This window comes from Hibiscus syriacus, unplaced genomic scaffold (genome assembly GCF_006381635.1).
Source record: "Hibiscus syriacus cultivar Baekdansim isolate YM2019G1 unplaced genomic scaffold, ASM638163v2 tig00005939_pilon, whole genome shotgun sequence".
Lineage (NCBI taxonomy): Eukaryota > Viridiplantae > Streptophyta > Magnoliopsida > Malvales > Malvaceae > Hibiscus > Hibiscus syriacus.
Genome location: NW_024062073.1, coordinates 325,757 through 397,845, shown reverse-complemented (window position 1 = coordinate 397,845; position 72,089 = coordinate 325,757). Strand labels below are relative to the sequence as shown.

At 31.8% G+C, this 72,089-nt stretch overlaps 3 protein-coding genes and 1 pseudogene across 3 annotated transcripts in view; all 4 read right to left on the bottom strand.

Moving 5' to 3' along the window:
- Positions 1–9,108, bottom strand: part of LOC120200300 (glutamine--fructose-6-phosphate aminotransferase [isomerizing] 2-like) — a 21,783-nt gene extending 12,675 nt beyond the window's left edge. Inside the window, exons 1-4 of the mRNA XM_039201179.1 lie at positions 8,746–9,108; positions 7,799–7,971; positions 2,756–2,864; positions 2,533–2,589 (exon numbers count right to left, since the gene is read on the bottom strand). Of these exons, the coding sequence (XP_039057110.1) occupies positions 2,533–2,589; positions 2,756–2,864; positions 7,799–7,971; positions 8,746–8,989 (583 nt within the window). The 5' untranslated portion in view covers positions 8,990–9,108. The remainder of the gene's footprint in view (positions 1–2,532; positions 2,590–2,755; positions 2,865–7,798; positions 7,972–8,745) is intronic.
- Positions 9,109–13,827: 4,719 nt separating this feature from the next.
- Positions 13,828–17,145, bottom strand: LOC120200299 (annotated as a pseudogene).
- A 10,396-nt stretch (positions 17,146–27,541) lies between these two features.
- Positions 27,542–32,660, bottom strand: LOC120200357 (calreticulin-3-like). Its single transcript, XM_039201226.1, has 13 exons — positions 32,524–32,660; positions 31,399–31,506; positions 31,052–31,244; positions 30,677–30,935; positions 30,511–30,567; positions 30,007–30,054; positions 29,263–29,349; positions 29,115–29,172; positions 28,609–28,676; positions 28,273–28,422; positions 28,087–28,182; positions 27,968–27,994; positions 27,542–27,703 (listed from the first exon to the last, which is right to left on the bottom strand). Exons 1-13 carry the CDS (start codon positions 32,621–32,623, stop codon positions 27,692–27,694), a joined length of 1,263 nt encoding a protein of 420 aa, XP_039057157.1. The 5' UTR covers positions 32,624–32,660; the 3' UTR covers positions 27,542–27,691.
- Positions 32,661–37,616: 4,956 nt separating this feature from the next.
- LOC120200358 lies at positions 37,617–42,770 on the bottom strand. Its single transcript, XM_039201227.1, has 6 exons — positions 42,525–42,770; positions 40,566–40,769; positions 40,006–40,122; positions 39,696–39,845; positions 38,851–38,909; positions 37,617–37,906 (listed from the first exon to the last, which is right to left on the bottom strand). Exons 1-6 carry the CDS (start codon positions 42,693–42,695, stop codon positions 37,771–37,773), a joined length of 837 nt encoding a protein of 278 aa, XP_039057158.1. The 5' UTR covers positions 42,696–42,770; the 3' UTR covers positions 37,617–37,770.
- Between the last annotated feature and the right edge of the window lie 29,319 nt (positions 42,771–72,089).

The window sequence follows — 72,089 nt, the reverse complement described above, 5'->3', positions numbered from 1 at the left end:
TGGGGAGGAAGTTCTACAGACAGATCTACTACCGGTATTGCTCCTTTGTCTGGGGCAACTTAGTTACTTGGAGGAGCAAGAAGCAACCAGTGTCTCTAGAAGCAGTGCGGAGGCTGAGTTCAGAGCCATGGCGCAAGGAGTATGTGAGTTGTTATGGCTTAGGAGGATCTGGAGGAGCTGAAGGTTGAAGGAGATAAACCGATGAAGTTGTATTGCGACAACACATCGCAATCAGTATTGCTCAGAATCCTGTACAGCATGACAGGACCCAAACATGTCGAAATAGATCGACATTTCATCAAGGAGAGGCTGGAAAATGGCGATATCTGCATACCGTTTGTTCCATCATCAGAGCAGCTCGCCGATGTTCTCACCAAGGGACTGTTTACTACGATGTTCGAAGGATTTCTGTCCAAGCTGGGAATGATCGATATCTATTCTCCAGCCTGAGGGGGGGTGTCGAGAATATCTAAATTAAATATTAGATAGGATCATTTTTAATTAGATAGAATCAATTTTTATTCTATTAGTTATTAGATAGGATCATTTTTAATTAGATAGAATCAGATTTTTTATTCTGTTGCTAATTTTATGCATCTTTTTATGTAAAGTTGTTACATTGTAAACTCTATTTAAGTCAGCCATATTCAGCAGAAATAAACACGATTTATTCGGAACAAGTTTTTCCGTCTTTAATAATTTTTCACCGTAGCAAGTCCAACCCAAGTGCTCCGTTAGAAGTCTGATTGTGAGAGGTTTTTCTGAATATTTGATACTCATTAATTTTTATTGCTTTGATAACTTTTATTTGTTTACCTTTGCATATTTTTATTGCCTCGACCAACCTTTTCTGACCACTACACTTTACAATTTTTCTTACCTCGACAATACATTTCCATCTGCTCATACACTTTATTACTGTTTAAACAATAATCGTAGGACTAGTTAGTGACACCTAGTTCTAGCTATTGCGAACATCAAAAATTCTCATCAATCCCTTTGGAAACGATAACTCACTTACTACTATATTACTTTCATCGATTGTGTATACTTGCACAAATTTAAGTGCAACAACACACACATTTGCACGCGATCAATAAGTTAGATATCTATTAAACAGTTTTATAAGTATGAGAAAAAATAGAAAAGGTAAATTCTGTTTTTCATAAAACTCCTCTCTTCTTCATAAAACTTACACAATACACAGTAAACGCCCTAATTAATATGCCTGATCAGTGAAGGCAATAGAACACCAGATGATTGATCTGGCATTCAGTCAGTGTTTCAACATCATAATTTAAACAAGATATTATGAAAATTTTCAGTTGTTTATAATTAAATTAAAAATTATGAAAGATTTTGAGCTAAAGACTATTATTCTTGATATGGTGGCACGAGTGCATGACCATCATGCAAACAGGTTATCAAACATTGAGAGTCAGTAAGGACGAAGGAAACCTGACTCAGACCACATAACAATAACTTCAACTGCCCCTAGGAAACCTGACTCAGACCACATAACAATAACTTCAACTGCCCCTAGTATAGTGGTGAAAGAGTCGAAAAATCAGAAAATTGTCCAAGTAATTTGAATTGACCCTCAAAATCAGATTAACACAATTTAAAAGCAAACAACCGTTCAAGAAAGAATTTAGGTAAAAAAATTGCATATTCGGAATAAACAAACCACTCAAAGAAGCTTAAGTGGTATCGAAAATCAAAAGAGGATGAGAGATGGAAACAAAACATAGACTTTGTTCCTTCCAAAATTTGTTGTTTCAATGTTGAGTTGTCCTTTTCTCTTGTTCTATAACGATGATGTATGCCAACTATTGTATATGAATGTGACATACTCCATGTCCCACTTATGTTCAGTTTCTTTGACTATGCTTTTCCAGCAACCACTTCCAAGCCATTTTGAGAATTTGATGTACCCTAACCTACCTATGTGCCACAAAAGACAAAAGATCTAGTTTAACGTTGAAGTTTGCAAGACTCCTAGGGCCTAGGCTGAAATATATAACAATAAGATTCCATGAAATGAATTGGCATTAAGTATAGGTGTATTATAAAGTCCATTGCCAGCGATTTAAAACTGAATCATCCCGTGAGAATCACAGCACCTTATAAAACAAGTGGTTGCTTGAACCCCTTTCCCCATAACCTCTTCAGCCTTCTCAGTACTACATTTCTCATACTTGAGCTCAACTAATGACATTTGTAATTCTAGGAGATCAAGTTACTATAATACTATCATAGTCATGGTCCAACAAACCATTATAGCGATTGATTTACATGCAAGCATAGTAGAAGAAACTATTGAAAGGTCAATGCACTTGTTATTGCATATCACATCAAAAAGGAACAAGGGAAACTCTATGCACTAGGACCTTTACATCGCCTCAAGTACAAGGCACAAAAGAAGTGCAATGTAACCAAGTAGTAGGACTAATTATTAAGTGCAAAAGCACTGGTATAATGCATTTGTGAAATGGCAAGGTTGCAAAGCAATAATCATTGAAAATAAATTACCTTCTTCATTTGCTTTGTCAAAAACAAATTTGGCAAGCTTTGGTATTACTTCTGTGTCTGTTTCAGATTCAAAAGTGAATCCATGTCGAACAAGGGTCTCTTTCAAAAGAAGTGCAATGTAACCAAATAGTAGGACTAAATATTAAGTGTAAAAGCACTGGTATAATGCATTTGTGAAATGGCAAGGTTGCAAAGCAATAATCATTATTGAAAAATCAATTACCTTCTTCATTTGCTTTGTCAAAAACAAATTTGGCAAGCTTTGGTATTACTTCTGTGTCTGTTTCAGATTCAAAAGTGAATCCATGTCGAAAAAGGGTCTCTTTCAAGACCTGAATATACACGCACATTTTAAAGAAAGTAAAATTTATGATTATGCAGTTGCATAAAAAAAAGAATGGACACAATCAATGAAAAGATCGTAAGCGTGGAAATTTGCTGTGATTAAATATTTAAGAATAAAAGCTGCAGACAGATTTCTACAAGGCTATTAAATGATGAAGCTAGCAGTTTTATAGCTACATAACCATCTTCAGACAAAAGTATTGTCTTCTTGCATCCTAATCACCCGTTTACAATTTTTAGAACCAAGCAGTATGTTCAACTACTAACATTAAGTAATCAAAACAGTTGGAGAGTAGAAGAAGCCCCACAGAAAAAGAATAAGATAAAATATCAAAATGTAAAGGTTGCAAACTGTTTACGTCTTGCTGGGCAAATTGATAAAAGGTTTGTTCCAAAATTTTCAACTCATGACTCTATTCACCAGCAAGAAACCAAAAGTAACTACTTCCAAATTATCTGTAAGTTGTAGGTTGTAAATTAATAGATTGTAGGCTGTAAATTGAAACAGATTGCAAGAGTTTGGAAGCATAATTCCCTAATTTATAGCTGTTGATCTTTAGGGATTTTACCATAATGTAGATGCTGATTTGCTGATTTTATGTATAGTTTCTTAGATTAGACTATCTTTGTAATCTATATATAGGCACCATTTTATCAATAAAATGCAAGTGAAAAGAAATACAGATTTCTCACCATTGAGAATCTGATTCAGACACCTAGTTTCTACATGGTATCAATTTAGGTTACACGATCCATCTTCATTGACTGCTACAACACATGGACTAGGGACTTGCAATTATTCCAAACCTTTCAGAAAGTATTGCCTCAATCCCATGTCAAGATTGCAAATGGATCTTTATCCACTATTTGAAGGGAGTGGTTCAATTACCCTTAACCAAAATATTGAATTATCCAATGTGCTTTATGTGCCTATCTTAGCTTGCAATCTTCTCTCAATTCATAAATTATCTCATGACTTACAATGCACTAATAATTTTTTTCTCAAATTTTTGTGAATTTAAGGCTATGGGTTCGAGAAAGGTGATTTGCAATGCTAGGTTGTCTGGTGAACTCTACATTCTTCAAAGGAAGCCACCTCTTAAACGACAAGTCTATTCAAGTTGTTCTTTTCAACCTTCAAATTTATTCATTGTTCCAAATTCCTCTCAAGATATCCTATTATGGCATTTCAGGTTAGGTCATCTAAATTTCCATTACCTTGCAAAAATGTTACCTACTCTTTTTACTAATAAAAACCCAAAGTTGTTTACCTGTGACATTTGTCCTTTGGCAAAACAAACAAAAGGCTCTTACCATCCTTCCACTTATAAACCCTCTCAAACTTTCTCTGTTGTTCACAGTGACATTTGGGGCAAAAAATTTAGATGGGTCTAGATGGTTTATCACCTTTATAGATGATCATTCAATAACAACTTGGACCTTCCTATTCCTAATGAGAGAAAAATCTGAAACTGAGAACATATTGAAAATGTTTCAAAATAGGGTAGAAACTCAATTTGGGAGAACTATTCAAATCCTTCAAACTGATAATGGGAGTGAGTACTTCACTAGAACCTTAGGACTCTACTTTCAGGAAAAAGGGATTATACATATAAGTTATTGTGTTAATTCTCCTCAACAAAATGGGATAGCAAAGAGAAAGAATAGATACCTCTTAGAGGTAGCTAGATCCTAGTTATTTTCCTCAAATGTTCCAAAATATTATTGGGGAGAGGACACTCTTACTGCCACATACTTGATTAATAGAATGCCTAGTAAACCTATAAAATTTCAATTCCCTAGAGATGTCTTACTTTCAAATTTTTCCTACTTTAAACCTTTTTCTTCCTATCTTCCGTTACTGCTTTTGTTCATTATTCTAACCCCTATAGGTCTAAATTAGATCCACGGGCTCTTAAGTGTATTTTCTTAGGATATTCTAGAAGGGCTATAAGTGTTATTGTCCCACCACAAGAAAAAACCTATATCTCCATGTATGTCACCTTCTTTGAACATCAACCTTACTTTACCAAAACTGCAATTCAGGGGGAGAATGTGACAGAATTTCAGATTCTTGAACCCATACCAGCAGCAAATTTCTTTCCAAACCAACAACCTTCCCAACCAGCCAATCCTACAGCATCATTACCTCCAAACCAGCAACCTTCCTCTAATCCAAAAATACTTTTTCCAGAACCTTCCTAATCAGCTAATCCTACTGCATCATTACCTCTAGACAAGAAGCCTTACTCTAATTTAGAAATACTTTTTCCAAAACAACTCTCTTTTTTTCTAGACCAGTAGTCTTCCTTGCCTCCTCCAAGACCAGTAGTCTTCCTTACCTCCTCCAAACTCACTGGTAACTCCCCAAAGAACCCAACCTGTTCAACTTGAAAAGAAATAACTAAGTGTCTACAAAAGGAGGCAAAGGTCAACCATAAAAGCTGTTATACAACCTGGAAACTGCCAAGTGTTGGACTCAAGTCTATAGCCTCAGAAAATTCACAAGGTAAGGAATTATCACAAACTAAAGCTTCTATTCCTATTTTTAACAATACTGATATGCCTATTGCTCAAAGAAAGGGTGTGAGAAATAAATCATCCAATTCAAAGATTTGTAGCCTATGGAAACTTAAAGCTTTCATTTAGGGCATTCACTGCCCAACTTAACAAGGTTGTTATTCCCAAAACTATAGAGGAAGCTTTAAAAGATCCAAAGTGGAAGAAGACTGTTGAAGAGGAAATCAGTGCATTAGAGAACAATGGAACATGGATATTAACCGAGTTACCACAAGGAAAGAGACCAGTTGGGTGTAAATGGATATTCACGGTAAAATACAACTCAGATGGCAGCATTGAAAGGTACAAAACAAGACTTGTGGCTAAGGGGTTTACATAATCCTATGGGATAGATTACCAAGAGACTTTTTCTCCAGTTGCTAAGCTAAATACAATAAGGGTTTTACTGTCATTAGCTGTAAATGAAGATTGAATACTTCATCAATTGGAAATCAAGAATGACTTCCTAAATGGAATACTTGAAGAAGAGGTGTACATGCAAGTGCCACCAGGAATGGAAGAAAAATTAATTTTTAAGGTTTGCAAATGGAAGAAGTCTCTATATGGTATGAAGCAATCCCAAGGGCATGGTTTGAAAGATTCACAAAAGTCATTATTAAAAATGGCTATAAACAATGCCAAACAGACCACACCTTGTTTGTAAAGGTAACACCAAGTGGTAAGAAAGCTATTTTAATTGTTTATGTTGATGACATTATAGTTACTGAAAATGACAATGATGAAATAGGAAACTTGAAAAAGCTGTTGGCGGATGAGTCTAAGACAAAGGATCTTGGAAATATATCCTTGATTTACTCTCGGAAACTGGAATGCTAAGGTGTAAGCCAGTAGATACTCCCATGGAAACCAACCTAAAGTTGAAATGGGAAGAGACAGGCAGTCCGGTCAACAAGGAGCAATATCAAATATTCAAAGGTTAGTTGGGAAAATCATATATTTGTATTTTAAAAGACCTGGCATAGTTTTCTCAGTTATTATTGTGAGCCAACACATGTATAATCCTAGAGAAGAACATTTTGAGGCAGTCAACAGAATCTTGAGATACCTTAAGTTTACTCCTGGACATGGTTTATTTTTCAAGAAAAATGAAGACATTACAGTTAAAGTTTTCACTGATTCAAACTAGGCAGGGGAAATAACAGATAAAATGTCAACAAGTGGTTATTGCTCATTTTTGTGGGGAAACTTGGTAACTTGGAGAAACAAGAAGCAGTCGGTTGTAGCCAAGAGTAGTGCTGAGGCAGAATACAAGGCACTTACACTAGGAATTTGTGAAGGAATGTGGCTACAAAGACTCCTAACAGAATTGGGACTTTGTGGTTCCAAACAATTTGAGCTACTGACTGATAGGAAATCAGCCATTTGTATAGCTAAAAACTCTGTGCACCATGATAGAACTAAACATATAGAGAGATAGACAGACACTTCATCTCTGAGAAGGTGAACAATGAAGTTGTTGAACTCAAGTTTGTCTCTACAAAAGACCAACTAGCTGATGTTCTCACCAAGGCCCTTTCAAGAGTTACCTTTGTTGAAATTACATCCATGTTGGGACTCAACATCATATACTCACCAACTTGAGGGCGGTGTAAGTTGTAGGTTGTAAATTGATAGATTGTAGGTTGTAAATTGATAGATTGTAGGTTGTAAATTGAAACAAATTGCAGGAGTTTGGGTGTATAATTCCCTAATTTATAGTTGTTGATCTTTAGGGATTTTACCATAATGTAGATGTTGATTTGTTGATTTTGTGTATAGTTTCCTAGATTAGACTATCTTTGTAATCTATAAGTAGGCACCATTTCTATCAATAAAATGGAAGTGAAAAGAAATACAGATTTCTCACCATTGTGAATCTGATTCAAACACCTTATTCCTACATTATCAATAAAAAACGAATGGAAGAAAAAATAGGAGAGCAACACTAGAGCAATACCTACCATTTGAACTTAGTATATACTCTGTTATTCTCTGAGTTTCCATCTTATTAATTCATATGTGCATGTGACTTTATTATTTAAGAACATAAACTACTTTAGTCACATTATTTAACATGGCTTATTCTATCTAAGTGGCATGGAAAAAAAGGGAGAATGCGAGAACAGAGGGAGAAGATGAAGGTAGAGAAAATGAGCACTAGTGGTTCATACAAACATAACTTGAGCTATCTATCAATCTCTCCATTAGTTGCTTACCTTATACGCATGCAGTATCTTATGCTCTTAAAAAATGCTAAATAAACAACAATTGCAGCATAAAAACTTGAGTTGCAAATCCATCAAGAATGCATAAGCGAGTTTAGTTTAGAAAATGTAAAGCGTCATTGAAAAATTAAGCAAACCTCATAATTAGTGATAACACCATTGTGAACAACCAAGAAGTCATTCCCAGAACCAGAAGTCTGAGGATGACTATTCCTTGGAGCAGGCTTCCCATGAGTAGCCCATCTGGTGTGTGCTATACCAGCATGTGTAGTAAAGGATTTCTCCAAGTTCAACTCTGTTGCAGCTACCTCTGAAAGGACCAAACCACCATTAATTCAGCCACCAGAGAAAACATTTTTACTTTTATTTTTTTATTTGTAACATTAACAAACGACAGAAAAGAGCATGGAACAAATCCTGTTTTTTCACTCGAAATGAATTCTTCTCATAAGAAGTTACAATTGCACTGCGATAAACAGTTAAGATAACATTTTAGTTCACTAATAAACAAATCATATACTTTCATTTTGATTCAGTGTTAAAAGTAATAATTTGTACCATTTAATTAATCAACTTACATATCAGCATCACATAATTCTGTGGAATATATATATCTATAAAGGATCCAATTACACACTTTGACAACCTTTTATATTATTAATAATTTAACAACTCAACCGTCATATCTTATGGTCTATTCACTAACTTCAAGTAAATTAAAAATGTATAACTATTTCTTTAATGTAACATTTTCAATCTTAAGTATATATCAATAAAAGCCAATAATTTCAATAAATAAAATGATAGACATATCATATTGATTTAAAATTTACTTGCATGAGGCATTTAATTATTTTGCTAAATCTAAGGGTCCAAGACGTAAAACATCAATCATACAAAAAGCTAGTAAAGAATATAAATCTAAATACAGTATGACCCTTCTTTTTTACACATGTAGCCATCATGCATGAACACGAACAATCATGAGCTTAGTGACCCAGGCTCCACCCTTTTCGTAGAAACCAACCGAAAAAATCCAAAACATCAGAACACTGACATAGAAACCGTGGAGGTAAGAGGTTACCTTGGTACACAGATTTGACAAGGGATTCGATATTGCCTTCCTGGCGAAAAACGATAGGGGGAGGCGACAGAGAATCGTTGGAGGATGATTGAGGAGAAGACAAGAAGTAGTCGTCGTCGATGGAAATTCCGGCGGAATCGTAGCCTCTGTACTCGAGACGACGAAGGCCATTGAAGAGAACTTGAAGAATGTGCCTTCTTTCTCTGTTCACATTGTAATTCAAATACGCAAAGATTCCACACATTTTTCTTATTAATCTTGTTTCTTCGAATTCTCAATTGCAGAAAATAAATCAAACCTCTGAGGAAAAGAGGGAAAATATGTCCTGAGATTTTTTCTTCGATCTCTGTTCTTCAAGATCAAAGAAGGTGTACCCTCGAAAATAGTAATATTTTTTAATCTGATCCTTATCTTTTTATTCACGATCAATCTTTGAATTTAAATATAAGGTAAATTATATTATTTAGTCTTTTTATTTTTGTCTTCAAACTTTTAATTTGATCAATTTGACTATCTAATTATTTAATTATAATCAATCAAGTTACTAACCATTATTATATATGTAATATAATTACACATATGATCTTTATTGATTATATATACTTTTAATTTAATTATATTTTTATAAATTAAAATAAATTTACTAATCTAATTCATAGTGTCACATCTCATCAGTAGTGACACATGATATCATTCAATTGAATGATTAAATTTATTTTAACTTTATATATTTTTTACTAATAAGATGATGATATATCATCTTTTGATCTAAAGAGAACAAACCAAGCAAAATAGAGCTGGGTTGATTCAATCAAATGATAGAGGGGAAGAGAATAACAAACCCAACTACTAATCCAAGTCCAAATATAGGTTTAAAGTAGACAACACTTTATATATATTATGTATCTTTGTGTATAAATATTTAACTTAAATTAATAATATTTTATATATCTTTAAAAATATATTTTTTTATTAAAAATATATATTTTTTATCTTAACTTATTAAATATATTTTTTATAAATTTAACTTACGATTTTTTTTTATTTTTTTAATTTAAAAAATTAAATTTTAAAAAATTTATAAATTAAGATAAAAATAAATATATTTTAAAATTAAAATAAGAATGAAATATATATTTAAGTTAAAATAAGAATAAAATATATATTTAAGTTAAGATAATAACAAAATATATATTTTTAAATTAAAAATAAAAATCTTAAATTAAGTTAATAATAAAATATATTTAATAAGTTTAAATAAAAATAAAATATATTTAAAAAATATATAAAATGTTATTAATTTATGTTAAATATTTACACACAAAGATACAAAATATATATCGAGTGTTGTCTAGCTTAAATTAATGTTTGAACTTGGATTAGTGGTTGGGTTTGTGCTTAATTTCCCTTCATCCTTGGATCAAATCCCATCAATCCTAATTTTTTTTTTTTTTGCTTGTGACGATGAGACGGGACATCATTCAATTGGATGATTAAATTTATTTTAATTTATAAAAATATGACTAAATTGAAAGGATATATAAACAAACCAGGTGTTGAATTATACCAAAATATTTAACTATCATATCAGTATTTCCGTCAACTGATAACGACTAGCAATTTGATTAGCTACAATTAAATAGTTAGGTGGACTGATTGACAAAATTAAAAGATCAATGACAAAAGTAAAAGGACTAAATAGTTAAGTAGTCAATGGTATAGTTTATCCTTAAATATATATAATATTTTTTATTAATTAAGGGTAAATACAAGACAATATCAGTTTAATGATAAATATTATTATTTAACATTGAACGCCCACACTCATTGACATTCCTTGTGCTCCATTCAGAGACTTCAAAGAATAACGATAATTCATTTACCACCGATGTCACTTGAATTATGTTATAAAATATAATTTTCTTATACTAATATTTTTTTATTTTTTTTATAAATTATATGAATCACCATTCAACTATTTAGTCATTTTATTTTACGATTGATATTGCTTTACAACATTTGTTAATAAAGTTTATGACAGAAAAAATATAATTTTATAAACTACAAAATATATTTTTTAATCTTAATTTTAAAATATTATAATAGTAAAATATAGATATCTAATTTAAGAAAATATATAATGTATTTTTTGGGTACTTTTAAATTATGATAAAATAAAATATTTTAAAAAATAAGAACAACATATATTTTTTTAGGTTAAGATAAAAATAAAATATATTATTTTAGTTAAATTAAGACTAAAATATATTTTTAAGTTAAAATAAGAATAATATATATTTTTAAGTTAAAGATAAAATGAAATATATTTTTAAAACAAGATAAAAATAAAATATATATTTTTTAAAATTAATATGTTAATTTAATTTAATATTTGAATTTAAGTTTAGATATATATTAAAGTTTTACTAATTTAAAATACAAAATGTATAGTCTAAGTTGGAAATTGTAGAACTAGTTATAAACCTTGCTCAGTAGATCTGTATTTGATTCTTTGACATGGGTTCCATGTTTGAGCATCCCTTTCCCCTTTTATTTTGTTTTTTATGTTATAAATTGTATTAAAATATGTTGTGAAGCCATAACAATTGTGGCTTTTGGTCTGATAGTAAAGCTGCGTGAAAACCTTCTCCCAGACAGACAACTCATTTTGACACCAATTAAAGAGGACATGTGTCACTCTTTGATTGGATTTTAAATATATCAAATTAAAATAAACTTAATTAAATGGTGACAAGTGCCATTATTTAATTGAGAGATTATATTTATTAAATTAATTTAAAATTAGGGTTAAATTGATAAAATATATGAAATATTAAGGATTAAATGAATAATTATAACAATTTTATTAACAGCCACGTCACCGCTTTTATCAATTATTAACGGTAAGTTATTTGATTAGATACAATTAAATAATTAAATGGTCTGATTGATAAAATTGAAAGATCAATAGTAAAAGTAAAAGGACTAAATAGTTTAGTGATCATTCATATAGTTTACCCTTTTTTATATACCATAATTTCGTTCATGCTGGGATATAACATAATTGCGGGTAAATTATTTATTTAGTACTTAAATTATTAGTTTTGGTCCATTTCAGTACCTAGACTTTCATTTTTTTCATAATCATACCTAAAGTTTAGTTTTTGTTTCATTTCAGTACCATGTTAAAAATTAAAAGTTTAGGTACTAAAACGGATCAAAACTAATAGTTTAGGTACTAAACGCATTAAATTTTTAACAACAGGTACTAAAATGAAACAAAAACTAAATTTTAAGTATAATTTTAAAAATTTTAAAAATCTAGGTACTAAAACGGATCAAATTGATAGTTTATATATTAAACTCATAATTTACCTTATAGTTTTTTATACAAAGTTTATAATCCTCACTCATAAATTAAAAAAATATTAAATGTTTTTTATTAGTATTGAGAGTGAGTGAATCCAATATAATATTTGTTTTAAAAATCAAAATCACTTGACAATAAACATTCATACACTTCTACATATGTCGTGCTCAAACTTAAAGCCTCTTACAATGCTAAATGTTTAAATATATTCAATTTTTTTATTCTTTTACGTAATGTATCAAGAATAATAATATTAATTGATGAACAATAATTAGTTAAATCTAATTAATCCATTAAACTGAATTGATTTAACTAGTTTTAATTTATTTCAATTTTTAATTAATTCAGTTTTGAAAATCTAAATCAAATATATTTTCCTAATATTTAATTAGTTTAATCTGAATGCGAATCTAAATATCCAAACGTAAAATGACACAATTTAATTTTACCTATAATTTTTTATTATATAAATCAATTTTAAAAATAATCTAAGTTGAATATGAAAATCAATTAATCTTATTCAATTATCGATCTATGAAAAATCAAATTGATCTGAAGCACACTCTTAAAACTTAAAAAATTAGTATAAATAAGATCTAAATTAAATATTATATATGGTTTTAAAAGATAAATTTTTTAAATTATATATATATATACACTTTTAATCTATGTTGCAGATTTGAGGATAGATACGAAGACGTTAAACGATAATTTTTATAGTTTTATGGTATGAGAGTGGTAAGGATACGATTAATATAAATAAATTTTAAAATTTATAATTATTATAAAATTATGTATTAGATTTAATTTTTTTTACTTGCACCATCTTCATTAAAACAGCCATATTTAAATTTTCGATGTACGATTAAGACGATTCATAATGTGTCATAAAATTAATTAGAAGACAATTCATAAATAAAAAGACATATCGTAAGCTAGATGATATTTCATGCTTCAAAATCAACTTCAATTTCTTATTTAAATTTTTTTTATTTTAAGTTAAATCTCAAAACTAACTTTGGGTGGGCACGTGAAGAACAAACATCGTTCTCAATATATTCTCAAAAATCTTTCTAACGTATCTCTAACTAGTTTACGAAAATCTTTTTGACGTATCCAATTAGTTCCAGCCGTACCATTTCAACACGAGATGTTCTTGGTACGTACCCAAATTGATCAGTCAGGTACTCATTTTGGGAATGTATTGGACATTCGAAACTATATTGGGTTGACTTACTCGGGCCAACATAGGGATTTGACACGGGATTTGAAATTGATGGTTCCGACCGACCTTATCGGGTCGGACTTTTTATAAAAAAAATTAAGTTTGAGTTGAATTGGGTCTAGTTTTTTAAATGTTATGTTTTGGTCGGATTTGAGTCGGGTTCGAATTTAGAGTGAAAATTTTGACTCGACTAGACCCGGAAAAAATGTAATTTTATTTATATATTTAGGGATGATTGTAATAAGGCCCCTTTATATATTATTTTTTTCAATTAAATATATATTTTTTATTGAATAAACCTAATATTTTTTTTATAAATATATTATTTCGGGTCGAGTCGGATCTAATTCAAGTTTTATCTCAAAAAGGGCAAGTCAATTCAGGTTGGGTGAGTGATATATAATTTTCAAGTATGATTCGGTTCGAATAAGGATATATAATTTTTAGGTCAGATCGAATTGACAATAAATCCTAGCTATGTGCATCCCTAATCCAACATAGCTTTTAAGTTACTATAAATGCTTACTAACTGAAGAAAAGAGAATTGAGGGGTGGATATAACCTCAATCTGATCGCCAATGTGAATAATGAGGGCACCGGGGATGTATTCGGCTTCAATCCAAAGGCCATCTTTGAAGACTTGCAAATCAGGGACCTCGTTGGGCACCAAAACGGTCATGAGGGATAGATCGGTGTGGGAAGGCACGCCGAACGTAAGATCAGGGCGTGGACATGGCGGATAATAGTTTATCTTCATCAAGTACTCAATCTCCTCACCTCTGGGATGTCTCCCGTACGGCAGCCCAATATACGGTTAAGAAAATACGTTATCAGAAAGGTTTATTTTTTTAATATTTCCGGTAAAGCGCTATCAAAAATATTATTTTTTTCTACTGAAAATATTAATATTTGGAGCTACTTAAAATGTTATTTTTTCTATCGGTTTTTCTACGGAAATTAGGTAGCGAAATTAACATTTTCGGTAGAAAAAAATAATGTTTTAGGTTGCGTTTTACCGGAAATATTAAAAACCCATTAACATTTCTGATAGCGTCTTTCGTTAACCGTATATTAAGATATTGTACTACAGAACTACCACTCACCTCCTACTCCCTCTTACAGCACATTTGGTTCAAGCCCTAGCCCCATTGACAGCCATTTCAACAGCTTATCCACCACCTTCCTCACCTCCTGCGCATACTCCTCGTTCACCTATCTGCAGCCAAACCAAAATGTAATGATCATCTCATGTGTAAACTATGGGTTTAAATTAGAGCGTCTCGAACATTTTCGAGGTCATGAGCGAAAATTCAAGAATAGACCCCCTGATTATAGGATATTATTTTATTGAGTTTTCCAATTATCAAAAGTTATAAAATGATCCCTTGCTATAGGATGTTGCTTAGTTGAGTCCCTAAACTATTAAAAGTTACAAAATTGTCACTTGACTATTTATTATGTTCCAAACTCGTCATTTTTCATTAAAAGATTGGCGACAATTTGAGTAGGATTTTAATATGTTATATGAGATATGATAGTCGTTTGAGATTCTAGGATCATATTTTATCATAACTCACACAGTAGGTTCACATCTAGTTCAGACCGTCGTCAATTTTTTTTTTATGAAAAATGACGAATTTGGAACATAATGAATAGTAAGATGACAATTTTGTAACTTTTAATAGTCGAGGGAATCGATAAAGTAACACCATATAGTTAGGGGATCATTTGTGTACTTTATCCTTTATGTTGAAAACATTTTGATGTTTCGATATAACAAATTAAGTTAAATGAATTTTAAGATTTTACAAAAGATTTTCTAAGTATATTCGATGTAATTATTCGAATATCAAAATATTACTCCAAGTCTTTCAAAGTTCATTTTAATCCTTTCAAAGTTCATTTTAATCCTTACTAAAGTGTAAAATTGTGTTTTATACTTAAACTATTTTAAAACAATTTTACAGAGTATTTCGAGCTTTAATTGAGCCAAAAATATTTTCTTTTTAAAGGGTTTCAAGAAAAATCAGATTGTCCAGGGGGTACAGATTCCCCCCAAGGGTACCGATTCCCCCCTGTCTAACGGTCAAAAATAGATTGCAATTAGGGAATCGATTCCCCATGAGGGGGTACCGATTCCCCCCACGCTCCAAGCTGTTTTATTAATTGTTTCTCTCTCCAAATGGCTCCAAAACCCCAACGGCTATATACGACTTCAAACACATTCCAAGCTATAAATACAACCTAAGGACACTTGAAGATGTAAGAGAACAACTATCCAAGCAAAAACAAGAGAAGAGTTTTCATTCTTATTTCATCTTTCTCTTATAAATATTTTGTTCTTGTGAGCTCAATCTTGTAAACACCTACCTTAGAGAGGTTTTCTTGTTTACTTATTTTATCCTTTTGTAAAGGGGAAAGGTTCTAGCTTATCCCATGTAAAAGCTAGGGAAAGGTTCTAGTTTAGCCTGGAAAAACTAGGGAGTTGTAAGGTTATCTCTTTGTCCTCAAAAGAAGAACAAATTAGGAATTTGTTAGAAAATCCTTGTGAGGAGCTAAGGTAGTGGATGCAGACTTTGGTTGAGAAACCACTCTAAATCGCTGTGCAATTTTCTCTTTCAATCTCTTACTCCCTAAACAAACCGTTCCGACCCCTCTTTGCAAACCGTTCCGGTTGTCTATTCGAGCTTCCGAAAATCCCAACACTTTAATATTATATTAATAAATCATAAAAAAATAGATTTTGTCAAACTTCATTTTCATTGTTTTCTTAAGAAAATACATTAAATACAACTAAAAAATAAATAAAAGAATTTGAATTTGAATTTGAGTACCATATTAAGCTTGAATTTCAACAATAAATTAAAAATAGTGTATCATTTTATCATTTGATTAAGATTGGAGAAGACTAAGAGTAAAGAATACTTGATAATTGAATAATGAGTTTTTGAAAAGAAAAAGAAGAAGAAGAAGAGAAAAACAAGATTAGATCTAATTCGAAATTATAGGAATTAATGAGAAAAAAAATATTAACAATTTGATGAAATATTAAAAATTAGGAACTTTAATTATAAAAGTTGTAAGTGAAATTGAAAAAATTAACTCAACTATAAAGGTAAAAGGTGATATTGAAAAATATTAGGGGCGCCAATTATAAAGGTAGTAATAGAATCCATCATGTGAACTCGGGAGTATTGTTCTCCCTAAAAATATTAAGTTCGAACAGTTGTACAAACTAATGGTTAGTTTGTACGCGTGTTGTCAATCGTTAAAAAACATTCTAAATAAATATTCCAGTGCGATCACCGGGTTCAGTGACTTAATCACCTGTAAGAAGGGGGATTTTGGGCCAGAAGTGGTAGTTAATACTAGTAGGAGGCCATATGATCCTGTGGAAGAGATGATCAACCCAGTTCTTCTTCCCATTAACATCTCTCGCAAGCTTGCTCCCGTACCCTTCAATGGAAGGTGCACTGGCTGGGTTAGCGTACACCTCTTTCTCCTCCTGTGGAAGCTCGAAGAACTGCTTGCCGACCAGCTGCAATCGTCGGATCAGATCCAACGGTATGCCGTGGTTCACCACCTGGAATATCCCCCAGTCCCGGCTAGCCTCGGCCATCGAACGGACGATATTCTGCCGACCAGGGTGGCCGAAGTCGACGACAGGGATATCGGGGATCAGACCGTGGAATGTGGTGATGGCAGGCTGTTCATCTTCGGGTCGAATGAATTCAATGGGTATGTTTACTTTGGTTAGAGACGATGAAGCAATGGCCTGCACTCGCTCTACCTCCATTTTTTCTTCTTCTTTGCCTTTAGGAAACTGATTTGGCTTTAGCTTAATTGCCCCCTCATATTTGATGCATGACTGTTTTATAACTAGCGTCCAAGTAACATAAAAATACTAGGGTAGACTAGGGATGGCAATGGGTCGGGTCGGGTTTTTGGGCCACCCGACCCGACCCGAGAAGAAAGGGTTCTCCACCCGTGACCCGACCCGACCCGACAAAATTAATGTTTCACCCGACCCGACCCGACCCGAATATATGACTTAGAAACCCGACCCGACCCGAAATAATAAAAAAAAATTTAATTCAATGAAAACAGTGACTTAATTGAAAAAAATTATATATAGAGGGATATTATTGTAATTATCCTTAAATATATAAGATAAAATTATATATCGGATTTTTTTACCCTAAACCCGACCCGACCCGACCCGAACACGAAATTTTTTTAAAAAAATCCGACTCGATCGGGTCGGGTCGGGTCGGAACCCGTCGGATTCGGGTTGAGTTGCCATCCCTAGGGTAGACTACAATTTAGCATCTAAACTATTTTTTCACTCCATTTTTGTACTTAAACTTTATTTTTTTTCAAAATCATATCTACGTTTAGATTAGATTTCATTTTGGTTATTGACGTATCACCAAAAGATAATGTCACAACATCAATGAAAAACAAAAAAAAAGTCACATCATCGATTCTCTTAATTTTTTAACTACGAGTATCAATATGAAACATAAACTAAATGTCAGGTATGAACCTAAAAAAATAAGTTTGGATACCAAAACAGAACAAAAGTCCACCTATTTGTGTGGTCCTGTTTTGGTCACTCAATTTTTGCATTCTTTATAAATCATATCGAACATTACATTTTGGTTCCACTAAGGTCATCTCTTGTTAAAAAATTAATGATAATATTAATGTGTCACTATAATGTAATGTCATATCATTATTGAATAAAAATAAAAAATTACCACGTTAGTAATTCTATTTTTTTTAATGGCGGATGACTAAATTGAAATCAAAACGTAACGATATGTATGATTTAAAAAAATAATTAGGTGATAAAAACATACTCATAAGAATAAATGAGTAACTAAATACTTAATTTACCCTAAATAAATTTTTTAAAATAATATTAATTTTCTCTCTTTTTTTCTTATTTCTTTTTTATTTTTGTGATCGACGGCGACATCAGTTTTAGTGTTGATCGCTGACCGTCAATATTTTTTTTTACTTTATCATAGTATATCTTTATATTTTTCTTATTTTTTATTTTTAATAATTCTTCCTTTTTGGCACATATTCTTCTGTCTTTATGACACGTTTTCAGTCGTTTGGTTGTTATTTTCATTTATCTTTTTTTTTTCATGACTGGATTTAATATTGCCATGACAGATCAAGATGGCGCTTTGTCGTAACGTTTTTTTCAAAAGAAAATGAATTTTATTTTAGGCTATATGAAAAGTTAAGTGCTTGGAAAATCAAATAAATTTTAAATTGGTTGACTTAAGAAAAGATTCGGAGTCGCCATCGATATCTAGGTTATGTAGGTTGAGTTCCTTAAAACGTCTTAAAAAATAATTTATATAGAAAAATTATTTTTAAAGTCTGATTCGGTTCGAATAAGGATATAATTTTTAGGTCAGATCGAATTGACCAAAAATCCAAGCTATGCCCATCCCTAATCCAACATAGCTTTTAAATTAATATAAATGCTTACTAACTGAAGAAAAGAGAATTAAGGGATGGATATAGCCTCAATCTGATCACCAATGTGAATAAACAGGGCATCAGGGATGTATTATGCTTCAATCCAAAGGCCATCTTTGAAGACTTGCAAACTAGGGACCTCGTTGGGCACCAAAACGGTCACCTAAAAAATGTCCTTTAAAACAAATTTAGAATCGAATTTTATTAAATGATGATGGGAGTCGTCATCGACCTTTCGGTTAGGTAAGTCAAATAAAAAACGTCATTTAAAACAAATTTAATAAAAAAGTCATTTTAAAGATAAAGCATGTCTTTGTTAACCAAAGATTTGTTTTAAGGGCTTGGGATTAAGTTACGTGTGGGGAAGGATTAGCATCCCACAACGTTCCAAAATTGGTACAAAATTGCTTAAACATTGTTATAACAATGAAATTTGTAGATTCGAATCGAAGTTTAAAATATAATCTTTTTATTGACAATCGGTCAATTTATTTTGAGTTATTTGTTAAAACCTCATATTAAACATGAATCAAATAAAATAAATAAAACAACATTATCTAAACAAATTTTTTTTTTATTTTTATCAAATCATTCTTGATTATTTTTAAGTACTCTTTTTTTCAAACGTCGTATTAAATCTAACTACCACAATAGGTTGCACTTTTCACGTCCATTCTACAAAATTTGTTTTTGAACATTCATATGAGCCAATATAAGAATTAATGGTCAAAATTATTTAACCTAAGGACATTTTTACCATTTTAATAAAGGTATTTAGAGCACATGGATCATATTAATTTCTAATAAATCAAGATAGGCACGTATGTTAAATAAATAACACTAATAGACAAAACCAGAATAAAGTTAGATCTATAGGGACCTATTGGCAATAATTTCATGTTTATTTTATAGTAATCGAGCTAATTAATGATCAATATACATATTTAGTAAAACCAGGAGGACTTGAAGCATAAATATTACAAATCCTAATACATAACAGATCGGGGACTAAAATGCATTGAAGATAAAATGTAGTGGATGGAATTGAACATTCAAGCAAAATTTAAGGACTGAATCATGTATTTACCTTAAAAACATATAAACATGCATAGTGGTTAAAATGGAAACGGAATAAAACTTGGAATTCAAATTAAGAATAGAAAAAACATTCATTTTAGTGACTAAATTGAACTATTACAAACTACGAATGGCTGCAGAGAGCATTAATCCATGTACTAAAACATGCGCCAAAGACCATTAAAATGATATTGTTTTCACACGAGCATAAAACCCTAAAAACAAGGCAAAAAAAATGGCCACTCTCCTTATTTTGCTTCTTTTTCATTTTTTGCCAATGGGGAAATTTCATTTCTCTTTGCCCTCTCTCTTCTCCCTCCCCACCGAGGGAGGTCAAAAGTGCTCCAACCGCCATATTCGACCACCGTAGACGGTGATCAAAAATCCTAAAGTGAGCCAAAAATGCTCATATCCTCCCCCTAAACCCGAAAACACCCCCTAAATGACCTAGAACCCACTCCCTTGCCTTAATCCTAGCAAGTTAAAAAGAGATACCTTCGGCGTACGACAGACTTCTCACTTGGACGGTAAACTCGAATGCTCTCGGTAAGAAACTGTAACATCCTCAATATCGGGTTAGTGACCAAATTGTAAAGTTTTAGAAATTGGTGATTAAAGTAGGATAATTGAATAGTTCAATGATTTATTGGAAATATGATGAAGGTTATTTAGTAATTATGGATTGAATTAAAGGGTAAAATGGTCAATTGACAAGTAAGATTTTTATATTTCTTTTATAAGATAAGAAACCACGTGGAAAAGAAGAATTATCTAGAGTTTTCTTTCTTCTTCTTCCTCCTCCCGTATCTCCAAGCTCAAAGGTGAGTTTCTTTGTTTATGGATTAATTGTTGATTTTAAGGTTAGGTTTTGATTATTAGATGATAACTAAGCTTAAGGAAAGCTTAAGTTATCTTAAAATCAAAGTATGATGGAGTTAGTAGGGATTAAAGATTTAGGGTTCTTGGGTGAAATCTTGAAATAGAGTTCATTAATCAAATTGAAAGATAAATTTGACTTGTCAAGGGTTAAATTAAGAGATATGAAGTGATAAAATGAGTTTTGAAACATGTTGGAAATCTGGTATAATTCTTGAAGTTAATAAAGAGAAGAGGATATTAAGGTTCAAGACGAGATAAATGAATATAAATGAGTTTGAATAGGAGTAAGTAAGTTAAGAATACGAAATGGAATGATGTATGAAGTAATTAAGTTGAAAAGAGGGGATTTTCGGGCATAAATTGGATTTTTGGGCTATGTGCATCGATGCACATTCAAGGTGCACCGATGCATCAAGGGTAAATTTCCAGAAATTGTTCAGTGTGTATCGATGCACATGAAGTGCATCGATGCACCCTTAAAAATGGAAACATCGAATGCAATTTATGCATCGATGCATAAGGAATGCATCGATGCACTTCAAGGGAAATAGAATTATACCTTTTTTTGTCTACGAAATGATAGATTGGAGTATATCAATTGGATATTGATATGTATCAATGTATGATCATATAGATATCGAGCACGAACAAGTCCCGGAATGATTATCAAGTCAAGATTCGATCGAAAGAGATGAAAGCATAAAAGTGGATTGGAACTTAATGAGGCTCAGGTGAGTGCATACAAGTTAGTTTATGATGCTTAATGGAAATAAGACTTGCGACGAGTCTATTTCCTATATTAGAATGCATTAATTTATGATCATAGGCATATGTTTGATTTGGGTATATGTGATATATTTTACAATATGTGTTAAATGATTTGTGTGAATACATGTATTGTGATAAGTATAGGAATTAATATGAATGATCTATATAATTACATGGGAATGTGAAATAGGTTATATGATAGGTGACCATACATGTTAATAGTATACGTGATCAATTATAAGAATCAATATAATAGATTTATATGACTACATGAGAAAGGTGATGAGTTAAATAAGATTAGACTATAGAGTAATATGAGAATAATATATTAGTGAAGGGAATTGAGTATAAATGATGATACCAAACCATAAGATAAGTATTTACTTATAGGATAATATGATATTATATGAATATTAAATATAACTTTATGAGGAAGAATTGAGTGTTATATGATTTAGGTATGGAAATGATCTATGTGTAAGTAAATTACGTGATTATGTGACTATGTGTGAAATAGAATAAACTAGGTAAGTATAAGGTATGTAAATATATGGTGATGGAACAAAGTATGTAATAATACAATGTTATTTGAGTTATTTAACAATACGTCATAAGATTACATGCATATGTAACGTAAGTTATAAGATAAGAAAATATGGGCTTACAGGTATTTGCGGATATATATATATATATATGAATAAGGTATGATATACGTTTATGTAAAACCATGCAAAGTGATATGAGAAGGGAACTACATAATTATGTGATCATATAAGAATGAAATAAAGAGCCATGTGATATATGCCATGAGATATATGAAAGAAAAAGTATATGTGATAAGTGAAAGTGAATCATATGATTATATAAAGATGTTCTACGTGCAAGTGATCTACGTGTATGTGTGATTTATATGGAAATGAACTACTTGACTACGTGTGATCTTATAAAAATGTAATAAAAAAAACTATGTGTATATGCGAATGCGTGATAACATAAAGATTAATGCCCATGTTATGTGTCATGAGAGCTAGAGGTATAGTTGACATGCCAAGAGTCGAGGGTCTACGTAGTCCTTCGGGATATATATGTATTCTTTGGAACTTGTGTGAGGTCTTTTGAGACACATACTTGATCCTTGGCATATGTATATGATTCTTAAGGAATGATATATGGTCCTTAGGGACAACCTTATATGGCACTTCGGTGCATTTCTACGCGGTACTAGGGTGTAATTCTACGTGGCACTTCGGTGCATTTATACGAGCTGTGGTGACAGCATTAGTGCACAACCTCTATAAACTCACATATCTATAGTTCTCAGAAATGTACATAGGCTAGACAAAGATATAACAATAAATATATTACATGTGAAAAATATGCTTTTGTGATATATGTTGATATGTGTATTGCACGAGTCATATGATGATATGTGTATTGTTTGGTTACACGAAGCATATGTTGGTTAACAAGGTTAAGTTCAAGAGGATATGATCAACACATATAAATGATAATAATATGGATAGTGAAATAAGGCTAATGATAGAAATGATGAGTGAGGAATATATGTGTTTTTATATGTAATGATACATATATTGCATATGTGTTACAGGGATTTGTTACATGAATAAGGGTATGAGTGATAGTAGTAATGGTTTATACATGATTACAAGCTATAGTTTATATTTTATGTTTATTGCCTCACTAAGTCATCGACTTAGCGTGTGATTGTTTCACACGTAGGTTACCAAAGTGAGAAGAGTAAAGAGCAATGTAGAGCAAGACAAGTAAGTTATTCTTACCAAAGGTCAGATCAGAAGAAAGGTGAATAATATGTATTTTAATACATAAATTTCTAGTTGGCATGTATTCAAGATAATATATTGTATAAGCTCTGAATAGTTCGATAAAGGTTTTGAATAAGTTATATGTAATAATAAATTTTAAATTACTCACTATTTTATACAAGTAAAGGTTTTTGAAAAGTCAATGTGACACTTCGGACTCAGATCCGGGTCGGATACGGGTTGGGGGTGTTACAGAAACCCTCATTTTTTCGTCTCTCTCTTTGTTTTGTTCCTGAATTCCTCTCATTTTGTTGTGTGTGTGTTTTCTCATCCCCTTTTATAACGAGACCCCTCCCTTTTTATTTTTTATTTTACATGTGCATAAAAAAAGATCACAGATTTTTTTGTTCATTTTTTTTATTATTCTTGGCTTCGGGTGCTCTGTTCGAAGAGGAGACATCGACGGGAGACACGTTTTAGGCGGAGGTGACATGGCCGAAAGAACGGGGGTAAAAAATAACCCCAAGGTCCCTTTGGCGATTTCTGCGATGACCGATGAGAAATCCGACAGCGGTGATGAAAGTAAACCTCAAGCAGTAAAGAGTACCAGACGCGTGCACCTCATGCGGGGAGAAGGGAAGCTAGGTGACGGCTATTGCTGGCAAAGGGTTTAGGTTGAAACCCGAGTTTGGGTTGATCTGGGTCGTTGGATCAATCTTGATCCAATGGCTGAGATCTCGCGGCGTCAGGGTTAAAGGTGTGAAACCCTAGTTGTCCCCTCTTCACGGGTAGACCACTGCAGAGCTTCAACATTAGGCTTTTGTAAAAAAAACATGTTTGGCCTGCTTTTTTAGTTAATGAAATTTCTATATACCCTTTGTTTAATAATAATAATGATGAAAATAACAATATCAATAATAATAATAATAATAATAATAATGATAATAATGGTGATTTCAATAATATTTTTATGTAATAATAATAATAAATAGTATTTAAAATAGGTTGGGTAAAAATATGGTGACTACACATTTTAATTGTTATCACGTTGATCTTCTCTGCTTTGGACACTCAGATTGGATTTGATACGCAATTTGCATTCGTGAATAGAATTTTCACGTCGCTCAATTTTGATTTGTGATTTTTTGGTGACCTTTCAATATCCCCATCCCCTTTTGTTATTTGTTTATCGATGCGATCAGATATGTTCGTCCTTTTATTCGAGTTTATTTGGTTAGGTTTTTTAATATTTTCCTTGTATGGTCTTTTTTATATTAAGTGGCTAGTTTTCTCGTGTTTAAGAAAATATTTTTATTATGTGTTTAGTTTACGATTGTGATTGTAAACTAGGGATGACAAATTCACCTGTATCTGACGGGTTTCGACCCAATCGAGTTGGATTCTTTTTTAAAAAAAAGCGGGTTCGAGTCAAGTCGGGTCAATTTTTTTAAAGGGTGAAGTCGGGTTCAGATGGAGGATGAAGAAAACTTTGACCTAACCCGATAATAATAATGTAATTTCCTTAAAAAAATTATTTTTAATTAAATCCTTAATTTATACCGGGTCAAGTCATGTCGGATTTATACTCTAAAAAATCGAGTCGGATGGATGATTTATATTTTTCGGGTCGTATGTAGAATATAAAATTTTCGTGTTCGGTGGAGGGTGTAAATTTTCAGGTCGAGTTGGGTTGACCAAAAATTGGACCCAATCCCGACTCGTTGTCATCTCTATTGTAAACCTTCATTGTAATTTAGATATTTTTTTTATTTTTAATAAAACTAGTGGCATTTATAAAAAAAAGAAGGAAAATAATATTCCTAGGGACGAGTTAAAAGAAAGATTCTTGAATCAGTTTACCTCGACTTAAAGCCATCAAAGACTCTATGATATTGTTTTATTCACATCTAATATGTTAAATTTTCACCTCTGAATATGAAGAGATATGATGCTAATACGAAAGGAATATATTATCAATAGAAAATTTATAAAAAAAAATAATATAAACAATAAATTTTAAATCAAATTATATCTGTCAACCTCTGTTTCTGCCTTCCTCGATTATGAAAGAAAATATGACACAGTACATGTATTTATGTGAATTAGGTTGCTCTATAATTACACAATTAATAATGGAGACTACCTCCAACCTCACTCACTTGACAAACACAACATATAAAAATCATAAATTGCACTTTGGTAATTGTCGAAACTGTCTTTCGGGTGGGCCCCGGAATTAGGCTTCGACTTAGATTAAACGAATTGGAGTCATCGCCGATCATTTATTTTAAAACAAATGGGTTGATCAGATACCCTATTTCTTACCTGATATGTTTCTTTCCAAAGATATGTCAGATTTGGGAGTCGGTTTCAGTCAATAAAGGGTTAGCACCCTTGAACTGCCCTTTTGGTACTACACAATTTCCAGTTGTCTTTGTTGCCTTCGAAACTTTGCAAAAAAAAAAATCTTTGATTGCTCCAAATTTTTTGTTCATATTTCGTCTATCAATTGTGTGTTACAATAGTAAGTTACAATGGTTATTTATAATACTTATAGATCCTATTTTTAGGAGTTTGAATCATAGTAAAACTCTATCATATTTTTAGGAGTTTGAATCATAGTAAAAATCTATCATATTTTTAGGAGTTTGAATCCTAGTAAAACTCTAACGTTTTGTTTTTTTTTTCTAAATCCCACTAAATCGAGGTTGTTGAGAGTGTTGTACCCGAACGAAAAGGTATGTTGACAGTAATGTATTAATGGAATGTAGTTTAGGTAGAGTTTTTGCATTTAAGTTATATTTTGATTCATAAATTATAGGGAAAAGTACACAAATGATCCTTCGACATAAGGTACTACTTTATTAAGTTCATAAACTATTAAAAGTTACAAAATGATCCTTAGATTATAGAGTATTGCTTTGTTGAGTCCCTCGACTATTGAAAGTTACAAAATGGTCACCCGACTCTTTCCTATGTTCTAGAGTCATCATTTTTCGTTAAAAAATTGGTAGTTGTTTAAACTTGATGTACATGATGACTGAGATATGATAGTCGTTTGAGATTTTGTGATCAAATTTTATCATACCATAGTCAATAAGTTAATGTTTAGCTTAGAATATAATCCATTTTTTAGCAGAAAATGATGAGTTTAAAAACATAATGAATAGTTGGGTAACCATTTTGTAACTTTTAATAGTAGAGGGGCTTAATAAAATAATATCTTATAATCAGGGGTCCATTTGCATTCTTTACCCTAAATTATATTACTATCATTTGGTATTTGTAAAATATTATAATTCAATGTGTCTTTAAATTTTTAAACATGAAGCATGTGATGTGATATGTATATTAAATTAAAAAAGTTGCATGACATTTTGAGAAAAATATAATGTGACATAAAATATATATTAAAATAAAAAATTTAAAAATTAGAAACGTCTTAAAATTAAAAAATATTATATTTTTCAATTTTTAATTTTTTTATAAAATTATAAAATATATTTTTTAAAATTAAAAAAATATTAAAATATACATAAAGGCTAATAAAAGTCTAATAATTTATGATTCTTTTTAAAATATTGAGGGTTTTCTAATTTTCCTCTATTTTTATGATTTTTCATGATAAATATTATATATTATGTTTTAAAAAAATAATGAAAAAGAAACATCATATAATTCTTAGTTTTTTTAAAACATAAATTTTTGCAAAAAAGTTATTACATATTTTTTTTTTAAAAAAGTAGAAGTTTTTTTAAAAAAAATACAATTTTAAAAAATAATAAATCCAAAAAATACAGAAAGAAGCTTAAAATATATATTTTATAAACATTTAACATTTTTTATTTTAAAATATTTTTTACCATTTTTTAGAAGTTTTGGTTTTTTTTAGTATCTAAACTTTTAATATTTTCAAAACCATACCTAAAGTTTAGTTTTTTTCATTTTAGTATTATGTCATTAGAAACTTTATTTATTTTTTTGTTTCATTTTAGTACATGCTCAAAACTTAACGTCAAGTTTTGAAAACATTGAAATTTTAGGTACTAAACCTGGCCAAAACTGATAATGTAAGTATTAAACGTGTTAAGTTATTAACGATGAAGTATTAAAAATAAAATGAAAACTAAACGTTAAGTATGATTTTGAAAAAGTTGAAAGTTTAGGTAATTAAGATATAGAATAAAGAGAAAATAGACTAGTAAGGTTTATTTCCATGCATAACGTGTTCTGAAATTACACAATAATTTAGTGCAAAAAATGCTAAGCTTAAGTAAACTCTGTTGACTTGATTCAGCTTTTTCAACGACAATAGCACAAAATGAAAGGAGCAAGCTAGACCCTTCAAAGCTCATCCTGCAAACCAAACAAAAGGACTTGTTAGTGTATGACGTAAATAAGGGACAAAATCAAAATAAACCAAAATTTAAAGGTCTAAATAGGCATTTATCGATATATTTTTTAATGATAAAAAATATTATGGAGGCAGAGACCCTCCAAACCCCTACATAACTCCGTCAGTGCACAGGTTCGAAGTTTCTTAAAGAAATTTATGTTGTTTTCAATCATAGAGTAATTACATAAACTCGAGAGCTAAGTCAAGTAGAAGTTGATACTTACATGATCATCGATGTAATCGCGAGGATGCTGCAAAGAAAAACATCACAGTTACAAGTGTTTCGATTTCAGATTTAAAATTTAGGATGTAAGAAAGATTTTAGTAGGAAAAGAAGACAGACTCTTCTGTATTTGTCTCTATAGCGATCCCGATATCGTCGATCGTAACCCCTTTCTCTTCTTCTCTTCTCTCCTTCCTCTCTTGCTCTTTGTGCTTCCTGCAAGTGTTTCAAAATCGTCATTCAAGGAAAACGAGTTTCGTAGTAAAATTCATGGATGAACATAGGGAGCAAAGGTCTGTTGCCAACCTCTTCTTCTCGTGCCTTTCGCACTTTCTCTGCTTCTTCAAATGCCTCTTTTTCGATCTCCTGGTTGGCAAACACCTCATCTACCACTTGTTTCGCGTACTCTGCATCATCACATATCAAAACATTGTCGAAAACCGAACCAGCTTTCACCTGTTTCGTAGAGATAGAGGAAGGATTTTATATCAGAGAATATAATTAAAAAAATCTAAAATATATGATAATTTTATATTTTAAGGGGACAACTGTCCCATCCACCTCGCTCGATCCATCCCTGTTGTTCGGTATAATTCAAATGCATCATAAATCAAAACAGATATCCATGTTCATTAGAACTACCTGCCAAACTTCAATGCCCACGTATTTGATAGGCTTAAGCACATACAGATCAGGATCATCTTCAAACTCTGGGGAGAAGGAGCAAATTCTTCAATTACAAATATTCTTATCTTGAACAAATACAAGAAAATTAAAGGATAAACTACACATTTGGTATCTAACTATTAGTTTTGATCCGTTTTAGTACATAATTTTTTTAATTTTTTCAAAATTATACATAAAGTTTAATTTTGTTTCATTTTAGTACCATGTAGTTAAACATTTTAGTTCCATTTAAAATTTAACGTCAAGTTTTGAAAATATCGAAAGTTTAGGTCTTAAAATGAATCAAAACTGATAGTTTAGGTACAAAACATGTTAAAATTTTCACAGTGGGATACTAAAATGAAATAAGAACTAAACGTTAGGTATTGTTTTGAAAAAATTGAAAGTTTATTTATTAAAATAGACCAATTAGGTACTAAATGTGTAGTTTACCCAAAATTGAAACATGCATTGCAGGGTACCTGGATTGTCAATATAAGGAATCTTCCATTTGCCCTTATAGTTAGGGTTCTTGATTCTCTGTAGCGTAAAAAGAAATGTTGCATTGATGAGAATCTGCTGTAAAAAAAAACTTAGGCCTCATATTTGCTTGTTAGCATTAGAACAAACCTTGGGTTTCCATGGTCCTCTGTATTTCGGATTCGGTATCTTTGGTGCTCTCCAAATACCATCTTCTTCTTCATCCCAATGATCAGGCTAACCAGTGAAAATAACATGAGTTGATAACAGAAAACATGGGAGTAGGGTGTAAATTAACAGTGTCAAATGAATTGTTCATGAATCATTTGTATAATGTTCGTTTATTAAGCTAAATAAATGAGTATGAACAATTTTTTATATTAATTTAATAAACAAATAAACATGAATAGAGATGTGTTTGGTTTGTTTATGTTCACGAACAAGCTCATTTACTTGGTTTTCTATTCTTTTTGGTGAAGGAATGGACTAAATTGAACGTAGAATGAACTCTAGAGTTTAAAATGTGAAGCCTAATAAAATTAAGGACTAGTGTCTTGATTTCACCATTTTTCTTTGCTGGTAAATAAAAAGATAAACAAAGAGTGTGCAACTAAGGTGTTCGTAAACGCTAAACGAATATGTTGGCGAACATATAAATGAATATGTTCGCGAATGTTAAACGGAGTGAGCACGAATAACTTCAAAAATAAACAAACGAACATGTATTGAACATGTATTGAACATGAACATCTTTAAAAATAAACAATCAAACGCTAACACAATTTTATCGGTTCAAGCCCGATTCATTTACACCCTTTTACATGCAAGCACTAAACATAACCAGGTGCATGGCTAATGGCTTAATATCATATGCATTATGAGTTACAAACTAACCTCTTTAGCATTAGGATCTGGAATTTCTTTTGGAATCTTATCATAACCCTGCAACATCAAAATGACGTTAGACATATTCAGTATTTAGGTTTATATCATAAATAAGTATCTAAAGTATATTTTTATATAAGTACCTAAAATATTTTTGGTCAAAATAAATACCTAAAATTATTTTTTTTGTTAAAATAGGTAGCTAAAGTATTTTATGTTAAAATAGATACATAAACTATTCAAACATTTTCAATTAAGTTCTAAAAAAGTTAACACGTGACATTAATTAAAGAATACTTTAAGTACTTAAATGAAACCAACTGAATACTTTAGATCCATATTTTGACCAAAAAATACTTTATGTACCTAGTTTGACCAAAGAGATAACTTTATATATTTATTTTGATAAAAAAATACTTTAGGTACTTAAATAAAAAAGATAATATATTTTAGGTACTTATTTGTTATATAAGCGATATATCAAGTGAAAAAATCATTGACATGAAAAGTTACCTCAGGTTTAGTGGCATTAGGATCATCAATGTATTCTCTATCATCCCAATCAGCAGGCTGCAAAAAGATAAAAATTTAAAGCTTTGACCATGCATCTGGCCCAATAATTTTGAAGCATTTTAGGGTTTAACCGAAACGTTATCTGATCTACACGATTTATTATCACCTTCGTAGCTTCGAGGTCTCTGATTTTCCGGGGAGGAAGAATGTCCCAGTTGGAATACATGGTACCGGAATCGCGTTCGCGGTTATCGATGAGTATACTGTAACTTGCATCCGGCCTAAGAATGAAAGTGTAGAAATGAGTCAACTTGTCTGTTTCACATTCCAATTCCTTCTTGATGGGGTAATTCTGGCCTTGGTAAGAAAGTATAACATGGAGCTTCTTTGTTTGTGTGCCACATATATCTGGCCCAAACATTAAGCTGCAGGGTAAAAATCTGTGAGGATTAGTCCGAACTCACTCGAAGCTTCAAAATTATCAAATTTTTTTAACATGATATAGTATAAATTTTCTGGTGAAATGAAGTTTGAATCAAACCTATATGGGGTGTCCCCTCCAAATTTCTTTTGATTAACGAATCCAGATAGAAGCTTGATGTATCCGCCGCCGCATTCAATGTCCTGCTCGAACCGGATGGAGTATTGGAGGACCAATGTCCTGTTCTTATTTGTGAACTCGGGGATCTTTGCGGATATCGCAAAATGTTTAGCATCACCGGTCGTTTGAATACCTACAGAATTATACAGGTTGTTATATAACAGTAAAGGTACCGTCCGAAACTGTTATTGTACAATGACGATACTCGTAATGATCATAATACCACCTGTTATTGCTGCACAATAGAAAACTTGATCGCAATCGTAATTTAAATCAGCAGGGATTACCTTTATTATCAGGATCTCCAGACCACTTTCCGGGAGTGTGCTTGAATGATCCTGCTTTTCCTTCTGTTCTTTTCCAATCAGATTTTACCCAATTGCGTTGCCATCCGTCTGTTCACAGCATGGAGGGTAAACACAAGCAAAAAAGAAAAAGGATAAATTATGTATTTAGTATTTAAACTATCAGTTTTTATTCGTTTTAATACCTAAATTTTTAATTTTTTCAAAACTATACCTAATGTTTAATTTTTATTTCATTTTAGTACCCTTCATTAAAAATTTAATGCTAAACTATCACTTGTAATATGTTTTAGTATCTAACATTTCAATTGTTTTAAAACTTAATGTTAAATTTTGACGAGATACTAAAATGAAACAAAAATTAAAGTTTTTAACGACGGAATACTAAAATAAAATAAAATCTAAACATTAGATATGATTTTAAAAAAATAAAAGTTTAGATAAAAAACAAATTAAAACTAATAGTTTAAATAGCAAACTCGTAAATTACACAAAGAAAAACATACGAATTCCAAATAAAGAAAATAAGGCAAAAAAAAAGATAAAGAAAGAAGGAACAAATGGCAATACAAAGCAGTTAGTCAACGACCTCACAAAGGTTTTTTCAGGTGATGACGTAGTAAACTGAATTTTTAAAAATTATTGGGTAAACTTGTATTTAGTATATAAACTATTAATTTTGATTCGTTTCAATACCTAAACTTTAATTTTTTTTAAATCATATCTAATATTTAATTTTATTTTATTTTAGTACCTAACTTTAAAAACTTAAAGCGTTTAATATCTAAATTATAAATTTTGTTCCGTTTTAGAACCTAAACTTTCAATATTTTTTCAAAAATTAACATTAAATTTTGAACAGTATAATTAAAATGAAATAAAAAATAAATTTTATGTATAATTTTAAAAAAATATTTAGAGTTTAGATATCAAAATAGATCAAAACTAAGAGTTTAGGAACTAAATGTGTAATTTACCCAAAATTCTTTTTTTTCTTCTCGGTAACCGAACAAAAACATTCCATTGCCGGTGCCAAAGTTGGATCATAGTTTCAAACAGAAATAATGAATCAGAAAAGAGAGTATGAAAAAAAAGGAAGAAAAGTACCTTCGAAACGCTCTTCGAAAATGATTTCCGAAATAGAAAACCGAAAGAAGAACAAAAGGAGGAGCAGTTTAAGCGTGAGAATTGAAGAATGCGACGCCATTAGAGGAAGAGGACTTCTGCCTTGCCTGCTGGGAAGAAGCTTGAGCAACTTATAGAATGCTTCATAACTCATTCACCTTCATTCTTCCTATTATATACGGAAATGCCATCCATTGTTTAAATAAATCTGGGTAAAGTACACAAATGGTCCCCGACTATAAGATAATGCTACACTGAGTCTCTCGACTATTAGAAGTTACAAATTGGTCCTCAACTATAGAATGTTGCTTTGTTGAGTCTTTCAACTATTAAAAGTTGCAAAATGGTCACCTGACTATTCATTATGTTTCAAACTCATCATTTTCTATTAAAATTTGGTAGTTGACTAAGTTGGATGGTAACATGATAACTGAGATATGATAGTCATTTGAGATTCTAGGATTATATTTTAGGATAAACTATGCATTTAATACCTAAACTATCATTTTTTATCCATTTTAATATCTAAACTTTAATTTTTTTCAAAATCATACCTAAAGTTTAATTTTTATTTCATTTTAGTACCCTTGTTCAAATTTTTAACGCTAAATTTTGAAAGAAAAATTGAAAGTTTAGGTAGGTGCTAAACGCATTGAGTTTTTAACGGTGGGGTAATAAACTAAAACAAAAAGTAAATGTTAGGTATGATTTTAAAAAAATTGAAAGTTTAGATACTAAAATAGTCCATAACTAGTAGTTTAGGTACTAATTGCATAGTTTACCCTAGATTTTATCATATCACAATCAGTATATTAACGTTCAACTCATAATACTGTTATTTTTTTTAATAAAAAATGATGAGTTTTGAATATAATGAATAGTCAAATGACAATTTTATAACTTTTAATAATCAAATGATTCAATAAAATAATACTCTATAACCGAAAAATTATTTTATAACTTTTAATAATCAAAATACTTAATAAAATATTATTTTATAGTCGAGAGACGCCCTTAATTAATTTGTAGCGGGAATACAAAGTGCTTGCCGTTTTAATTGAGTTAAGACCCCACATTCTTGTAATGATTTGCACCTTTTGGGGTATCCATAGCCTATCACAGGTCCGGAGGACGTTGCATTGTCCAATTGTATTGCACAACACTTGGAATTTTATTTGGAAATGACAAGAAAACAAAAATATTACTTTCAATTTGATATTTAAGTCAAAATTGCAAGGAAAAACACATTAAACCAACTTAAGAAATTTGGGAAACTTTTAAAAAAATTGTTTAAAAACACTTTAACGTTTGATTAAATAGTTATTTTGATTTTTATTCTTTTTTATAGCATCTTGGGTCAACGTTTTATTTTAGGTTAAAAAATATCATCATGTTTGATTAAATGATGATTTTAACTCTTATTCTTTTTTTGGATCATCGTGACTCTGGATGTTTCATTTTAAGACAAAAAATTTACATTCAATGATCGTGCCAAAAAAAATATTGAAACAAAAATACGCCAAAAAAAAAGAACGGTAAAAACACAATGATGCCAAGGGGAGAAAAAAAAGGTAGTGGAAGGAAGACAATTTCAACGTGCATCACTCCATTCATCATAAACTCATTTCTAAGAAACTACACTTTGTGGAGAAATAAATATTACAATATTATTTATTTATTATCCGATAAATTCTATTTGAATCACTTACGAAATACGAGATATTGAGTGAAAATAATATTTTTTTTATTAATTCGAGATAAATATAAGATAATAAATGTTTAAAGATAACTCTTAATCATTTGAAATTAAACGTTTACATTTCTGATACTTGAATCGGAGCCCCCAAGAAATAATAACTATTTCTTTATCCTGAGTTCGTTCGGTTCTTGTGAAAAATAATAGATTACTAAAAAATGAAAAAATATTTCTTTTTTAGGTCTTTCCCTGTGAAATGGGTAGGGACCATTGACCGGCTGACTGTTTCAAAGTCAAAGTCTTCTGTTGGGTCTCCCATCCAATTTCCAACTCAGTCCACAAATAATAGCCACAAGTGTTAATGTCATCCCCACAAAAGGTTTTAGAAACTTGGGTAAACTACACATCTGGTATTTAAGCTATTAGTTTTGATCCGTTTTAGTATATAAACTTTTAATTTTTTTCAAAATCATTTAACTTTTGTTCATTTTAGTATTCCGCAATTAAAAATTTTATTTTTATTTTAGTACTTGTTCTAAATTTAACATTCAATTTTGAAAATTTGAAAGTTTAGATACTAAAATGGACTATAACATATAGTTTAGGTACTAAACACGTTAAGTTTTTAATGGCGGGTACTAAAATGAAATAAAAATTAAATGTAACTAAGTATGATTTTGAAAAAAAATGAAAGCTTAGGTACCAAAACGGATTAAAACTTATAGTTTAGGTACTAATCGAATAATTTACCTATATCTTAATTATATCGATAATATTAAGATTCGATCAAGGATAGACTGATATAAGCAAATGGGGCAATCGTCCCTCTAAAATTTTACATATGATATCAATATTATATACAAGTAAGGATAAACTACACCATTACTAACTGAACTTTACTCTTTCTTATTTCGCTCATTGTACTTTCAATTTTTTAATTTACTCATTGAACTTTTGAATTGTTCATATTTTGGTCACTTTAAATTATTTTATTATTATTTTGATATGACATGGCATTTTTTTATTATTATTTAATATAAAAATAATTTAAAATATAAAATTAAATTTAGATGGTGGTCGACGATGATGAGATGGGATGATGATTATTTTAAATCGTCTTAAATTCAATAATAAAAAATATTATTTTATTATTTATTTTAAATTATTTTTTATATTTAATAATATATAAAAATTTCATGTTATAGAATAATAATAATAATAAAATAATTTGTAGTGACCAAAACGATAATATTGTCTCCGAAATTTTTATGTACTTAATCTGAATATTAATTATCTTATATGTTTAAAAAAACATTGCATCAGCATGTGCACTATTTTTTTTTTGAATATCTGAAGAAGTTAAATGATGATTTTCTAGAGCGTTTTCTAAAATATTTTTTACCATTTCATTATGATCACCAATTAACTTAAGAAATTAAAAAAAAAAGGTTACCTTGATCGATTGAATTAGTAGAATCATCGTGTCCTCAAAGTGCTAGATATTGACTCGAAATATGTCAAACACAATCAACAAAAATAGTTAATCTTATTCGATTACTACTACGAGCTTCATTTGATTACCTTGAGTATTATGCTCAAATCAAGTCCCTATAAGAAAATTAAGGATAAACTACACATTTAGTATCCTAATTATCACTTTTGTTCAGTTTTAGTTACCTACCTATTTTTTCTTCAAAATCATACATATGTTACATTTTGGTTACTCATTATTAAAAAATTAATGATGATATTGACATGTCACTATAAGGTAATGACATGTTATCATTAAAAGAAATTAAATGGCAAATCAACAATTTTATTAATTTTTAATGGTAGATTACTAAAATGAAATCAAAACGTAACGTTAGATATAATTTTGAAAAAAAAATAATAATAGTTGGGTGACCAAAATAGAACAAAACTGATAACTGAGATATTAAACATGTAGGTTACCCTAAAACTTGTACATTCTCATAGGCTTTAGTACAGGCCATAGGGGATGTCTTGGTGAATCTGCCTTAACCATCAGTGATTTTTTATATTCAAAATGTGTTCTGTGTGGGGAAGGAAGGCTGATTACTCAGAACTTCCTTTCTGCTTTTAGGATCCTGCATTTTTTTAATAACAAAGGGTTAAAGTAAAAATAAACCCCTAATTTATGTGTTTTCTTTTTCTTTAAGTCTTTAAACTACTTTTTAGTCAAAATAAGACCTTAAACTATTATATGTAATCATTCTAAGTCCTGTCTTTTTTTCAGTTAGAATTTCTTTCAGCTAATAAAATGTAACATATCACACAAAATTAGGTACTTATTTTAACTAAAATATAATTTATGGATTCAAAGCAAAAAATATGTATAGTTAAGAGACTTATTTTGATCACAAAATAAATTTACCTAAAGTGTTTATATATAATAATTTAATGATTTATTTGACCAAAACATAGTATAAGTACTTATTTTTAGTTTAAGCCATTAACAAATGGAAAGGAATTAGAGGTGAAAGGTCAACATAAAAAGTAGGCATAATGTCAAAAATAGCTCCCAACGTTTATCAAAATGGTCATTTTGACTTTTTTTTTTGAACAAATTAGGCGTCAACATTTTATTTTGGGGCAAAAAAACTTCTTTTATAGATGAAAACCATTAGTTAATATACGATTAACGCTCTAAAATATGAGTCTTTTTAACCTAAAATGAAATATTGAGGGCTAATTTGCCCAAGAAAAAAATAATAAGGGACAATAATTACTTTATCAAATGTTAGAGGTCTTTTGTCCTAAAATGAAACGTTTAGGGCCAAAATACTCCCCAAAAAAAGAATTAAAGTGCAAAATGACCATTTTGATAAATATTTGGGACTAATTTTAGTATTATACCTAGAAATTATGGTGCATACATGTGATTAAACCAGTCATGAAATTAACCTTAAAATCCAATTTGATCAAATGAAATGTTTAAACCCGTGTTTGCCAAGAATCCTGTCACCCTATGTAAGAGTTATCATTCATCACTATTTTATGGGTCAGGATCCACTTACCCCATGTAAAATTAAGAGCTTTACACTTTTTTAGAATCATTGAATTGAGGGAAATCAATGACTAAAATTAACTCATTTTTCTTTTTCAGTGAATATCTATTATCATTTTCTACTATTAATTTTAGTTTTTGATTTATCTCATCCAATGATCCTAAAAAGGTATAAAAATCTTAGTTTTACATTGGATGTAAACGGATCCTACCCCTATTCTGTTGTTTAGGTCTAATTCTGTTGAATGGCTAAAGCCTAAGTTTTCAAAGATCCAACATTTCACAATTGAAGCATAACAAAATGCATATAAAAAATTATTTCCTTCCAATATTCAATGAACCAATAAGAATCCACTTGACTCGCAATGAAAGGAGCAGCTTGAGCCCCCGTTCTCATTGTTAGCTCTACAGACCGGAAAATGGCTAACCAATTTGTATAATTTACAGGCAAAACCTCTCTTGGTCTGTCTCCAAACAATTTATATAGACATTTGAAGGCATTGATTCAGTCCAGGTAAAAGAGAGTCACAATTTTCCGGAGATTCTTTGCTTCTTGGCACGTTTCCATCAGCAATTTGCTATCATGGAAAGCAAAGCAAATGACTTGCTGTACATGTGAAATGATGTCCCTATTACACAGCCTGAAAATTTAACCATTCACAGATTGCATGTAAGATGAAATTTTGTCTACCAATCACAAACATTCCCACTTGCAAGAAACTGGCATGGATGGCCTCACCAGTTCACGAGCAAAACAATGAGCTCAACAAAAGACCATGCGTGTGACAAGCTAGATAGTCTTCAAGCAAGTTTTGTGACTCGATAACTGATGGGTTTACTTCATTATCTAGCATTATGTTAAAGGTTGTGATTATATATATATATATATGTATGTATGTTAAGTTACATATATAGTCTTTAACTACTAATAAGTACAAGACAAAGGAGGATGTTTCAGCTATTTTTAATTTATGGATAATTGTTTCTCTAAGCCTCATTTCCATCCAAATCATATCCAGAGGCATCATCTATCTCACTCTCTATCCCTTCATCTTATGGCACCGATCTAGGTGTATAATAGGAATCGATGACCAATCAATAATAATTTAACTCAAGATAGCACCATATTCTCCACTTTTTCATTAGTATTCATTTCTCTTAAAAAAATCTCGGCTGTCTTCATATAAGGCTTGACCTAGGTTAAACTGAATAGTAATTAACATGGAAAATTAAACTAAAAAGGGAACTAAGCGAACTTAACCAAAGTCAAAATGAGTGCTGACCAACTTAAAAAAGATTACTGTATCACATTAACTGCAGTTAGAATTGTAGAATCATGAGTTTCCAATGCTAACCAAAGCTAACAAGCGCAGTTAAGTGAATGAAAATCGGTTGCTAGAACTGTTTAGCAACCACCTTATTATGCAACCATGTTATAAGCATCTCAGGAATTTACTGCCTATCAGCATCCATTGAGATCTTATCACAATCTCATCATTATTAGCTTGAAACCTAAAATCAATGACCGATTCCACCTGGAGGTTTGCTGAAAGTATGATCAGAAAATTACAGAGTTATGACAAACCTGCTGGCTTCTAGCAGAGGTAGATGATCATTATAAGGCTTCTCTATCACAGTTTTGACCTGAAAATTTGAGAATTAAACATTAAATCACCCGAAACAGAAATATAGAATTTCAGTTTCACCTTCACAATTAATTTGAGATCTTTGGTAAAACATGCAATTAAAAATGTTTAATGATCTAACTTCACAATAGGCAACGAAACTCTTCATTACAACCAATGGCTCCCAGCTCTTGGACCATGGTGGTTACAATATTCTATAAAGCAATATAATCCGAGATATAAAAAACTTAAAATTTTGTGTTGCATTTATGCCCCATCACCTAAGACAGGATCAAAAATGAACTTCTCAATAAAAATTTCAGACACTAATGACATTTAAGTTACAGAGTGCTCAACTCAAAAGCAGTATCATCATTAAGTTACCGAATCCTAGGAATAAACAGTCCAACGAGATAATTGAAACCAACTGCAACCATAAGCCACATCCTACATTGGGCGTGAAATAATTAAAACCTAAGTACAAGACTGCTTTCCAATGACACCAACAGAAATTTCATTTATAACTTCCAGTGATTAACCAGCAGCATTGCATCAGTAACACTCAACACAACTTAATTAAAAAATAGCTAGAGGTTTAACAGCACAGCTTCCCACGTTACAAGAAACTTGTCACAAATTTTCAATAGAATCTCCTTCTATGATTTAAAAAGCAACAATATTTACTCACTGAACAAACAAATCTAACAAAACACAAGAAAATTTAGCAGCATCAGATGAAGCCATAACAAACCAATAGCACAGACAAGTTTCCTAAAAATGACTTAAATGCTATTTACATACTTACCTTTTCCAACAATTCCTGGTTCTCAGGTGGTTGTTTCTTCAAGCTCTGTGGCAAAATTACTGTAAGCAACTCTGGTTTCTCTGCTCTTAAAGCACCTCTGATGACAGCTGCATTAGTACCTGATGCACCTGATGTATAAATATGGTTTTTCTGCAAGCCACGTTAGCAGCATGGTCAAAATAATTTTATGAGGAAAAATAGATTTTTTCTTTGAGAAAAAAGACTTGAAGACTTGGACCAATGTAGCCAGTATCAATAATATTGAGCCACATATAGAAGGGCAATTAAAAACTAGAAGCATGGCACTCACAGTTATAACTAATGCATAGCTAAGAATCTCAATAAGCTCTTGGTGCATGAATCCCATATTCCGTGTTCCAAAAAAACCAATAGCTCTAGGCCCTTGCTGCTGAATTGCCAATAACTCCTGCAAAATATATGACCACATAGAGAAAGTTAGCAGTCAAACTCAAAACAAATTTCAAAATGCTAAAAAACAGTAATTGTTTTCAAGCTGTAATGAAGACTTGGCTAAGACATGAATAACATATCCTTTATGATTAAAGGTCAATATTAGAAGGCCAAATATCCTCTGCTCATTTCGTAGTAATTAAACCAAAGACAATAAGTTAAAGAAATTGTCATGTTCCCAAACTTTCATTTCACAAGCTACCAAAAGTTCTTGCAGGGCTGTATCACAAGGCGCTAAGAAAGATGCACAAGTGAAGGCATTTGTAAAAAATCTGTTATAACCAATAAATTACAGGGAAAGTAGGAGCTTCCGTTGTACAGGCTCAGTTCTTTACTAGCATCCGCAAAAATAAAAAACATTGAACTTAAGTGGTATTGTCCTGTATAAAAATCACATACCTGCAAATAATCTACATCAGGAGATGGTTTCATCTCCGACATCTCCGAAACCATAACTGCCCCTGATCCCTCCACAAGAGATTGGACTTGTGTTGGAATTTGCTTCCAAGTATCTTCATCAGAACCAAATAAGCAAACCGCATTCTCCTCGTCATATATATAGCCATCACCCTCTTGCTCTCTTCTAGTATGTCCACAAGGCCACTAAACCAGTAAATAAAAACAGAATCCCTGGCAGTAAATCATTAGTGAAAACTAACTGCCCACAAAGAGTGGTGATCAACCGAGAAAGACTATAATTTTCAGACATATTGAAAATTAAGCATCCTTCAATCAAAATATAAGAGTGGAAAGAGATTCATCTGCACACAGCAGATCATACAATTTAAACATATTCAACAACTGGGATTGAATATCTGTTATCGTAAACTTAAAAAATTATCAAAAAAATGTGATGTGGGTTAGATTGGTGTCACCAGATAATAATAACATAACAGATACAGGAAGATTGATCAATTAGATGCAAATTTTACAAAGATAGAGAACCAACTAAACGAATTCATAAAGAGTGCAAGCCTTTCTTGCCCTAGCAACTCAAAAATCAACTTTAACAAGCAAGAACCTCATGGGACATTTGCAAAAATAAATTAGAGTGGTGTTTTACTCGTCAATAACTTATTAAGGGATCATAATGAAACACATTATGCAAAACCGATGCCTTGGAAATATCCTATTTCATGCAAATTAAAAATTGCTGAAAACTACACCCAGGATTACACAAGCATTTCAATTAATATTTCGTAGTTCAAAGGCAATAACCAAATAAGAAAGTAGCACTGCCAATAATCAACAATAGAATTGCTGACAGCCTGACAGAACATTATCTCTCTCTCTCTCTCTCTCTCTCTCTCTCTCTTTATCTTTCCACAGAAAGAATGCACCGCACTGTTTACTTTTTCAAAATTATCTTCCTCTCACCCACATTACAAACAACCTACTTCCAATAGCAACAAAAACATTTGGAGTGGAACAGAAATGAAGATGTCATAATCAATAGAGCCAGTACAAGATCGTAAGAACAAATCGACTGATCCCTTACACCAGCCTTCTGTTTGGTTTGAGGTACAATTTCTCCTGCTCACCAATGGTAACCGACCACCCCATATTGGGAAAGAAATGGATATTATTAATTATCACCAGAACAGCATATGATTTTTCTCCAATATGAAACATATATTTTTTTTATTAAAATATTTTTAACTTACAGATCGCCATATTAATAGCTTTGTATTCATACATCATATATAAACACGTGTTGAAGGTAAAGGTGAAACAACATATCTAAAGAGTACTACCTTCATTGAACACCCTTATAATTCCCTATCCAACACTACAACAATATCTACATCAGTAACCAGGACCGAGGGACTGACCGCACCCCTCGAATTTTCAAATTCCTTTATATTTTATATTTTTTCTTTGTATTTTCTTTTGGTTATCTAATTTCACATCCCCAAAAATTTTATAACTCCGCACCCTAAAATTTTAATATAACTTCTTACATCACACACCCTGACATAAATTTCTGCGTCGTCCCTGTCAGTAACAGAGATCTAAGTCAAATCACATTCATCCACAATTGATATAACCTAAGTGTTAATTTCTTTTTTTTCTCAGGAACATATAGCTATTCTCACACAGACAATGCTACACTCTCACCATTTTCAACAACTTTCCGAGGGAATAAACAATCAAAATGTCAGTTTTAGGTTATTCTCCCTATACATCAGAAACTACATAAATGGCTCCATAGATTCATAATTCAGGCACTTCATTATAAACAATTTTAAGACAAAAACCAAGCAGAAAACTGAAAACCCCAAATTCAAAAACAAGTTACTATTCCCATTGAAAAGGAAAACCAAACGAAACATAAGGAAGAGCTTGAAAAGATAATACCTTTTTCTTGGAGAGAAAATGCGGGTTTCTTCTGAAGGTACACAAGTGATGAGAGGGGAAACTAAAATTAGGGTTCGCGGAAGAGAAATAAGAATTTGAGCAATAAGGAGATGGGAATCTGATAGGGGTTGTTGATGGCAACAACAGCTTCATCGGTATAGTTACGCTCATTTGCTTAAATTATTAGCTGATTATTCTGATTGTTTCTTTTCCTGGGCAACTTTTCTCACTCGCTCTTCCCAAAGCTTTTAATCATGAGATATATATATATATTTATATTATATATATATATATATATATATATATATATATATATATTATAGAAAGTTTAGAGAAAGTTAAAAAAGGTCAAAAGGCGGATCTACGTATTTATCTTCTTGATCCCCAGGTCAACTAAGATTGGTCGATGATTAAGCCCCAATCTTTATGGTGAAAGTAATGAAAAAATTAAAAAAAATTACACAAAACGGTTTATAATGATTCAATTTCTAAATAAAATTTACGTCCATTAAATTAGCTATTCACACACAAATTTTTTTCAAATTCATTAGATTTATTTACTTTTAAAGATGATGTGTAACCATATAACATCTCTCAAGATTTACATCTCCTAGAGTAATTACAAATTTTAACAAACAAAAAAAAGGCTTAATACTAAAATAAGTGGTAAAACTATATCGTTTTTCTTAAGTAAGTGTCTAAACTACTTTTTGACTCATCCAATTATCTAACGTTACAAACATTATCACTTTAGGTGTCTCAGTCTTAATGATCGTTGTCCTAACCATTTTTTTATAAATCGATTAATTTAAAAATATAATTATGACTTTATTTTGAAAATTTTGAGATTTTATTAATTTGAAATTTGATTTGAATTTGGAGTCGCTATCGACCTTTGGATTAGGTAGGTTGAATACCTAAAAATATATTTTAAAATAATTTTAAGTAAAACCATTTTAAAGACAAAAATTGGTCTGCGTGATCACATAAATTCATTTTTTAGGATTCGAGAGTCGATTACGCGTGGGGAATGATTAGCACCCAGACTACGCCCAAAATTGATACCTTTCGATTATATGTTATCTAAATAGTGAAATTTTACAAATTCAAATTTTAAATTATGATCTTTTTATTTCGACAAATTTGAGAATGACTGAATTTATTTTTTAAATATTTAACTCGATAAAAATGATTTAATTCACTCGATGTTATTTAAAAAGATGTTTTCTTATCACGTGAATTAACAAAAATTGAAATCCAATTATTTTAGATATAATTTCGTTAACACATGAAGCAAGACAACATTGCCTTTGAAATTTTAAAAAGCAAGAAAACAAATGTATTGCATATGAATGTGGCAACAGTAATGCGACATGTAAAATGTGTAAAATATTAAATATGACAAACAAATAAAATTAGGCAGACATTAATAGAATACAATAACTAAAAGGTAATAAATAAAAAGGATATATAAATCACATTATGCATTAAATATATATATATATATATATATATATATATATATATATAAATTATTTGAAGTAAATAAAAATATAATTTTAACTAACTTAATTAGCAAATAGTAATAAGGTGAAAATTATTTCATTCGAATAATCATTGGAAGGGCACCCCAAGTGTTTGGAGGTCTTCCATAAATTAGTCGAATAGTTAAATGTAAATTTATAAAATCTCATACTATTAATAATAATAAATCTTATTATTTAAAAATATCCAATGCATGAACTTTCTTATTAATACTTAAATACATGCAAAAGTTATCAAACAATATATATATATATATATATATATATTATAAAACACCATGTATTCATAAATATTTATATTATAATTTAAAATATAAATGTATATACATTACTCATCATACTCGTGAGAAATAAAATAAAAAACATAAATGCACAAATAATCACATGGTGGCCAAATCGAAATGAAAAAAAGATGTAGGGGGCAATTGAAGTGTTTAACCCCGATATTTTACTTAATTATTATTATAAATGATGACCAAAATAAATTTTAAACAAATTTTGCGGACCTAAAGAGTAAATATAGCAAAATATTACATAGATATATGAAAGGACTAAAATGAAACACTCACAAATCAACAAAGAAAATTAGCAATTAAACAATAACTTAGCAGTAAATAGATAAGGACTAAAATGAATTCGCTGCAAAATTAAAAACTCGAAACATAATGCGATAAATTTGTATTTAATTACTATAAGGAAAATTTACAAAGCTATGAGGACCCCTCACACGATTATCCCCGTGCTAATTTCAGGAAACCTTAGGTTTCCCAAAACGACATCGTTTTGGACGGTATATACACCCCATTATATATATATATATAAAAAGTTGCCCTAACTTTATTTTATCTTCCCCCACCCCGGTTTTACTCTTTCTTTCTTTTGGGGAAGAGATGTAAAATCTTTCTAATAGTACTAAATTGCGGCTGCAATACAGCGTAATGTTTTTGAAGGTTATCGCGACGCAATATCAGTGCAACGCGATGAGGGAAACGCATCACGATTGTTGCGGTGAAAAACCGTTACGTAACACCGCAACACGCTATAAATTGTACTACAACGCCGCAACAAACTTTAAATGATCTGAAATATAAAATTACATAGATTATTTGTTCTAATTTAATTATTAAAACTAGATTATAAATATTTATCATTAATAATATCGTAATAGTTATGTTTAAAATTAATTACTTAAATTTGAATTAATTAAATTATTTATTAATGTTATTTTAAAATTAAATTATTTTAAATTTAAATTAATTTTTCTCATATCTAAAATTGACGTGATTAATTTTAAATTAAATTTTTTTATTAACATTAAGTATCATAATTATATGTTTATTTATTATTATATAAATTTTATACATTAAGTATCATAATTATATGTTTATTTATTATTATATAAATTTTATATAAGAGATGAATTCACTTTATAATACTATAACAGTATATGTATTTTATCTAATATATAATATAAAGAATAAATAAATAATATTATAAATAAAATAAAATAAAGGAATATATTCCTTCACAAAATAAAAAAGTGATGGTGTGTGCGTGCAGAGGCGTAGAAAAACAAATAATTGATAGATATTGTTACATAATTTGGGATCACATCAATGCAAATAAATAAATAAATAATATTATAAATAAAATTAAAAAAAGAAATATATTCCTTGATAGTGTGTGTAAGATAAAAAGTAATAGTATGTGTGATGATAATGATGACGACGTCGATGATGGTGGTGGTTGTGATGATCATGGTGGTGATAATGAAGGTATGTACCAACCAGAATATAGACACATTTATTCTACTGTTTTTCATGGAGATCAAGGTACTTCAGATATCCTTACGATGATAATTCAGGTTTGTATAGAACAAATGCATCACAAAATAAAAGATGATGATGATGATAGAACTCATAGGAGGATGGGATAACACTTTTATGATTCATTTGCAGGTTCATCATCGTATAGTTCAACTACAAATGATAATGAAATTAGTGATTAATCTCATGGTTCTCATTCTTACCAATCAAATTCATGTTATCCACCTTACCTTGAACAAAATCCAAGTTATGGATTTTTTGGTTATTATGTATCATACAACATGTTTCCTACCAATGATGCATTTTATAATGCACATAATGTGATGTCTTCTTCACATAGAATATGAAGGAATCAAAACCAAGACAATGACAAAGATGGAAATGCTTTAGATTTGTCACGCCATTCATTTTGGTGGTAAACTGTAAGATATAAATTTTTTATATTTGTAGTTATGTATTTTTTTTCTTTCTAAGTTATGTAAAATGAACATTTTTATGTTACAATATAAAAAAATTGATATGATTTTAGTGATATTGTTTATATGTTATTCATTAACATTATAATTGTTTTTACTCATTATCCAGTATGATAGCACTTATATGGTTTATATTTGTTTTTAATAAATTTTTATCTATGAAATTAAATTTTTATTTTTCAAAATAAAATATTAAAAGAGTATATTAATATTGGTATATTAAAATATAATTGTAAAATGTATAAATATAATATTTTTGATGTATTATGATTTTTGAGGAAGAAATCACGTCCGCGACAGCCGCAACACTTACATAACGTCCGCAGCATCCGCAACCGCAATTTGATACTATGATCTTTCTTACCATAGCCTAATCGGCATTGATGATAGCCCGACAACCTCCTTTAGCCTCTTAATCCCTGCTCCTTCAATCTTTAAAGCAATCTAACACCAAAACCCTTTTGAACTCTCTCAAACCCGAAAATAAAAAGGACTACCTTTTTGTTCCTTTGATTTTGGTGACGTTGCGTGGTCCAAGTTTGAAAGGTATGCTTCGTTTTCCTTCTCTTTTCTTTTTTTTTCTTTTTCGGTTAGAGCTCCTCTTTAGTTCTTTTTTTTTCTCCGAATCTTGGTTGAAAAAAAATCCTCCCCTCAAATGCTTCCCCTGCATGTTATATTTGATGGCTTCTGTTGTAACATCCTCAATACCGGGTTAGTGACTAAATTGAAAAATTTAGGAATTTAGGGATAAAAGTAGAAAAGTTGAATAGTTCAATGATTTATGTGGAGATATTTCCTGAAAGTTATTATTAATTATTAAAGGAGATTAAGGGCAAAATAGTCTTTGTTATCTAAAGATAATTATCGTATCTCTTTATTAAGAGATGAGCTTGTTGGGAGAGTTATCTGGAAAACTCTTCTCCCTTCTTCTTCCTCCTCCACGTGAGAGCTCAAGCAAAGGTAAGCTTAATTTCAGTTGGTTAATTCTTAAGTTTCAAGCTTAGTTTTGATTCTTGGGGTGTTAAGAAAGATTATTTAGAGATTAAAGTATGTTGAAACTTCAAAATGGATGAGTTATGAAGGATCAAATATGAAGAGTTTTTAAGTGAATTAGTGAAATAGAAGGAGTTAATAGATTTTGGAGTTGAATTTGACTTGTCAATGGTTAAATTAAGAGATATGAAGTGATAAAATGAGTTTTAAAACATGTTGAAAATCTGGTATGATTCTTGAAGTTAACAAAGAGGAGAGGATATTAAGGTTCAAGAAGAGGTAAATGAATATAAATGAGTTTAAACATGTATATATAAGTTAGGAATTTGAAAGGGGATGAAATATGAAGCATTTGAGTTGAATTAAATGGATTTTCGGGCTTAAAATACAAATTCTGGGCTAGGTGTATCGATGCACATTCAATATGCATCGATGTACTCTTTAAAGAAGAAACATCGAATGCAATTGGTGCATCGATGCATCCCTTTAAAATGAAAACATCGAAGGTAATTTGTGTATCGATGCATGGGTAGTGCATCGATGCACATGTTAAAGAATGCATCGATGCACTGTAGAATGCATCGATACACTTCAAGGGGAAATTGAAATAGACATTTCTTTTGGTCTAAGAAATGATAGATTAGTGTATATCAATTGGATACTAATATGTATCAATGAATGATTTTATAGATATCGAGCACGAACAAGTCCTGGAACGATTATCAAGTTATGATTCGATCGAAAGAGAGGAAATTATAAAACTGGATTGGAACTTAGTGAGGCCAAGGTGAGTGCGCATTATTTTATATATGATGTTTAATGGGAAATAAGACTTGCGACAAGTCTATTTTCTGTAGTATTATGCATGAAGTATGAACATGAACATGAACATGTGTTAGTTATGAGTGTCTGAGTTATATGTTTATGAGTATGACAGAGATGATATGATCTAGGAGAATATAAATGATGTGAATACAAGTATAGGAAAGATGATATATATATATATGATAAGACATAAAAATAAGATATAAGCAATGTGACAAGAAATGTGAAATAGTATGAAAAGTGGATATGTGATACGTGATATGTGAAAGTGATCTACGTGTTTATACGTACATGTGATTCAACTTATGTGACATAATCTATGTGCTATGTGAAAGTGAACTACATGTTTATATGAAAATATGAAATGACATAAATGATGATGCCCATGTTATGTGTCATGAGAGCTAGGGTATAGTTGGCATGCCAACAGTCAAGGGTCTACGCGGTCCTTCGAGACATATATGTATTCTTTGGAACATGTGTGAGGTTTTTTGAGACACATACTTGATCCTTGGCATATTTATATGATTCTTAAGGAATTTTCTACGTGGTTTTTAGGGACAACCTTATATGGCACTTCGGTGCATTTCTACGCGGCACTACGGTGTAATTCTACGTGGCACTTCGGTGCATTTATACGAGCTGTGGTGACAGCATTAGTGCACAACCTCTATAGACTCACATATCTATAGTTCTCACATGTGTACATGGGCTAATAAAGAGATAATTGTGAAATCAATGTATGTGATATATGTATATGAATTGCATGATATGATATATGTGTGATATGGGTTATTGTATCTGTTACATGAATATATGTTGATGTATATGTGAGTGAGTATAAATGACTTATATATGATGATATAAGAATTTGTTATAAGTTATAGAATATGAATGTAAGAGATCATATAAATAAGAAATAAGAGATATGAAGTATAATAGTATAAGAGCAGGATAAAAACATAAATGATTATATGTATATAATTTTTATTTGAAAAACATATGAGTGAGATGATTTGATATGATGTGTATGATGTGATAATAATAGTTGTTCCTGCATGATTACAAGTTAGAGTTTACATTATATATATTTATTCGCCTCACTAAGTCATAGACTTAGTGTGTGAGTGTTTCACACGCATGTTCTTACAAGCTTATGGATTGTTGAGGTACAAGTCAGGTCATCATTTTTCCTTACAAAGTTTCAGATCAGAAAATAGACGATTTAAATGTATTTTATGGTATAAAAGTCTAGTTGGCATGTATTTAAAAGATTTGAATTGTATAAGCTCTGAATAGTTCAGTAAACGTTTTGAATAAGTTATATGTTATAAAAGTTTTTAAATTACTCACTATTTTATACAAGTATATGTTTTAAAAAGTCAATGTGACACCTCAGACTCGGATCCAGGTCGGATTCAGGTTGGGGGTGTTACATCTGTGCTTGTTGAAGATAGGGCATGAGTACCCTATTTTATTAATTGACAACTCCAGATCTTGACTTGTTTGTCTGTATTTGAGTAAAAATTATATATGATTTTTTTTTACTAATGTTGGTTTTTCTTTTTACTGATGAATTGATGATCAATTTGAAACCATGGTGTTAGAGTAGTTTGGTCGAGGGAGCGACGACAGTAGGCGGCGCGATAGTTAACAATAGTTACAGCGGGGAGATTAGGATGTAACCCTAATTTCGCATTACTTGGGTTGTTAGATCAAACATAGATGTAACGGCCGGAAGTGAATGGTGGCGGGAGAGTTAAGGTGAAACCTTAACTGATTGGTTGTCTAATTGGGCTTGTTGTCCTGGTCTATGTTGGGTCTTGACCCATTGGATATTTGTTTATTTGTAATTTAGGTCTGAATAATAAAATATTATTAATTATTTAATATATATATATATATAATATAATAAAATAATAAAAATAAAATAAAATCGCCAACCCAGATAAAAGCGGGTGTCTACAACCGTTACAAAACCACGTTAAGTAACACGTGTCACAATCTTAAAATTTTAAAATTTTATTTTTCTTAAAAAAATAAAAATATTATTAAAAAAACCATGTGCTTCTCTCCCTCCCTTCCCCTTTCGTGATTTCAATTTTCATGACCGACTAAATGGCCGACCAAATGAATAAGGATTTAAGGAATTGAGTATTTTGGATTTTAGGGATTAGGGATTGAAGTTTATGGATTTGGAAATTTTGATTTTTGAGATGATAACAAGGGCTATAATCGGTTAGTGGGGTGGTCGATGACGTATGGGTGACCAGTCGCCATAGATAGGTGGTCGGAGATGACCGATGGTTGAAGTAAAGGGACGAGAATAAGATATTTAGGATTTTTTTTTATATTTTAGAAAAAATTGGGCATTTTTTGAAAAAAATATTTTTAAATTTTTCTAAAATTACCATATTGTGACACGTGTCACTGAATAGGTTTTTTTTAATGGCCATTAGAATCGAAACATCTAAAGTGATAACGTTTATAACATTAGGCACCTGAATGAGTCAAAAAATAGTTTAGACACCTATTCGGGAAAAGCGGTATAATTTGGACAATTATTTTGGTATTAAACCACGAAAGAAAAAAATCATAAAGTAAATGTGTTTGCACAAAAAGCTTACCCAAAAAAAACTTGAGCATTATTAACAATTAAACTCGTAAGTAAATTTTATAATGAAAAATATAACAATTAAGCCTTCTAAAACTTTTTGGTGTTAGTGTATGATTTCAATGATGTTTTTTTGTTGTTCTTGAAAAGTTTTGAACTTGTTTTTATATGATTATTTCTATGATTTCTAGCTGTTAATAAGCATGGGATGCAACAGTCATTACGTACAAATAAATATAACATCTATAACACGAATGATCAGTTTTATTATGAAATAAATTGATCATTTTTTAAATATTTGATTATCTTCGGTCAAGTGATCGACCTTTCAACGAAAGAGAACAATCCCTTTTACAAGGGATTGAACATTCGAGAGAAAGAATCGATCTTTTTAGGTATTTTTAGAAAATATTGATCATTTTTCATGGTGGATTAATCCGTTAACTACGGTGGTCAAATAGATCTATCCTTTTTGAAAAAGATTGTATGTAATAAAGAGGGTTGTCGAAAGCCTTGTAGGCGTGATTTAAAGAATGTTCGATCACATGCGCCCATAGAATCGGCTGCCAGGCTCAAAGGGCACTCAAATTCCAACAAGTACCGGTAGTTTCATTTGTTGTTTTATTGTGCAATGCTTTTTCGAATCTGTCTTCTTTGCTACAACATATATTTTTCTTTTGGAATTCGAAGCACCCTAATTCGGTCGGACACCAAAGAAAACCGAAGGCTTTGTACCTCGAGGGTTAATTCAATCGGACACAGAGCTTCGTGGCACAAATGGGAAATTTAATCGGTGAAATACGCAGCAGACGATGGTTACGATACATGTCTCATCTAGTTGAAAAATACATAGAAAAAGATGCCTCAACCAAGGAGAAGCTCAAGTTAACTACCTAATTTAAAAGCATCAACAAAAAGACCTATGCACACCCCAACTTTCCAGTAGTTAACCCTTACTACAAACGACTGCAATCTTCCAGTTCTTAAAGAAGTTGGCTTTCGGTACATAAGTATACCGATCCCCTCGATGGCAGCAACAACCACACCAGCAACTAATACATCTCAGTTGCCTGTTTGGCCGAGAATAGTTGCTAATGCATTCGCAGTATAGAAGCCCAAAAGGAGGAGAAATACCTTCATTGGGAAATTCTTTCTTGCCGAGTTCAACTTTTCTAGTACCTGTTTGCTCCCAGCACTCACTATCCTGCCCAGTCGAGTACCATCGAGATTAGGGCTGTCATCGTTTCCAGGAACCCCACCGGTGTCTAAGGCAAATGCTATTATAGGTATGAAACTGGTGTAATCGTAGAGTTAGTCCTCAAATATTCTAGGGTTTACGAAGTAGGTTACATGCTTTACAATAATTATAATTTAGTCACGAAAATAATATAGGTATTTAGGCCAAAATTCCTAAATCTTAGGGTTTTAAATTTTCTACGAAGTATTGACTTTATGAATTTTGTTTTCTACTTTTCTGTGAAGTATTGATTTTATTTATTGTTTTTTATGTCTATTTATGATTTTATTTATTGTTTTTTATGTCTATTTATAATTTAATTTTTTTATATGACGTACCCTTGTCATCCCCGTACCATGTAATTTTAAGAATTGTCGTTTCCCGTCCCAGTCCCCGTATCTGTATCAGTGCAATATAGGTAGTATTAATCACTTTCTTTTTTCAATTTTGTTCTAATCTAGTTTAGGTCATTGTTGCAATTTGTTTTATGTTTATAGTTGTTAGACTAGATTCAAAATAAGATTGAGAGAAGAAAACAAATGTACTTGATGCAAGTTTTGACTCATTTTGGGTTGGTCTTGGGGTTGAATTAGGTCTGGTTTGCGTAGGAATTGGGTTGGTCCAAGTTTGTCTTAACTTTTCCAATTTGCATGGATGATCTCTATGTGGGTTTGCTGATCTTTCAGGCTTGTTCATCTTTTATTATATCTGGTCAGAATAATGGAAATGGACAATGATGAAAAAGTTGTTAATCCAATAATTAAAGTTACAAAGTAAAAAAGTGGCTAGGGTCTAACCATGGCTTTATCATTTTCCTTCCTTAAACCCTAAGAAGATAATTGGAAAAAGAAAACACAAGTGTTCGCAAAAGCATCAGTCAAAGTCATCGCTGGAGGCAAAGAAATCATCCATAAATATTTATAAAAAATCCTCCACCATGGTAGAGAAAATGGCCACCATACATCTCTGGAAGGTTGCTGGGGCATTACATAGTCCGAACGATATTCCATGAAAGGCATATGTACCATATAGGCAGGTGAAGGTGGTCTTCTACTGATCTTCAGGTGCTATGGCGATCTGATTATACCCAGAATATCCGTCAATAAAACAGTAAAATGCTTTGTCTGCTAACCGATCAAGCATATGATCAATGAACGGATGGGGGAAGTGGTCTTTCTTTGTCGCCTTGTTGAGCTTTCTATAATCCATACATATATGTCAGCATGTAACGGTTCTTGTAGAAAAAAACTCACCATTTTCATTATTTATCACGGTCACTCCACCTTTTTTTGGCATGCATTGAACTGGATTGACCCAAGAGCTATCAAATATGGGATAGATCACCCCAACATCGAGCCATTTGATGATTTCCTTCATTACCACTTTCTTTATAATAAGATTTAGTCTTTTTGGGGTTCCACAGAATTGTTATGACATTCGTCTAGCTGGATCTTGTGCATGCATATGGTAGGGTTGATTCCCTTCAAGTATGACATAGTCCACCCAAGAGCTTTTTTGTGTTGTAACAACATTCAACAAACTACCCTCTTGCTCGGGGGTTAGACTAGCAGAAATTATACTAGTAAAGTATTGTCACACCCTAGATAAATGTATTTCAAATGTGATGACAAAGGTTTCAGTTCTAAGGTAGGTGCATGTTGTAATGAAGGTTTTGCAGGAATAAATTCATTGAAATCAAGGGGTTCGAATCTCATACCTAGTCTAGCTTGAAGTAAACTAGATTGTTCCGCCTCTAGTGAATAATCCTTGAACTCTTCATTTGTTCTTTCTTCAGTACATCCTACCTTTGCTTCAGTCGGAAATTTTTTTCCTGGGCAAATATTTTTACCTACATCATTATGAAAAAATTTGCATGGGCCAAACTTATTATTTCTTTCTAGCTGTAAAATATATTCATGGAAAAAATTTTACATTCCTGAATCTGGGAAATGTTATCTTTGCACAGAGTATCATATTCGTCTAGATGTAAAATTTTGCCTTGACCAAAAATTTATGTCCCGTCTTCTTCATGGGGATGCATGTCTCCAATACAATGGCATTCTTCAGAATCATCAACATACTTAAGTGTGTTGAAGATATTGATAGTGACGCTTTAATTGGCCACCCTCACTGTAAACTCTCCCTTCTCTCAATCTATTAGGGTGCGCCATGTGGCTAAGAAGGGACGCCCAAGAATAATGGGTGCATTTTCATCTGTCTCGCATTTTAAAATAAGAAAATCACTGGAATGACAAACTTGTCCACTTTAACTATCACATATTCAATTTTTCCCTTAGGTCGAACATCTGATCGGTCCGCCAGTTGTAATATCACGGAGGTTGGTCGAGCATTACCCATTCAAGTTTCAAAAATATAGACTTGGGCATCAGGTTTACGCTAGACCCCAAGTCACAAAGGGCTCTCCCAACATACTTATCACCGATGGAGCAATGTATAACAAAACTTACAGGATCATTTTGCTTCGACGGATGTTTACTTAATGCTGAACAATATTATGTTGTCGTGGTAACATTTTCAATTCTTTCCACTTTCCTCTTCTTCGTGAGAATATCTTTCAAGAACTTGGCATAAGAAGGTATATGATCAATAGCTTCGATTAATTTGGGTACCACTCCTAAGTGTAAGCACACTGCATTGCTCTTTCCCATGAGACTTAGTGACCTGAGTATCACTAGGGAGGGTTCCTTGTGGTCGAGAATGTACTGTTGTGGCTATTTGGCCCATTTGATTCTCCAACGCTCTCAATAATGAACTATGACTTTGTAATAGAGTTGTTTGGCTTTGTAATAAAGCACATTGATTCTTGATTGTCAATGAGTGCTCGTGTATTAAGGTCTTTGTTGAAGCCATGAAATCTTTTGTTCAAGCCATAAATTCCTGCAGTAAAGCTTCAAGTGAGTTAGAATTTGATGAAAATGCATTACTTTTATTGTTACCTTGCCAGGGCATCTGTTGTGTTGTGAACTTGAGTGTTCAGAAATGTTTTGTAGTGGCCTATTAAAATTACATGCATAATTGTTATTGTTTTTCCCTTGATTACCCCACGAAAAATTTGGATGTTGTCTCCATCTAGAATTATATGTATTAGAGTAGGGGTTGTTGTTGTTTCTGTTGAAATTGCCCACGAAATTGATAGACTCCTGGTTTTTTGGGCATTCACTCTCATGATGGTTGTCGTGGCAGAAATGCATGCTGAGTTAGTTGCCTTGACTTCTTTCACCTCACTGGAACGCTGCAAATTTTTTAGCATGTTAGTTATGACAAAAAGTTGGGTAGAAACTGAATCTTTACCGTCAAGTTCATACACCCCATAAATTTTCCTGTCGGTTCTAAGCCTTGTAGACATGAATTGATAGGCATTATTGGCTATCTGATTGAGGATATCAAAGGCTTCCTCGGGTGATTTGTCAAGCAAGGCGCCATTCGTCGACGCATCCAACATCATCCGAGTAGGTGTATTGACACCATTATAAAACATGACGACTTGAGTCCAGTCGTGGAATCCATGGTTAGTGCATTTTCGAAGCAAACTTTTGTATATATCCCAACACTCATACGTAGATTCATCATCGCTTTGGCGAAAACTTGTAATGTCATTGCGGAGCTGGGTGTGCATATTGAACGGGTTATATCTAAGCAGAAAATGTTTGCATAAGTCAACCCAAAATTCCAATGAGTCAGATAGGACTCCACTCAACTACGCTCTTGCTCGGTCGTACAAAGAGTATGAGAATAATTTTAGTTTCAGTACATCCTCGGGTACACTTATACATTCAAGCCGGTCGATGAAGATGATGGCGGGATACCCAAAGGTTCCTTAAAAAATCAGTCGAATCCATTCTGTTAGAAACTTTCAAGCTTCTTGTTGCCCTCTAACTCTTTTCTTTCCATCTGGTTAATCAGTTGGGTTTTCCTCCTCATTAAAGCCCATTTGAATGTCCATATTATTAATTGGGTTAATATCTAAGTAGCCTGTTGACTTTGAAACTTGGAAACTTCTTTGAACATCATTTGCATTATGGGGTCCACAATTTGAGGAACTTTTTTACCTTATTCATTCATGAATTAAGGGCCATGAAACCCAGATCCTCGCGTAGTTATCTGTTTGTCGAAATTGTTTTCCGATCAAGAGTTCCGAGGGAGATGTCCCAGTGAAAAATTATATCCTTTGGGTCTAGGGTTAAACGGACAGGACAAAAACCCTCCTCACGACCAAGTTTACCGCATAAGAAACAAAACAGTTTGATTCGTTCATATTGAAAACGAACATACACCATATTTCCATTCTGTTCTGCAACCTTATTCTTTCTTTTTAATGGTAGGCGAGTATCAAAACGAACCCTTATTCCCATGATCCGTTTATATCCCAGGGAAATTACTTTTGTATCGTACTCAAGGAACACCCCAATGAAATTTCCCAAAGATTTGGCAACTGCTTCAGACACAAATCCAAAAGGCAGATCATGAACTTGAACCCATATATTAAGAAAAAATAAGGGACTGAGGATGGGTCTTCTCCATCGTAGAGTCTATAAAGAAGAAGAAGATGACCATTAAAGTTCTAAGGCCCACCATTTGTTTCTCTATCCACATCCGAGATTGAAATACCTCGAATGGGGCGCCACACACGATAATGTCGATCTCATCGACTCAAAATGAATCACGCTGTTGGTGAGGAAGGTTTCAATGAAACAATATGTCAACACACATTTTCATCTTATTAGGATTTAAATTCCTAAAATATGATAGAATTTTGTTAGAATTTAAACTCCTAAAAATAGGATAGAGTTCTACTATTATTTAAACTCCTAAAGATAGGATCCACAAGCATTATAAATAATCATTGTAACTCACTATTGTAACACATTCGGAGGAGGGTATACGAAATACCAAACAAAAAATTACAAGCAACTCGTAGTCATTTTTCGAAGCATTTATATTTTGAAAGGTAAAGTTCATACCTTTGCATGTTATTTTTCCTTACCCTTGCTGTGTTTTGATTTCGAAAGAAAACTGAGAGAAGTGTTTTTGGCCGATGAACGGAGGCGTTTTCGAGATCTATTTTTGTAGTTCTAGTCCCCAAGGCTTGTGTTTTTGAAAAACTATTCGTATTTTTATAAACTGGTCGTGTGGATCCTCTTGTTTTGTCATTTTTTTCTTCGATTGACTTTTAATTTTAACCTCTAATTTATTTTTTATTTTAATTTAACCCTTATTATTTATATGTATATATTTAATTATATTTTATTTATTTATTTATTATAATTTTTTTTTATTTTTCTTTGTGTTATATTATATTTTTTCTATTATTATTATATATATATATATTATTTTTTTATCTATGTTTACTTATTTATTATGTTTTTTACTATATTTTCCTAACGTTATATATATATATATATATATATTCTTACTTTATTTTATTTTATATTTCTAAGATTACTATTTTTTAGTTAATATTATATGTATATTTATTTTTCATTTATTTATTATTATTATTACTATTTAATATTTTATTATATTATACATACATTTTTATATTTTTATATATATATTTTTTATTATTTTATTTATACTATTTATTTATTTTCATTATATTTTCAATTTCTTTGCTCTTATTATTATTTTTCTTTTAAAAAAACACTTTTCCTTTTTTATTCTTTTTGTATATATATTTTATCTTCATTTATTTTATTTTATTCAATTTCATTTTTTTTCATCCAATTATTTTATGTTTATTATTATTGGTTTCATTTATTTCCTTGGTTTACTCTTTAGTTTTGTTACTTTCTTTTATTATTATTATTTTCTTTTAAAATCTTATTTTTAAGCGTATTTCCGTAAACTCATTAAGGGTAAGTAATTCGGATCAAATTTTACCTTTTAATTTAACTTGCAATTTTCTTAATCAAAGACAACTGGAAATTACGTAGTACCGAAAGGACGGTTCAAGGGTGCTAATCCTTCCTTGACCGTAACCGACTCCCGAACCCGACACATTTTTGGAAAGACGCAGATCAGGTAAGAAATATGGTATCCGATCAACCCAGTTGTTTTAAATAAATGATCGATGGCGACTCCAATCCACATTTTTCAAGTCGAAGCCCAATTTCGGGGCCCAACCGAAAGACGGTTGCGACAGCTTGACGACTCCGCGGGGGACTAGGTAAGTGAGTCAGGCTAAGGTAATTTTCAGTTGTCTTTTTAATGAAAAGGGTAAGTTTAAATTTTAAGGTAATATTTTGATCCTTTTTACTTACTTTTGATTATATTTTCGAGTAAATAGTTGGACTAATCGTTTTCTCATGATTTCAGCCTTCAAAGTTTTTTTTTTCATCTAAGGCTCTATACCCGAGCTCTAAACTCTATTTTAAGTGGGGGTGAAAGTAACGCCTTCGTGTGAATTTATTCACCGTGCGGGCCTAGCAAGTAGCCTTCGGGATTCATATACCTTATGTCTTCGTGTGAATTTATTCACCGTACGGGCATAAGGGAATGTGTCCTCTCGAGTTTAACTTAGTCCACACAAGCCTGTGATGGGTTTAGGACTAAGGGTCTGGCAAGCTTAAGGGGCACCTGCAAGGAGAACTCGAGTACCTTTTTTTAGAACCTAAACCCGGAGACTACAAGGAGTTAGGGCCCACCCCAAAACCTCATTTTAAACCCTAGGATGCCGAAATTATTTTATGCTTTACTTTCTGTTCAAAACATGTGAACTAGAAATTTATACGGTTAGGACTTGTTCAAAATCAACTTGCGAGATAGAGATAATGTCCGAGTATGAATAATAGGCATGTGGGGTAGATATCATGTGGGGTAGGACTTTTATTTTCATGATTGCTTTGATTATTATCTTTACCTTACTAACTCTTTTTCATTTTTTTCCTCTCTTTTATTTTATTTCCATCATCTGCATCATTCAACAGAGGTGTTGATCCATCAAAAAACGTGTTCGTTAACCATAAATAATCTGTATTAATGGACAAAGGTGTTGTAATACAGGAGATTAAAAACCCCGAGGTACGACTATGGTCCGAGAAGACTCAGAAAGAAAATGGAGACAGTCTTCAAGGAAGTTATGTGTTAGAGCTTGTTAGTTATGCCTCTAGCAGCCTAAAATAGAACAATGTGCAAGAACTTCGAGACATCTGGGACAGTTAGAAGAATGATTGAAAACAGAAGTTCAGTCAGCGATATGGTGACATTGCACTTTTGCTTCATGTTAAGACAAGTGAGCCCTTAATCAGAGCCTTGGTTCAATTATGGAACCCGGGATACAGTTGCTTCACTTTTAACCAAGAGGACATGATACCTACTATCGAAGAGTATACTACTCTACTACACTGCGAAAGCATCAAACTGGAGCGAGCCTACATTAAACACATCAAGAGTTAGCCTTTCAAGAACAGACTGGCTAAGATTGCAGGAGTTGATGAAAAGTGGGTGACTGACCAACTCCGAAACAAAGGTAACGGGCAAGGAATTGAGTGGATCCACATAAGTAAACTAATGAATGACCACCTTGATGAATGAAAGACTATAGACCTTTTTTGCACTAGGTCTGTATGGCTTGATCATCTTTCCGAAGATTTTGGGATGCATTGACACAGCCGTGGTGAAACTGTTTGAGCAACTTCTGAAACGAGTCAACCCAGCACCAACCATCTTAGCCGAGACCTTTCGGTCTCTAAACCATTGCCGAAGAGCTGGCAGAGGTAGATTCATTAGATGTGTTTAGCTCCTTCAAGTCTGGATTCACAGTCACTTCTAGAAGAGTAATGGGGTTTCCTATCGCCGATTTAGCACTACATATTCACCTTTGATAGAGTTCATCACCATGAAATGGCATGAATGAACTTCAAAAGAGAAGTGGATGAAAGTCTTCACTCATCTATCAATACCGAGATATTACTTGGAGAGCCCACTGGTTGTTTCTCAGTGACGTTCTTTTCCAATGTGGGGACTCTGACACTATGACCTTACCTGAACTTTGGGATGCAGTTGGGTACGCTCCATTGTTAGCACTTAGACATTATGGGGCACGTCAGTTTGTCCCAGCAACATGCGGACTAGCTAAATCAGAGTTTGAGTATCACGGTGATAACTATAAGAAGATGATCAAGGAAGCAGTCGATTCATAGAAGAAAGTATTCCGGATGGATGTGGTAGCTGCCAAAAACATGCTTGCTCCGGACTATGTGGAGTGGAGAAGATTGAGAAAAAATGACAATATTATGGTGCCAGGCTGTGAGGACACCCGGACTTTGGAGGAACATCTCAGGCATGTCCCTTCTGAACTTGAGATAGTCAAGGCAGAGTTTGAAGCTGTGAATAATGAGCTGAAATAGAGAGTTAAGGAACTTGAAGCTGAACGTTGTCAATGAAAACTAGATGTCGATTCTCAGAAAGATAGAGCATACAAACTGGAAAGGGAGCAGAAAAAAGTCTATTTTGAGCTTGAAGACTTGAGAAAGGGGTACCAAGATAAAGTCAATGATAACTCCAAGTTGAAAGTATCCTCTGAGTACTGGAAGGATGAAGCTCATAGCCTGAAAAGGAAATTTGAGGGGCCTGATGAGAAAACTTGGAAGGAACAGATAAAGACTACCCAGGACGCTTAGCAGACAATCAGCATCAAAACCAACGCCTGAGAATCCAAATGGCTGATCTGGAGAAACAATATGAGAAAGATGGTAAAACAATAGTTGATTTAGAAGCTATTGTAGATGGATTCAAAAAGCAAGCGAGCGAGCTTCAGATAGTGCCCTTCGACGGGGGTTTGCAGTGGCGTTTCCGTTGGGAACATGCTCAACAAAAGTAAATGCTCGAGATGCGGTCATTTGAGACTTCTTGGACCAGTACAAAAAAACAACTCAACATTTTCACGGTTCATCCAGAGAGGTCGGAGCGGTTCGACAGGTTATTCAACCGGGAAAAGATGAAAGCAGAAGACTAGTCAACATGTCAGAAGCTGTCAGGATATTTTTGTCTCTTAAAAGATAAAACCCCCAATAAGGATTATTCATAATAACAGACACATTTCTTGGATCAATGCTTCGAACATTTCATGCATTCTTGCATTTTTGCATCTTCATCTACATTTTTAAGCATTTTCATAAACATTAAATTAAGTCACTGAGGATTCGATGAAGTGGTCTTAACCACATTACACCATATGGAAGCAAGATTTTAACAATTAAAGAAAAAACTGAAATAAATACAGTATGAGCCTGATCAGCTGATTGTAGGACAAAGCCTGCCAGGATGATCTAAGAAAGAATTGTAACACCCTCAACCCATACCCGACCCGGATACGAGTCTGAGGTGTCACATTGACTTTTCAAACTTTGACTCTTGACAAAATTCAAAGAAAATTTAAAACTTTCATTAAAGTAAAAGCAGTTTAGTTGCATAATTTGACCATAATAACCAAAATCGATCAGAGCATATTTAACTCAATCAATTAGTACATGCCAACTATATTCAAAATAACAAAAATCATTTAACTCATCAATTTTCTGATCTGAAATCTTGTAAAGGAGATGCTGACCTGTTTTGCTCCTCACAGCTTCTATATTCACTTTCGGTAACCTGCGGGTGAAACACTCACACGCTAAGTCGATGACTTAGTGAGGCATAAAGAAAACACATCTTGGCATGCAAACTATACCCCTAGCTCTCATGACACATAACATGGGCATTGATATTTATGTTAACATACATTCACATATACACATAGTCATGTAGTTATTTCACATAGCTCATCGTCATATAAATCACAGATCCCATATACATATAAACACATGGTTCACTTACGCGTAGAACATTTCCATATAATCGCATAGTCATATAATATTTCATATAACATATATTTTCTCTTTCATATATCTCATATCATGTATCATATCTTGTGATCATATAATCATGTTACTTATAATCACATAACTTCTACTCATAGAGTTCAACATCATTAAACTTAGTTCCCTTTTTCATATCATCATACATTTATATATTCTTATATGTCCTATCAATAACCTATAAACTTATTCATATTTTCATATATCATATTTTAATATAATTTGTATAGTAATACTCTATAATTGTATCATATAATGATTTTACCCAAGTACTCCTTTATAAAGTTTATATTACAGGTTCAATTAGTCTCATTCTATCTTATAAATAATTTCCACTTATTTAATATCATTTTCCTTTTCCACTCACATAAATCATCTATTTATTTAGTTCAATTTCTCATGACTTCCACAATACTCTTTAATAAAACTTTGTAGCTCTTCACTATAATACATAAACCACAGTTTCCTTTAATTTATCAATCTTCCCTATATAACTTATGTATCCTTATTTATGCCCTTGAATTTATACTATTCTCTTAGAGTCTCCTAACATTTCTCGTATAATCACTTATACCATATCATATGACTTATACTTGATTATCTTATTCTCTCGTGCTCATTTCATTTCTTATGACTCTATCATATAACTTATTCCATGTTTTTCCATTATTACATAATAAAGTTTTACATAAATCATATAGCATATACAAAGCATATCATTATCTTTAGTCATGCATACATACAATCAATGTAATACAGATAATTACATATAATTATAACAACACATAATCATGTCCATGACTTCATGCATATTACTCTAGGAAATAGACTCATCGCAAGTCTTATTTCCATTAAACACTACATATCACTAGTATGCACTCACCTTGGCCTCACTAGTCAATTCCAATCTCTTATCTTTCCCTTGATCGATCTTACTTGCCAAATGTTCTGGAATTGCTTTACGCGCAGAATCTACATAAATGTACATTTTGAGGCAATCATTAGATACCTACACCTTGTAATTGGATACTAGCAACTTAAACGAACTTATTAAACCAATATTCACATTTTCCTTTAGGGGGAATCGGTTCCCTCCTGTGGGGGAATCGGTTCCCCTATGAGATTCTGGAATTTCTGGTTCGTTTGAGGGGGTATCGATTCCCCTTGAATGGGTACCGATTCCCCAAGCCCAGAAATCATATTTTCAACACGAAATTTACTTCATTTCATCTTAAACACTTCATATTTCAACCTCTTTCATATACTAAACTTTAAAACACATACTTAAGCCCATTTGTACTCATTTAACCCATCTTAATTCTCAAAATCCTCTCCTCTTAATGAAATTCAATAATTATACTCAAATTTCAACATGTTCTAAATTCCTTTCTATCACTCCAAATCTCTTAATTCAACTATTGACAAGTCAAATTCAACTTAAAATTCAACTTATCAACTTTATTTCAAGATTTCATTCAAAAACTCAAAATCTTTAATCTCTCCTAATTCCACCATCCTTTATTTTTAAGATGATTTAAGCTTTCCTTAAGCTTAATTATCATCCAATAATCATAACCAAATCCTAAATTCAGCAAAATATCAACTAACAAGAGATCTTACCTTTGATTATGGCTTCACGGTGGAAAAGAAGAGAATGAAGAAGAGAAGTCTGGAACTCTCTCATATTTCCCACGTTTATAGAATACTCAAAAAGGGAAGATAAAAATCTTTCCCATGAAAAGACCATATTGCCCCTTTAGTTCATCTATCTTTGCTATTTAATCCAATATTAAAATTCTTTACTTAAATCCCGAGACTTTTAATTTCATTTCTAAATTGAACACAAAACTTTCAAAGTTTGCAATTTAGTCACTGAACCTGATTTGGGATGTTACAAATCTTCCATCATTTAAAGAAAATTCGTCCTCGAATTTTCACTGCATGCCTTTATAATATCACATCTTCTAATATTTTCATATTGCTTGCCTTAATATTTCCTGCCACCACTACAACCTACCATTTTCTCATACTCAATTCTTCATATACATCCACATCTTTATAAGTCCATATAATATTATTCATTATATAGATAGCAACCCCAAATCCTTAATCCTCACTATTATGGATCAATTGATCTTTTTCATCATTCTCTATGTGCTTTGCACATAAATCAAGCTTTTGCTCATTTCTTAATCCTTGTAAGTATTATTATACACCCAATCTTTTCATATAACCCTTAAGTATTTGTTCAAAGAATAATCACCCATTCTCGTTCTTCTAATAATTGAAAATTGTATTATTTCAATATCAACTTATAACTTATATCTCAATATACCTCTTGTCTTACTTGATCGTTTAACCTCCATGTTTGTCTTTTCCTATCCCTTTATTCTTTCATTCCTTCCAAAATCAAAATTTCCTTATAACATAGATCACATCTTTTCTTTAAGCTCCCATACTCTTTTCATATTATTTATACTTATCCCTGATTACTGATCTTCATCGCATCTTCATAACTTTGATAATCCACTTTACTTATACAGAACCTCATTCTTTACCATCTCTTGTACTTGTATTTTCTTCCTCAAACCTCCTTTTTAAACATACCAATACTTATTTCCTTGCCCACATCATATTTATATGATCAAAACCATATCCAAATCCACATCATACTTGATTAACTTAACTTTATATTTTCTTCAAATCTTAGAACTTTATTATCTATACTATTACAATTAATCAGTCATAACTTTTCTAATTTAGGGTATAAGCCCTAATCAGACTAATCATATTCATCTGCTCAGTTGAAATCCAATCAATGCAATTTACTCACTTATCCAGCCCACACTCTTATCCGTATATAATATTATTCTCTTGTTTCCTCTATTACCTTACATTTCCGTGATCAAAATACATAATCGTGTCTCAATTCACACCCTACTTAATTAATTTACCCTGTCATCATCTTCTAATCCTTTACCTTTGATAGACTTACCATCACATAATTCTGTTAGTCACCACCAATTATTCCAATCTAAAGCATAAACCTTCATCGAACCATTCATATACATTCATTCCAGTCGGAATTATCTCAGCAATAGTTTACTTAACTTATCAAATCCACATTTATTATGATCCAAATATACAACTGTATCCAGATCCACCTCATCTTTGGTTTTTCTGTTCTGACAATATCTCAAAATCTTATAATTCACATACATTTTCCATCACATAATCTGGTTAGTCAACGCTAACTCTTTTCATCTAGAATGCAAACCCTTATTATAGCCACACTCTTGCTTATACACAATATTATCCCTTTATCTTAAATTCATAAACTCTATCTCCATATCTCTTATACACTTGTCACTGATGCATCTTTTCTTGAATTCTTATACAAATACTCACCACATCCTTTGATCTTTTTAACAATCTTATATTGACACTTGTTCACCATATTCTATCTTATCCACATAATAACAAAACTACTCAATATCGTGTTTTCGATTCAAAACAATGAAAACTTTCTATCATTATTCAGATATGATTTCAGCTTTCTGAAATCAACTTTTGTTTTTACTGGGCATTTCCTGAGGTGTCCGCTCTTCATCCTTCCTGGCCAGGGTAGGTGAATAGCTATCACAATCAGGAATATCACCTTTCACTTACTTCGAAATTATCACGATCGAATTTCTACTGTATTAAACTATTCTTATTCTATTAACAAGACAACATACTCCTTACACTATCAGATCAGAAATTTTTCACTCTATGTTGGCATGTACATATTTTATGACATTTTGGAATTCAGCTTATGCCGAGAATCGGCTAAACTTTAGCTCTGATACCATTAAATGTAACACCCCCAACCCGTACCCGACCCGGATACGAGTCTGAGGTGTCACATTGACTTTTCAAACTTTGACTCTTGACAAAATTCAAAGAAAATTTAAAACTTTCATTAAAGTAAAAGCAGTTTAGTTACATAATTTGACCACAATAACCAAAATCGATCAGAGCATATTTAACTCAATCAATTAGTACATGCCAACTATATTCAAAATAACAAAAATCATTTAACTTATCTATTTTCTGATCTGAAATCTTGTAAGGGAGATGCTGACCTGTATTGCTCCTCACAGCTTCTATATTCACTTTCGGTAACCTGCGGGTGAAACACTCACACGCTAAGTCGATGACTTAGTGAGGCATAAAGAAAACACATCTAATGGAATTCATACCCACTAATCATGCATGATTGTTTTATGCTATCAAATTATACAACTCATTTATATATACATCAACATATATTCATGTATATTATGTAACTAATACCAAAACCCCTATCACACATATATCATATCATGCAATTCATATCACACATCATATACATATATCACATACATTGTTCTCATATCACCAACCTATTTATCCTTACTAATTCCCTTGTCATTACTTCAATTCCGTCATATGAGCATATAATGAATATAAACATATTATATATATTTTAATATGCCACAATACATTACTAATTTCTATAATCATATAATACATAAACGCATAGCATCTCATATCACCATGACATATATGCACTTCTACCATGTCACGAGAAATACACATATCATTATATCAAATTATGTTCTCTTTTCAAAGCCAATGTACACATGTGAGAACTATAGATATGTGAGTCTATAGAGGTTGTGCACTATGCTGTCACCACAGCTCGTATAATTACACCAAAGTGCCACGTAGAATTGCACCGGAGTGCCGCGTAGAATTGCACCGTAGTGCCATATAATAATGTCCATAAGAACCACATATCATTCCTTAAGAATCATATACATATACTAGGGATCAAGTATGTGTCTCACCAGACTTCACACATGTTCCAAAGAATACATATATGTCCCGAAGGACCACATATCATTCCTTAAGAATCATATACATATGCCAAGGATCAAGTATGTGTCTCACCAGACTTCACACATGTTCCAAAGAATACATATATGTCCCGAAGGACCGCGTAGACCCTCGACTCTTGGCATGAAAACTATACCCCTAGCTCTCATGACACATAACATGGGCATTAATATTTATGTTAACATACATTCACATATACACATAGTCATGTAGTTCTTTCACATAGCTCATCGTCATATAAATCACATATCCCATATACATATAAACACATGGTTCACTTACGCGTAGAACATTTCCATATAATCGCATAGTCATATAATATTTCATATAACATATATTTTCTCTTTCATATATCTCATATCATGTATCATATCTTGTGATCATATAATCATGTTACTTATAATCACATAACTTCTACTCATAGAGTTCAACATCATTAAACTTAGTTCCATTTTTCATATCATCATACATTTATATATTCTTATATGTCCTATCAATAACCTATAAACTTACTCATATTCTCATATATCATATTTTAATATAATTTGTATAGTAATACTCTATAATTGTATCATATAATGATTTTACCCAAGTACTCCTTTATAAAGTTTATATTACATGTTCAATTAGTCTCATTCTATCTTATAAATAATTTCCACTTATTTAATATCATTTTCCTTTTCCACTCACATAAACCATCTATTTATTTAGTTCAACTTCTCATGACTTCCACAATACTCTTTAATAAAACTTTGTAGCTCTTCACTATAATACATAAACCATAGTTTCCTTTAATTTATCAATCTTCCCTATATAACTTATGTATCCTTATTTATGCCCTCGAATTTATATTATTCTCTTAGAGTCTCCTAATATTTCTCGTATAATCACTTATACCATATCATATGACTTATACTTGATTATCTTATTCTCTCGTGCTCATTTCATTTCTTATGACTCTATCATATAACTTATTCCATGTTTTTCCATTATTACATAATAAAGTTTTACATAAATCATATAGCATATACAAAGCATATCATTATCTTTAGTCATGCATACATACAATCAATGTAATACAGATGATTACATATAATTATAACAACACATAATCATGTCCATGACTTCATGCATATTACTCTAGGAAATAGACTCATCGCAAGTCTTATTTCCATTAAACACTACATATCACTAGTATGCACTCACCTTGGCCTCACTAGTCAATTCCAATCTCTTATCTTTCCCTTGATCGATCTTACTTGCCAAATGTTCTGGAATTGCTTTACGCGCAGAATCTACATAAATGTACATTTTGAGGCAATCATTAGATACCTACACCTTGTAATTGGATACTAGCAACTTAAACGAACTTATTAAACCAATATTCACATTTTCCTTTAGGGGGGAATCGGTTCCCCTATGAGATTCTGGAATTTCTGGTTCGTTTGAGGGGGTATCGATTCCCCTTGAATGGGTACCGATTCCCCTAGCCCAGAAATCATATTTTCAACACGAAATTTACTTCATTTCATCTTAAACACTTCATATTTCAACCTCTTTCATATACTAAACTCAAACACACATACTTAAGCCCATTTGTACTCATTTAACCCATCTTAATTCTCAAAATCCTCTCCTCTTAATGAAATTCAATAATTATACTCAAATTTCAACATGTTCTAAATTCTTTTCTATCACTCCAAATCTCTTAATTCAACTATTGACAAGTCAAATTCAACTTAAAATTTAACTTATCAACTTTATTTCAAGATTTCATTCAAAAACTCAAAATCTTTAATCTCTCCTAATTCCACCATCCTTTGTTTTTAAGATGATTTAAGCTTTCCTTAAGCTTAATTATCATCCAATAATCATAACCAATTCCTAAATTCAGCAAAATATCAACTAACAAGAGATCTTACCTTTGCTTATGGCTTCACGGTGGAAAAGAAGAGAATGAAGAAGAGAAGTCTATAACTCTCTCATATTTCCCACGTTTATATAATACTCAAAAAGGGAAGATAAAAATCTTTCCCATGAAAAGACCATATTGCCCCTTTAGTTCATCTATCTTTGCTATTTAATCAAATATTAAAATTCTTTACTTAAATCCCGAGACTTTTAATTTCATTTCTAAATTGAACACAAAACTTTCAAAGTTTGCAATTTAGTCACTGACCCTGATTTGGGATGTTACAAGAATCCCCATATCCTAAGGGCTACGATGTTGAAGCTGTTAGCTGTTACCACATAAGAAGCCCCAAACATTTCTCTGAAAACTGTAAGGCATTTGCCGAAGAAGGGGGCATGACATATACCATTTGCACTTAGAGGATTGTTTTGTTTGAACACATCTCTGATCTTTCATGTTTGCTTAATCTGTTAAACGATTGAAATTATGCTACTTTCTAAGGTGGAGTAATTGAACAAATTTTAATCTTTAGTTCTTCGAATATTAAATGAATTAAGGTTTTTTTTAATTCTTCAAGAATTATAGATTTTTGACATGTGACAAGATTAGACCTTTCTTATCCTGTCTCAAACTCCAAAAATGAAATACCTTGATTATTACCAAAAATACCAAATTTTGACATTACCTCCTTTTGAAATTCTTGAACATTGCCTTTATCTTTTTGACACACCCATACCTTTCTTTGAGTCAATAAGATCACACCACTGTCTTTTTTTTAGACTCAAAAATAGCCTTTTTTACCATTAAAACCCAAGGCATTGAGTTGTTCAATTGAACATGAGCACTCTTCTAAGACACAATTTGGGGCATCTCGCCGAGAGCCTGAACATTGAGACATGTTGGGAGCAAGAAGCAGAAAAAACAATTCATTCGAAATAATTCTATCATGCATTAAGTACACTGTTTTCATGTGAATGATGTTAATCCTGAAAATTTATCCCCCTGGGGATACCTCTTCTTTGAAGATTTACATGTATGAGATGATGAACGGCTTTTTTTCTTTATCCCTTCACAACATGAGAAAAAATATATCCCTTGTGTCCCCTTTTGAGTCTATAGTGTTTTTCTTCTGATTCAACCCTAACCAAGGATCACCCTCCACATTGGGGGGCAAGGTGGAGCAAATCTGCTCGCATGAGTGAATGCATTGATTCATATGAGATACCGAAAGGTGAACCAAATGCCAAGTGCGAAGATTCAATCAGAACAAAAAGAAAAAACAAAAAATAAAAGAAGCAAAAAAGAATAAAATAAAAGAAAAAAGAAAGAACAAAAATCAAAAAGAAAAAGGGACAAAAAAGCACATGCAAAGATTCCCTGAAGACAAATGGCTCATCAAGCATCAAATTATGAGATTGACAAGCACAAGCATTCCCGAATCACTGAATCACTTCACTCAAAGATCATAGAGCATCAAGAGAGAGACATTTTTGAGCAGGACATGATTGAAGGCATCAGAATGAATTGATCCTTGGTTCAACACCCTGAAACACTTGTTTGAGCCTATTTATCCTTTTCTTTTATAACCATGAACCCTGGCCTACATTACATTCCTTAAAAGTCCCTTCTAATTATACATGGATTTCTAAACAGAAGAGACTATCTTCAGATTTCATCCCGCCCATCAGGATTAATCTTTGTTTGCAAAAAACAATGTAATTAATGCATGGTAGAGAAAAATAACAAAGGGGGGTTCAGGACGTAAATCCTGAATAATGTCTTAAAACCAAAGGAGGATTCGAGTTGAAAACCTGAAAAGGTGGCTCGAATATAAAAATTGTGCAACTGAGGCGATCTAACAAATTCCTTGATAAGGCATCGCACAATCCAAATGTGACCATGAAAGCTGGGAGTCAGAGAACACTTCCAGTAGAGAAACATGCAAGCTACCCCATCAAACCTTTGAGCATCAAATGCCAAACCTTTGAGCATCAAATTCCAAACCTTTGACCAAACACAATAACCTGAGACCTTTTTATCCTTTCCTTACTTAACCATTTCCCAAAGATAGCTTTGATCTTGGCACATGTCAAATAGCTATAATTTATTGAAGGATTAACATTGTAATTAAACATTTGATATCCAATGAACTCTAGTTTTATGATTCGTCTCAATTGTAAAACCGTGAAAGAGACAATATTTTCAAAATTTTTGATTAAACATTTTTCGAAACTCTTTATTGATATTTTCAGAACTTTGAAAATAAAAGAGAAAGAAAAACATTTTTTTCAAAGAAGACAGTCTCTCTAGAATGGATCTTGGTAAATGACATGTGACTCTTAGACACAAAACTCATGCTCAGAATCAATGTTGAAGCAAGAAATGAGGAACATTTGGGGCATCTTTGGAGATTCAACATCAAATATTGGGGCATTTTTGGATATTGGGGTATCATTTGGGGATTCAACATCCTAATGCAAATTATCAGACCTTTTTCAAGAGATAAAATATAACCAATTCATGTTACATGTATCTTATGCATACATTTTAGAGCATCATATTTATCATTTTCCACATACATAATTTTTTACAGCTTTTAGAGTCAAGTTTCAACTTCAAGACGAAGTATACTCGATTCAAAAGCACCTTTAAAGAATCATGTTGGTTGCTTAACTCAGCAGCAAGAAGCTACACTTGGACCAACTCGACAGATTGAAAGTTTCTCTCGAAACAACACAATTTGCTCGAGAGTGGATTTCAACTTCACGACGAAGGATATCTAGCTCGAAGCCAAACTTCACAATAAAGGGGTCTCCACGATTTCAACTTCACGGCGAAGGGAATTGTGTCCACCCGCAACATACAATACTTGGATTTCAACTTCACGACGAATGATATTCAAGTCAAGGCTCAACTTCACAACGAAGTGGCTATCCGCAATTTCAACTCCACGACGGAGGATATCGTGCCACTCGAGACAACACAAGTTCAACTTCACAACGAAGGGACGGCTGGTTGTCAACAAACAACTTCCCAAATTCAGAGCCAATTTCAACTTCACAACGAATGATATTGGACTCTAGACAACGCAAGTTCAACTTCACGACGAAGGGACCGCTGGTTGTCAACAAACAGCTTCTCAATTTCATAGCCAATTTCAACTTCACAACGAAGGATATTGGACTCCAGACAATGCAAGTTCAACTTCACGACGAAGGGACCGCTGGTTGTCAATAAACAATTTCCCAATTTCAGAGCCAATTTCAACTTCACAGTGAAGGATATTGGACTCATGACAACGCAAGTTCAACTTCATGACGAAGGGACCACTGGTTTTCAA

Bases quoted from the DNA above. Each gene is read 5' to 3' on its own strand.
- LOC120200357 (XM_039201226.1), bottom strand. From the start codon at position 32,623: ATGGCGTCGCATTCTTCAATTCTCACGCTTAAACTGCTCCTCCTTTTG. The intron at 28,423-28,608 runs GTAGTTCTAATG...TCTACGAAACAG, and splicing joins TGGGCATTGAAGTTTGGCAG to GTGAAAGCTGGTTCGGTTTT. The intron at 27,995-28,086 runs GTCTGTCTTCTT...TTTTCTTTGCAG, and splicing joins ATAGAGACAAATACAGAAGA to CATCCTCGCGATTACATCGA.
- LOC120200358 (XM_039201227.1), bottom strand. From the start codon at position 42,695: ATGAGCGTAACTATACCGATGAAGCTGTTGTTGCCATCAACAACCCCT. The intron at 40,123-40,565 runs GTATGTGATTTT...TATATTTTGCAG, and splicing joins CTGATGTAGATTATTTGCAG to GAGTTATTGGCAATTCAGCA. The intron at 37,907-38,850 runs GTTTGTCATAAC...TTAAATTTTCAG, and splicing joins CCTCTGCTAGAAGCCAGCAG to GCTGTGTAATAGGGACATCA.